A 72089-nucleotide genomic window follows, 5' to 3' on the forward strand; every position below is an offset into this window, starting at 1 on the left:
CTTTCTTCACAGCTCCACCCATCAAGTGTCATGCTTGTGCTCAGACCAGCTCCTACAACTGCCAAGACCCTTTTGTGCGTGATCAGGAGGAGGAAAGTTTTTGCCTTATCACTGGACTTAGTAAGTACCCCCACCCTTAACCATCCAGACTGTCTGGGGGTATCATCAGTTAGGAGCAGGCTGGAGAAGGAGGAAGAGGGGTGTGAGAACTTCCTGAAACTAACTCATGTTGGAAACACACAGGAAAGAGACAACCTTGTGATGAAGGAGAAACACAAGGCACTTTGCAGAGGAGCCTTAATAGACTAATCACAGTTAACTTCAAGTATTTGAGGAATGATTATTTTGAAAAGGGATTAGGCTAGTGTTGCTTGACCCATGCCAGACTGAAACTAGGGATAATGGATAGAAGCTTTAGGGAGACAGATTTACACTTGATGTAGTAATAATAGTAATAATTTAAATGATAATATTAACAACTCACTTTCACAGGGTACTTTAAGTTTGGCAAAGCATTTTACAGATATTATCTCATCTGATCTTTACAATAACCCTGGGAGTCATAATACCACTGTTTTCACCCTTTTTACAGATGGGGAATGGGATACCTCATCACCAGAGGGCTTGAAACAGGCAGCATGACGACTCGTCAGGGCTATTGTCCATCCTAATAAAACTCGAGTTGAATGAGATGCCCTTTGGTGTCCCTTTTTAGAATTTTTGAAACCCGAGGTTTTAACATTCCTTTTTTTTCTCCCAGCTAAGATTTTTTTGGGGGAAACTAGGTGGTGCAGTGGATAGAATGCTGGGTCTGGAGTCAGAAAGATTCCTTTTCCTGAGTTCAAATCTGGCTTTAGACATGTTCTTGCTGTGTGAACCTGGACAAGTCACTTAACCCTATTTGCCTCAGTTTCCTGATATGTAAAATGAGCTGGAGAAGGACATGACAAACCCCTCCAATATCTTAGCCAAAAACCCCAACAACACCCCAAAACCAAATGGAGTCATGAACAGTCAGACACAACTGAAAAATGACTGAACAAGGAGATTTATTTTGTATTAAAATTCTTTGCCTCTTTTCAGCCCTCGCTTTCCAGTTTTGCAAGGTATAGAAATGTGCCAGACACAGTCAAGGGTGACATATGGAGAAAGAAACCTTCATTCTACCTTTTCTCCATTTCCCTCCATTCTTCTGTGTTCCAACTGAGAACTAGCAAGACATGTTGTCACTCGTGTTTAAGGCCCCTGGGGGAAATACAAAGATGATTGGAATATAGGTTTGGAGCTTCAAAGGACCTTAGAGGTCATCTCATCTAATCACCTTTTTACAAAAGAGATAACTGAGATCTGCCAGTGAAAATGAATTGCCCAAATCACACAGTAGTAGGCTAGAAATTAAGGGGTATTGTCAGAATGATCCAGACCATCCCCCCACCAGACTCTCCATCAGAAGCCTAGAGTCTGAGTGATGACTCTGACATATTAAGCTAACCTGTTAACCTTTCAGGCTGTTTCTGTATCTGTAAAATAAGGGGATTTAACATTTACAGGCTGTCTCTTCCAATTCCAAGTCCTCTGATCCTGTATGTTGTTCATTTGTACTCTGTTCTATTAATTTTATATATCTATATCCATATATACACACAAATACATAAACACACAGAGAGACCAAGTGTGTGTGTATATACATATATAAGTATATATGAATATATATGTATATATGTGCATGTGCATGTATATGTATGTATGTATGTATATATATATATATATATATATATATATAGAGAGAGAGAGAGAGAGAGAGAGAGAGAGAGAGAGAGAGAGAGAGAGAGATGTATATCATAATCTGGGTAAAAACATTCTTCATTCACTTGGTTTTCCCTGTGTGGATGGTCAGACTTAACACTTTTTGAGTGTTTATTGATCTCTTCCAAGATCTTTCCTTCCATTTCAAGCACCATATTTTACATGAAGTCTTTCCTAATCCCCTAACAGCTAGTGCTCTCCCTCACAAAATTACCTTGTATTTAATTACTTTGTGTAAATTGTATTTATTCACTTTATTTTTGCAGTGCGTATTCAGTAGTATGCTGGTAAATGTTTCACTAGCTCTACCAAATAAAATTAAGAGTGACATACATTTTTTTTTTTTTTTGCGGGGCAATGGGGGTTAAGTGACTTGCCCAGGGTCACACAGCTAGTAAGTGTCAAGTGTCTGAGGCCGGATTTGAACTCAGGTACTCCTGAATCCAGGGCCAGTGCTTTATCTACTGCGCCACCTAGCCGCCCCCAGAGTGACATACTTTTAAATTTAATCTTCATTATTCACATTTATCTCCATCCCTTTCTTAAATTTAGCTAATTAGCAAAATAATAAATCAAGGCCACATCTGTAGGGTTTGCTGGTTTATAAGGTTTAAAGGTTTAGACTAAATATTTAACAAAGTGCTTGGTACAAGCTGACTCTAGCCGACTACTGTGTGTATGTTTATATGTGTACTCCTCTCCACCATTAGAATGTGAGATCTTTACAAAGATCCTTCCATTCTCTGTGCTTGTAAATCCAGCACCTGGAACATAAAAGTAATAAGTGCTTGTTGATTAATTGGTTGATTCCAGGGTTTGATGCAAATAGCGCCATGCTGCCTGCAAACAAGAGAACCTGGAGTACCTCACCACCCACAGAGAAGGCCTCTCCAGCTTGCCCTGAATCTGGACTGACTCTGCTTTGAATATCCTTCATCCTCTACCCGCAGTGGCAACCACCTTTGGTGTACATTCATCTCTCTGTGCTTGGCTCCACCCCATCTTTAGGATCTCAGTGGTCATTGAACAGGGTCATCTCTATTAAGTCTTCCAAGAAATCCTGAGGTTTAAATAATTGACACTTGGTTGGAGAAGAGTTTTTTTTTCCTTTCTTTTTTTTGTGGGGCAATGAGAGTTGCCCAAGGTCACATAGCTAGTAAGTGTCAAGTGTCTGAAATCAGATTTGAACTCAGGTCCTCCTGACTCCAGGGCCAGTTCTTTATCTACTATACTACCTAGCTGCCCCTTGGAGGAGAGTTTTTAAAGCAGTGCATTCCTCTGCCAAATCAAATAGGTCTTCCCCCTAATTGAGGAACAATTAGTACAATTAGATCTTATTGTATTCTTGTACATCTTTCAGTCAAATGTAGAGTGGTAAAGATGGGATGGTGTTGAGCATCCCTTGGGATGCCATGGTTGTGGTACCCAACACATGTAGAGTTGACTCACATAAAGATTTTGTGCAGGCTACCGGTAGTCAGCATTTTCTTGGCTGCCTCTTTGGGGTATAGATAAGAAACTGAGATTTATTCCATCTCCCACCCCCATGCCTTCTCACTCTCATAGCTGTGTCTCTCCATCATAGATCTCTTCTTGCTACCCTTGGTCTAATTCAGCTGCTTTCCCCTTCCTCGATCTCTTTAATGCTATTTCTACTTCTCCTATTAGCATATCTGGGATTGGGATGTTAGGGTCCAGGTGTCATGGTTCTACTTGTTATTGGAAACATTCTACTATATTAATTTTTACAGATCTTTTATATTGTTCTTGCGTGTGTGTGTGTGCGTGCCCTTAAATGCCTTTGTTGTTGTTCTTTTTTTGGGGGGGCAATGGGGATTAAGTGACTTGCCCAGGGTCACACAGCTAGTAAGTATCAAGTGTCTGAGTCCCGATTTGAACTCAGGTCCTCCTGAATCCAGGGCCGGTGCTTTATCCACTGCGCCACCTAGCCGCCCCCTGTTGTTGTTTAGTCTTTTAGTTGTGTCTGATTCTTCATGACCCTGTGGACCATACTATCCATGGACTTTTCTCGGCAAAGATGCTGAAGTGGTTTGCCATTTCCTTTTCCAGAGGATTAAGGGAAACAAGGTTAAGTGATTTACCCAGGGTCACACAGCTAGTAAGTACCGAAGCTAGATTTGAACTCAAGTCTTCCTGATTCCAGGCCCAGCGCTCTATCCACTGAGCCACCTAGCTATCTTCTAGGCAGAGAGGTTAAGTGACTTGCCCAAGGTCACACAGCTAGTGTCTGAGGTCATATTTGAACTTGTCTTCCTGATTCTAGGCCCAGTGCTGTATCCACTGAGCCGCTTAGTTACCTTCATAAATGCCATTAGGATGGCTGACGTTTTTAGTTAGATTTCTTGACTGGTTTTACCCTCTGCTATGATGTCTTTCTGTTTAATGATCCAATGCTTCAAAATAATCAGATATCATCCCTCTCCACTCAGTCAGTACATCAAATGTCTACCACTCTCTTAGCTGTTTAGGTCTTTTTGGAGGATCCAGAGCTAGAAAGGCTCTTTTTTTCTTAGTTGTATTTTATTTTTTCCAATTACATTCACTTTTGTAAGATTTTTGAGTTTCAAATTTTTCTCCCTCCCTCCAATCCTTCCCTCCCTCCTTTTCAAGACAGCAAGCAATCTGATATAGGTTATATATGTACAGTCACATTAAACATATGGAAAGGAGCTCAGAGACCATCTAATGAGGAAACCAAGGCATGGACACATGTCACATGACTTTCCCTGGGCTGCAGGATTAGAATTCAAGTGCTTGGACTCCAAACCCCAGCATCCTTTCCATTCTCCCATGTTGTGACTTCAAATGTATAGCAGATAAACTTCTGTATAAAATCATCAGAATCCATGTCTGTCACTTCTGATGTTCATTTCCATTTTCTCATTGTTGAGTACTTGTTTTAATAGTTTAGGACTTTATAGATGGATGTAGAAAGGAAGTAATAGTACCACAAGGAAAGCACTTCAGTAGTGAGCCCACACAAGCTCCCAGGCTTGTGCTTGGGGGGGTACATCTATGGATCCTCTCATGCTATAAGGACTCTGCCTAAATAACCCTTCCCCCCCTCCTCTCTCTTTCTCTCTCCCTTCCTTCTTCCCTTCCTCTCCCTCTCTCTCTCCCTAAACACACATGCTGATATGCACACACACACACACACACACACACACAAGAACAGACAGGTTCCGATTCCGTCCATCCACATGAAGGAAAGCAAAGACGAGAAAGGCATGGGGTTATTCTAAAAATGTATTGCCTAGGTTAGGGATCCTTGGGGACTTTGTAGTAACTCTACTTGAAGAAACTTTCTCCCTTACTCCACAAGGAATAGCCTAAGATGCTAAGATATCAAAGAATGGAGGATGGCAACAGGGGGAATCAGGCAGGGTTCTGTCAGAAGCAATCTGACATCAGACTCAAACACAGCCAGGGTAAGTCCTGCCCACCTCCTCCCCCAACCCAGAGTCTACTCAAGGCAGTGTGGGAATTTATTTTGTTTGGGGACCCTGCCTTTGAGCTGAAATTAAAAAGACTTGGACCCTCAAGGGTTTTTTCTGTGTAAGAGGGGCTGGTGCCCCTCCACTTCAGCTGAGTCAAAAAGCCCCGTGGGCTTTACAGGACACCAGGTCAGACAGCTGGGGGAAAAAGCCCCAGCTCCCTCCGCCCTGAGGGGATCTACCCCAGAGATCCCTGGCTTGTCCAGGCCGGCCTCTGGCGTAGCCTGTGCAGAGGCATGGGCCCCTGGAGCCATGGTTGTGGTACGCACAGGACACTCAAGCATCCACCCAGCCGCAGCCCTAGCAGGCTGGTGGATTAGCTTGACATGTGCAGGGTCACAGGGAGCCCAAGGTTTGAGGGGAGAGAAGGAACATATATACAGGAGAGAAGACAGTGGAAGGGGAGGCCAGAATATTGAGAGAACAGAAGGGAAGCCGGAAGTTGGTGAAAGCGAGGATGGAGAAGGAGGACTAACGGAGCTGACAAGAGACAAGGAGATGGTACAAAGAGGTTGGAGAAAGTGAGAGAGGGAGAAAGCAAGAGAGGCAGAAAGTGAGAGAGGTGGCAGCAGCCAGCATACCCATAGGCAAGAGGTGGCAACGGCCCTTATTATATTAAAAGCAGACAGGTTGTATAATTTGTATTTCTTAACCCTTATTGTTTAAATTGATTTTTATAAATAAATTCTGCTTTGATTATTTAATTAAGAGGCTTCTTAATCATTTGCTTATCAATTTGGGAGCAGAGCAGTGTGGAGAAATTTTTAAAAGGCCCTAACAGGTTGGTTTAGAAAATTAATAGCAGTCAGATAGCCAGCCAGTCAAAAGTGCCCAGATTAGTCTCCCCTAGTTAGAACCCAGTAAATTAGTAAAAATATTCTCACAGCAGAGAGAACAAGGCCAGAGCCCCTCCATCCTCAAAACAAAGAGGTTGAGAGTCTTGCAGCCTAAATTCAGTTGTCTGCTCATCATCCAAGGGGGAAAGGATACAATGTGATAGGGTAATATAAGAAACATGGCAGAAGCACCAAAATATGTGGAAAAACCTCAATGCTAACCCAGAAGACAAGAAGACAAACCAACAGAGAGGATCCTTAAACAAAACACCCAGAAACAGAAGGAAGAATGAGTAAATCTCAAAAAGAATCCAAAGATCAATTTTCAGTTGTATTGTTGTTGTTGTTATTGTTGTTTTTGAGCTGTTCAGTCATGTCCAATTCTTCATGACCCCATGGATCATAGCACACCAGGTCCTTCTGTCCTCAGCCATGTCCTGAGGTCTATCCAAGCTCATGTTCATTGCTTCCATGACACTATCTATCCATCTCATCTTCTGCCATCCCCTTTAATTGCTATTTCCTTCTTCAGTTCATTTTACATATGAGGAAACTGAGGCAAACAGGGTGGAGTGACTTGTCCAGGGTCACCCAGCTGGTAAATATCTGAGGTTAGAGTTGAACTCCAGGCCCAGAACTCTATCCACTGTACCACCTAACTACCCAAAGTCAATTAGCAAATATTATAATATGAAAGAAAGTAGATCAAGAGTTTCTGATGAAAGGCTGAATTCTTAGGATACTCCAGAAATCATGGAACAATAGGAAACTCTAGAAAGTTTCAAAAGGGAAATATAATTCTCCAAAGTAAAAATTAGGAATACATATAGGGGGCAGCTAGGTGGCACAGTGGATAAAGCACCGGCCCGGGATTCAGGAGGACCTGAGTTCAAATCCAGCCTCAGTCACTTGACACTTAATAGCTGTGTGACCCTGGGCAAGTCACTTAACATCAATTGCCTCACACACAAAAAGAAAAAAGAAAAAAAAAAGGAATACACATAGATTAGAAATTAGTGTTTTCAATGCATATTTTTTTTAAAAAGAAACAAAATACCAGAACAGAACAAAAAAAACCATGATGGAGAATGTCTATAAGGAAACAAAAGCTACAAGAAAAGGATTATCAAATTTAAAGCACAAAAATACTGAATTTAGTCCTAAAAGACTAAGCCCAAAGCTGAGTCATTTCCAATTGTCTTGACTTTTGTCTTGCCATCGGACTCCAATGACTCTGGAGGAGAAAGTGAAGCTGATGACTTTGTGCAACTTTGCTTCACTTATATCTAATTTATTCACAAGTCAAGACATCACCCTTGTGTTGTCATTGGTCCTCTTCAAGAAGGAAGGACAAACAACAACAACAACTCCAGCATAGTGTTAGAAGTTATCCTGTGTTCTTTCTATCCCCTTGATGATACCTTCTTGTTCTTTCTTTTACCTGATAGGTCAATCTTAATTTCTTTTTTTTTTTTTTTTTTTGGTGAGGCAATTGGGGTTAAGTGATTTGCCCAGGGTCACACAGCTAGTAAGTGTTAAGTGTCTGAGGCCCGATTTGAACTGAGGTCCTCCTGAATCCAGGACCAGTGCTCTATCCACTGTGCCACCTAGCTGCCCCTCAATCTTAATTTCTTAAGAAAATAAAACCAAACCAAACCCAAACCATCGTCATCATCAACAACAAATAATCTTCCCTTGAATAACTGATTTAATCTGTAATGTGGTATCTCGATTTAGCATGTTCTTCTGGGGAGCTATGATTCATTAGTTATCTCTGTGCACCCTGTCCTCAAGGTGAGTCATTTTCAGTTGCATAAAAGTCATAGCATTTTTTAACGTCGTTATCTTTTTCATCTCTTCTCACAAGAATTTATTAAGCATCTATCATATTCAAGACCCTGGAATGTACCTTGGAATCATGCTGAAAGAGTAACCAAAATTTTTTTTAAAAAACTAAAATTTTTTTTAAAAGGGTAACCAAAATATCCCTAAATTTTGACATATAGATCCCCCTGTGAGGCAACTGACTCAAGGTCAAAGATAGAAAATAAAAAAGTCCTATATACCCCAAAATATTCACAGCAGTACTTTTCATGCTATCAAAGAATGGAAGACAAAGTAGGTGTGCGTGGTTTGTGGAAAGGATAAACAAGAAATATAAGACATACATGTGGAGATTTCAGAGAAACATGGAAAGACATAAGAACTGATTCAAACAAAACAAAACAAAAAGAACTGATTTGGAGCCTGAATTCTGCCCTTCCCCCCAGCCACAAGCAGTTTTATTTTTTCACATGGTGAACAGTCATCACTGGCCCCCACAGTCATCTGAAGTCAGTAGTCCTGATTTCTGAAAACAATAAAGTTGTACAAAGGTTCTCCCCCTTTTTGAAATCCATGTTCATTTTCTTTCCAAGACACAGAGCTGTCTGCAAAGCCCTGGAAAGACAAGGTGACCCAAGGAATTAACTCTGGACCATGGAAACGGTGACACAGCTATTTCAGTAACAGGCATATCTTCTCAGAGATTATGAAGTGAGTGATTATGCACAACCTTTTTCCACTGATATACTTGGCTGAGGACAGCAATAGGTTGATACGAAACTGAATGACTGATTATTTAATTCCACATTATTGAAGATGGCCCCAAGCCAGTCAAAGAGTTCTGGTGCACTGCATGATTCTTCAGATTTTCCCTCAAGTTCTCCATTCTGTAGCAATGGATGCTGAAGGTCTCGTAATGTGCTCAATGCTATTTTGGGCTGATATTCCTGAATTTGGTATTTTGAAAAATATGACATCACTGTTGGAGGTTTGTGATGCCAAACCAGAAAGAAATGGAATTTCAGTGCTTTCATTTCATTTGAGACCCAAGGTGTTCTTTTATACTTCTTGGAATCAGGATTGAAGGACGAATCCATCAAATCAAGGACCGGAGTGGGAGGGTAACTTAGCCAGATCTTCTCCTAAAGAAGATCATTTTAGCAGCTCTCTCCCTGTGCCTTTGTCCGGGCCATCCTTCATGTCTGGAATGAATTCCTGCCTTACCTCCAACTTATACAGTCCATTTTCCCCTCTCAGATACAGCTTGGTTGCCATCTTTTGCATGAAGCCTTTCCTAACCCTGACCTCAACCCACTCCCCTCCCCAGCTGCTAGTGCCCTCCATCCCAAACTACCTTGTATTTCACTATTATGTATGCCAGTGTGTATATATTTGCATTTATTAGCTTGGTGCATTATATATTTTATTTTTTGATAAGCTATAGTATTTATGTATTTTTTAGTTTTCAACACTCATTTTTGTAAGATTCTGAGTTTCAAACTTTTCTCCCTCCCTATCTTCCCTGTCCCCTTCCCAAGACAGCAAGCAATTTGATACAGGTTACATGTGTGCAATCATGTTAAACATATTTCCATGGTATTCATGTTGTGAAAGAAGAGTAACAACAAAAGGGAAAAACCACAAAAAAGAAAAAATAACAAAGCAACAGTAGAAATGAAAATCATATCCTTTGATCTGCATGATCTTTATGGTTCTTTCTCTGGATGTGGAGAGCATTTTGCATCATGAGCCTTTTGGCAATGTCTTAGATCACTGTATTGCTGAGAAGAGCTGAATCTATCACAGTTGGTCACTGAATATGCATTATATGTTTTATATGTACTTGTTGTCATCTCCCTCATTAGACTGTAAGCTCATTGTGGGTAGGGACAGTCTCTTTGTCCTTGTATCCTCACTGCCTAGAATGGTGCCTGGCACACATTGTAGCCCCATCATAAATACTTGTGGACTGATTAAACTGATAAGAGATCATGTACAGTAGTGGAATGAGCCATGGACAGAACCTCAGAGGACCCTGGTCCAAATCTTGCTGGCTGTAGGAGTCTCACCTCTTTGGGCATCAGTTTCCTATAAAATGGAGAAAACCACTCATATTTCTGACATCATGGGATGGTTATGAAGAAAGTTTTTTGTAGAGCTAAAAATGACATAGAAACATGAGTTATCATTATTATTATTTAACCAATGACCTTGGACAGAGCCTTAATTAGGTGAAACTAATTGCATCTGGGAAAAATTCAGTTGAAGGAAGGGATTGTATGGCAATGCAGTGGATGGTCTGACAAGGATGGGGTTGGCCCAGAGAAGGGATTGATGGGGTGAGCCGGGAGACAACAGAAAAGAAGCCGTCTGATGCAGAGCAGACCACAGGACAATCCCACCTCCCCTCACAGAGCCCCGCGCAAGCTGTTACTGGTAACAGCCAGGAGACAAGGTGCAAAGTTGTTTGTTCACCTTGGGGAAGAAACTCAGAAGCACCTTGAGGAAGGCAGAGCCATGCTCCAGACTCCAGGACAAACTGCCTAGGACAAAACCCCTTTTGTCCTCTGCCAATTCTATCTCTGAGCTTGGTTAAGTAAATCACTGACTCTTAGCTTTTCCATTTATAAAATATGGGCATTAATGACCGCCTCTGTTTCATTAACTCACAGGAAACTGCAAGAATGAACCTGGGGTGGGGGGGGCAGCTAGGTGGTGCAGTGGATGAAACAACAGCCCTGGATTCAGGAGGACCTGAGTTCAAATCCAGCCTCAGGCACTTGACACTAGCTGGGTGACCCTGGGCAAGTCACTTAACCCTCATTGCTCCACAAAAAAAAGAAAAAGAAAGAAAGCTTATTGATTGGTCAATCCTATTTGAACCTATGTTTTTCAGTATAAGTCCCTGTAAGTTTGAACTTTGGGAGGTATCAATTCTGTTCTACTTCATGTGTGGACTCATGATGAGTGGAAAAGGCATTGATTTTGGTGTTAGAGGCCCTGGGCTCAGCTCTTGGCTCCACACCCTCGAGTGGTGTGCTCTTGGGCAAGTTTCATAAAAGCTCTGGGCCTCAGTTTCCTTCTCTGTAAGGTGGGGTGTGGTGTAGACCCAATCAACAATTCTTAACGGTTCTTGGTGTGCTGAGATCCTTTGCAGGACAGTGTTTTTAAATGCATGCGATAAAATACCTAAGATTACAAGGGAAGACAGTTATTTTGAAATCAAGTTGTCAAAATAATTTTTTAAAATAGAAGCCTAAGTTCACAGTCCCCAGGTTAGGAAGCATTGGTAGATAATCTTTAAAAGCCCTTCCAGTTCTGCGTCACCATGGTGTTACATGTCTATATCTGCCTAGAAATGTTGTCACTTTAGTGTCTCTACCTTAAGTTGTTCCTATCTTCACTGCCTGTCAGAGGACCCAAGTTCAAATCCTATCTGACACCTACTTTCCATATGACCTTGGGCTTGTCATTAATACCCCACCCCTGGTCTCAGTTTATTCATCTGTAAAATGGAGAGAGTAGGCTAGAGGTTTCTTCTAGCTCTGATCTTTGACCCTGTGAAACTACAGACTGAGAAGTCAGTCCCTGGTGAAGGATAAAGGGTTTTTTTTGAGGGGTGGGGTGGGACTGGGGCAATGAAGGTTAAGTGACTTGCCCAGGGTCACACAGCTAATAAGTGTCAAGTGTCTGAAGCTGGATTTGAACTCAGGTCCTCCTGAATCCAGGGCCAGTGCTTTATCCACTGTGCCATCCAGCTGCCCCGAGAGAGGTTTTTTCCAGAAATTTCCCTGCTATCTGCCTTCTGAAAATTCAGAGACTGGGGTTGGGGAGGGGGAATTAGGAGTGAGATAACATCCTGCTCATTGTGAAGTTCCTCATTGTAAAAGATGGCGATCTGTGAGGTAGAGAAAAGAAACATTTTAACCCTATAAGTCTCCCTTCTTGTGAATGGCTGTTAATAGAAAAGTAGTCGGAGACAGTGACCCTGTCCTACAGAATCTTCCACTGGTGGGTATAATGTATGCATGCACACACACGCACTCATGCACACATACACACACGCACACACACGCACACACACACGCACACACAGACACACAGACACACACACACACACACACACACACACACACACGGCAACTCTTTCTTCCTCATTACTAAGCTTGTCAGCTAGGTGGCACAGAGGAGAGAGGGATATATTGGGAATCATTAAGACCTGAATTCAAATTCAGCTTCTGATACTTAATAGCTGTATGATTCTGGGAAAGTTACTTAATTTCTCTGTGCCTCAGTTTCTTCATCTTCACACTGGAGATAACAATACTACCTACCTCCCAAGGTTGTTGTGAGGATCAAAGGAGATGATATCTGTAAAGCACTTTACAAACCTTAAAGCATCATAGAAATGTTATTATTATTATTATTATTATTATTATTATTATTTTAGTTGGGCAGGACAAAGAGATTAAGAGGAAATGCCCAGACCTGGGACAGAAATATCCTAAACTGTTCTGCTGAGTAGGACTCTTTTAAAATACAGACTAGACTGTTTATCTCTAACCCAGATCATCAAATGAGAGAGACAGAGACAGAGACACAGAGAAATAGAGACAGACAAAGATAGAGATAGAGAAAGAAGAGAAACACAGAGACAGAGAGAGGAGATAGAGAGACAAAGAAAGAGAAAGAGTGAGAGAAACAGAGACAATGGAAGAGAGATGGAAAAAGACAGAGATAAAAAAAAGAGAGAGACAGAAAGACACAAAGACAGAGAGAAGAGACAGGGATAGAAAGGCAGAGAGACAAAGAAAGAAAATATGAAATAGAGACACAGAGACAGAGAGACAGATAGAAAAAGAGAAAACGGAGAGAGAGAGAGAGAGAGAGAATTTTCACCACTTTTGATTATGAGATTGGGGGTGGTGTGTGAAGTGTGGAGGGGTATTGACAAATAAGAGTCTTCTCATGTATGTTGCACTTCCTCTCAACAACTGTTTTTATAAACTAGAAGGGATGTTTTCTATGTCTTCGTGAGCCCTTGTGTCTCCACCACTGGAACTGGTACGAGCCCACACTTAAAAGGACCTAAACTACATACCTCACCCACGTATTCTGAGGATGAAAGACAAAGAGGGCTTTGAAAATGGTAACGTTCTCTAAAAAAAAAAAAAAAATTTGAATTCACGTGAAGTTTTGTGGTTTGTAAAATACATTCTGCAGAACAAGCCTGCAAGGCTGATGGCCTGGGAATTCTTAATATTTTCATTTTTTAAAATAACAAAACAACAATTCAGTGAGCCAAATGTATTCATTCAAAAAATAAGGGGAGAGATGGTCTGTAAAGGCTCCGCTGGCTCCAAAGACCCCTGGTTCTAGAGTTCTTTGATTCGTCCAAGGTCATACAGCTGGTAAAAGTCAGAGCTCGGCAATCAACTTTAGCAAAGCCTGTTATCACAGTTATAACTCAAAAAGTACAGGGGGCTGACTCATGACTCTTCTCCTTGATTACTCCTACTCAAGTGATTCCAATCGATTCATGAGATCACTTCTAAAATTCTTTTGTCTTTTGACCTTTAGCAGAGTCCTACTCCAAACCTTTCCTCCTGGCTCTGAGGTGACCTTGTTAGAGGATCTACCAGTTTAGGACTATCAATAGCCTGAGCATCCATCTCCTGAGTACCCTCCCACATCGGGCACAGAAATGGAGTGGACTAGGCTGTGACATCACCATAGAATTGGTTGAATGAATGCTTTTTGCCACAGCCTAAGGAAGAATACCTTCAAAAGTGGGAGTTGGGACCTGTGTGCCAAAGAAATCATGGATCCTAGAAGTATGAAAATATTGTTTTTTGACCTTTTGGCATTTTGTCCTAGAAAGATGCCAAAAGATAACATTGATAGGGTAGAACCAAATGGAAAGATAAATAGGGGGAATGTTTGCATGCCCAGACCTCAGAGCCATTACCTGCTGGTACAATTTTGCCTGATTGTTCCTGGCTGAAGTGAGTCTTATTTCTTCATCATTTCACAAGCCCATTGCTGACTCCCGAAGACTCAAGCCCTACCGGGTGACCTGAGAAGACCAAGCTCAGATGGCATCTTACCTGATTTTCTTGTTGGCCCTCCTGTATTTTGACCAAGGTGAGATTTCCTGAAGTTTCTTACTGAGAAATGAATTTTTCTGAGATTGTGTAGAAAGCAATTTTGATGACTAGAAAATCCCACTAATGTCTCTCTGAGCAGCTGAGTTCCATCGGACGAGTGGATTTGTGCTTTGTTTCCTCAGGATGCCTGTAACAGCTATGGGAAAGGGTGGTATTTAAGAGTGTTATTTAATGAGGGTGAGCCCATCTCCTCTCGAGGAAGCCCATCCTGCTTTTTGCATACAATGACATCAATTCCACCAACTCCTTTATTTTCAAAGTGGAGGTACAGTGGGGTAGAATGCCGAGCCTGGGGTCAGAAAAATCTGGATTCAGATGTGGCCTCAGAGGCCAGCTGTGTGACCACAGGGCAAGACCCCTGAATGCTTCCTAAAATGGGGCTAACAATGGCACCTACCTCTCAGGTTTGTTGTGAGGATCAAAGGACATATTTTTTGTAAAGTTCCTTAGCACGTAGGAAGGACTATAGAAATGTTAGCTATTGGCTGTTATTAGTAGATGTATGTTCTTTTCCCCGCCTACTACTCTTCCAGGAGAACAAGGAATCCATCCTTCAATTTCATTATATTTTCTGATTTCATTTGTAAAAATGCCCAGAATGGCAGATATGGTTCAGTTCCTACAGTTGTCTGTGGTCTCACTCACCTACAAATAGGTTCTCACGTCGAAATCACTAACAGTTAATGTTGGTAAATTATCTAAAACCTCTGGGACGCTTGGTACCCTCCATCCCACTTTGCCACCATCCCTACAGAAGCAGAAAGATGATAAACAGGACCTGGGACAATTTTGTACTTTTTCTTTGTTTGTTTGATTTATGGCTAAGGAATTTTGTCATAAGGTTGTAGACCTGAAGCTGGGAGAGACCTCAGAGGTCGCCTACTCCAGCACTCCCATATTACAGGTGAGAAAACTGAGTCCCAGGGAAGTTAAATTAATCAAGTTAAAAATAGTAAGCATTGGAGGACGGGTGTGTTTTGACTCCAAACCCTTGTTCTTTTCATTGTACCAGACCAGTCAACCCAATGGTGATGAGACTCTCTATCTTTAGCTGGACCCGCACTTGGGCTCTGGACTCCAAACCTTTCTGGCTTGATATTTATTACCTATTGGAGATTGTGTTCTGTTGGCATAGTCTTTAAGATCTCAGGGGCACTTTTCTTCCATCTGTAAAGAAGCATCTGAATAATGAAGGAAACGGGCTGTTATTATTCAACAAATATTTGTGGAATGATTGAATAAGCAGGAAAGAAAAACTGTAAAAATGCAGCAAGGAGGCCCACGTACTTTAAAAGGCTTCAAAGAGGGATCCTTTGCTTTTGGTTGTTTCAAGGACCCCTTTGGTAGCTTGGAAAAGCCTACGGCCCCCTTGCAGAAGAACGCTTTTAAATGTGTAAAAGAAAACATATAGGATTGCTAAGGAAACCACTCAGACTTAAAGCAAGATGTAAAAATTATCCATCAATATTCATGGACCCCCCTAAAATCTATCCACAGACCCCTTGAGTTAAGTACTCTTGCTTTAAAGACTGGTAGGAGGAGTCCTGCATTTGGAATCAGAGAATCTAAGCTTGAATCATAGACCCATTTCTACAGAACTTTAAGGTCTACAAAGTGTTTTTCCAGAGAACAACCACGTGAAGGTGGTTGGTCATGTTATTATTCAGAATCGGGGTCAAAGAACTTCATAGCCAGCATCTGAGGCCTAACAGGATGATTCCTAGGAGAAATGCTGGTTACTTCTTGTAGCTTTTCCTCGTAAGATTCCAAGAAGGAATTTCAAATCTAATGGTGATTCTGGTTTTGTTTTTGTTTTTCATTTCAATTTTTCAGGTTTTTTAGAGCCTGGGTCTTTCTTGCTTGCTTGGGTTGGAAGTTCAGGAGTCACTCACAGGGCCGATCTCACTGCTGATGAGCATGGAAGCTTTGACCTCCTCTGTTCCTAACTTGAACCAGTTCATCCCTCCTTAGGTCATATTGATGTTGGATTTAATGTGTACACCCAATCACCTTTAGTCCAACTGTGGCTCAGAATTCCTGAACCTGAGCTCTCCACCAACCTGTCTTTCTGGTGGTGATTACAGACGTGCACCAACATGTGTGGCTGCTCCTGTTTAGGGCCTCTGGGAGATCTTCCAGGGCTCATAGGATTCATTAGGGGTCCAGAGGGATCTAAAAACCCCTACTTTAAAGCCTGAACCACCTAGCTAATCAATTAAAAATTTCTCTTCCTGTCCATGGGAAAGGACAGTGGCTGAGTCTAGACAAATCAGGGGATCAGAGAAACTGAGTGAGTATACAGATGAAGCACAAAGGTCATGTTCCCTTCTAAATATCCAGTTGATTAAGGTCAAAATTTTAGGTGTTTTTTTTTTATTTGGGGGGAAGGGGATGCAAGGAGTGGTTGGAATCTTTCTTTGGTCCTCTCCTTTCTGGTGTCATAGTCAGATAAGTTCATAGAATTATGAACCTGGAAGAAATCTCAGAGATAACACAGTCATGCCTCCTTGTGTTACAGAAAAGGAAACTGAGGCCCAGAGACAGGAAGCAACTTACCAAATAGCTGGATGGGGGGGATGGGGTGCAATAGAACCCAGGCCTTTTACTTCACTGCCCAAAGTTCTTTCCATATCATCTATACAATTACCTACTCTGTTTGGTTGTTGTTGAGTTGTTTCACTCGTGTTTGACTCTTCATGACCTTATTTGGGGTTTTCTTGGCAAAGATACTAGCTTGCCGCTTCCTTCTCCAGCTCATTTTACAGATGAGGAAACTGACGCAAATAGGGAGAAATGACTTGCCCAGGGTCACACAGCTACTAAGTATCTGAGGCTGGATTTGAACTTAAGTACTCCTGATTCACAGGCCCATGCTCTACCCATTGTGCCAGATAGCTGCCCTTTATTACATTCTCTAGAAGAGGCCAAAAAAGATGAAAACCTTCCATTCATGGTGAATTGTACTGGTGTTTCTTTAGTTAAACTACAACTATTGAAATATTTATCATCTATATGTTCCCAGCCCTACCCCATTATCACTAATTCTTTAGCTATTGTGGATTAACAATGGTTTTCTTTATCAAGATTTTTCTTTCTCCTGGCAGCTGAGATGCCTTCCACACAGTCCTTCCTAGCCTTTAGAAGCCAATTCAGGGGGCAGCTAGCTAGGTAGCGCAGTAGATAAAGCACCGGCCCTGGATTCAGGAGGACCTGAATTCAAATCTGGCCTCAGACACTTGACACGTACTAGCTGTGTGACCCTGGGCAAGTCACTTAACCCCAATTGCCTCACCCCCCCCCAAAAAAAAGAAGCCAATTCCAAGGCTTGGGGACTGCTCACTGAGGATGCCATAGAGGGGGTTATTGTTCAGACATAGGTTGGCCTGGAGGCAGCCTCTGAAGATCTTTGATTCTGCGACACTGGGCCAGGCACTGGGAGAGACATAAAGCTTAAACTGGATGGTGTCTCCATGCCAGAAGACGCATCACTCTAAGAAGTGATACACGAATGCAAATATGCCCAACACTACACAACAATACACAATATGCTCATCAGAGAGGGAGACATAAAGCAAAATGCCTCGTGAGCTTTTCTGATGAAGAGAGCAGGAGGGGGTTGGGGAAAGGCATTCTGGTAGAGGAGGAGGCATTGAAGTTGGCCCTTAAAAGTGGGGCTGAAGTTCAGCAAGCACCCAGGAGTGGGAGGGATGGCATTCTTGGCACAGGGAAGAGCAGGAGCAAAGATCCAGAGTACAGAAAGCGCAGACCGGGTTTGGCTGGAGACCTCGTAGAGTCATTAAGAACGAAGTTTTTGGAGTAAGAGCAAACAAAGTCGGGGCTAACAGAACCACTTGGCTCAGTCCAGACTTGTTGTAGCACAGACTTCATCCGGAATCACTGCCAGCTTCTATGTAGACAGTGTTATATCCATTTCTTGGTGCCATGTGTTGGGAAGGAAGCTGACCAGTGACAGCATATTCAGAAGAGGGTGGTCAGAATGGGGAGGGTCCTGGACACTTTACCCCACCGCAGGGAAGGACTTTATCTCTATTTGGAGCAGGGAGCAAAGCTCTGGCCTAGACATCGGCTCACAAGCATCCCGATTCTAGCCATGTGATCCCACGCAAGTTGTTCCTGGTCTATGAACCTTATTTTCCTGCTCTGTAAAATGGACGTAACCCCACTAACTCTGCTTTCCTCATTAGGTTGCTGTGAGGAAAGAATTACATAGACCACAAAGGGCTTGAGAAATAGGGGCTTTTTTTCTGTCCTTGTTCCTTTCTGGGGAGAGCTCTAAAAAAGTCTTTCTGGGTTTTGGAATCAGAGAATGTTAGTGGTCCTAGGGACCATACAGGTCATCTCACCCAATGCAGAAATTCCTGACAAGTAGCTAAAACCTCTGCTAGGATCCTTCCAGGGACAAGGGGCTCCCTACTGACTTAGATCATCCATTTGATTTCTCTGTAAGAAATTAATTGGGAGGAGGTGGGGAAGAGGAAGGAAGAGAAAGAGAAAGAGAGGGAGGAAGAGAGAGAGGTAAAGGGAGAGAGAGAGAGAGAGAGAGAGAGAGAGAGAGAGAGAGAGAGAGAGAGAGAGAGAGAGAGAGAGAGAGAGAAAGGAAAAGAAAGGAGAGGAGGGCATTTAAACTTGAAGGCTGGATGAGCCTCTCTAAGAGCAAAGATTCATTTGCTTCTTTGTTTCTGTCTCCAGCATTAGGCCCAGGGCCTTGTACCCAGAAGTACTTCATAAATGTGTTGAACTGGAATGGTGTTTGCCATTGGGTAACTTCCATCCTCCCAGTTCCACCCTCGGAGGCTGAGCAAAGTCTAAACCTTCTTCCCAATGTCTATGATTTAGATGTTGGATTCCAGCTCTCCCCATCCCTACCCAAAGTCCTTTCTACTTCAGGCTAAGCAAGCCTAGAGCCCTCAGGGGACTGTTGTTAAGCATGCTCTCTGGTCATCCTGGTCACCTTGGTCTCCTTGGTCATCCTTCTTTTGGAGTCCTGTTTGGCGGTGTCCTTCCTACAATGCTATATCCACAGAGCACAAGTGGTCAGGTGTTTAGAAGCAACTCCAAGTCTCCTTTCTGCTGGGATGGTATAAGGACAAGGGGCTACAATCTCTTCTCCCATTTGTCCTCTTGCTTGGGGTCTGGGGAGCAGCCCTTCTTGGGCTCTGTCTGCAGAGGGCACAATGGGGTTACTCCAAACCCAGGCCCTGACTCACCTCTTTTTTTCTGGCCCTTCCCTTCCTTGGCATGTGAAAATGAAGAGATCATCAAGGCCTCACTCAGGAGCACCATATCTGGAGTGCTGATCTTCCCATAGCCTATAAAACTTTTCACATCATGGGCGGGAAAGTCCCACACAGGTCTGGGCAGCTCCATTCAGGTTGGGTACCAGAAATGGACCTGGGGCCTAGTACAGGGATTGCTCAAACATCCTGGTAGTATGGCTGGCATAGTGGACAGAGGCCTGGTAGATCTCTGGCAGGAGAATTCTCTTTACCAATGGGATCTTGACTCTAGTCCCTTTCCTTGTCCTTCAACCCATTGCTCTTTATTTTGGGATCAAGAAGAATAAATCCAAGAGGCAGATAGATGGTGCGATGGATAGAGCACCAGCCCTGGAGTCAGGAGGACCTCAGTTCAAATCTGGCCTACACTTTTACTAGCTACATGACCCTGCGCAAGTCACTTAACCCCAATTGCCTAAAAAGAGGAAGAAATATACTCCATTTTCCACAGAACAGCCCTTCAGAGATTTAAAGACAGAAATCATGTCTTTCACCTACTAAATCTTTTCTCCAGACTAAATACTCCCACTTCTTTCAACTAATATTTGAATAGTGTGATCTCCAGTTCTCTCACACTCTGATCACCTTCCTCCATCTCATCAGAGGTGCTTCTAAAATGTGGCATCAAGATAGGCAATGGGGATGTCATTGGGAGAAGGTACTCCCAGCTGAGGAACTCTCTCCCCCAATGCAGGTTGCCTTTCTCTGAAACATAAGAGTCTTACAGAATTTCTCTGCACAGTGAAAGGCCTTTAAGGGACTTGTGCAGGGGCGTGGAGCCAGTATATGTGATAGGCAGGAATTCAATCCATTACTTCCTAGTTTGATAGACTAAGTTCTATCCACTACATGAAACTGCCTCTCGTTGAGCTGAGAACTGAGCACTGTGCCCCCGATGTGGTCTCATGAGGGTCCAACATTTAACCTTCCTCAGCATCATTCCTTGAACCTATAAGTGACAAAATTGGACTAGGGAATCCCCACACTTCCTTTCAGCTTGAACCTTCAACATTCTATGGTCTTTTCCAGCTCTGGTATACTGTGTTTTACATTTCATTTTTTTAAATTCCCTCCTACCTCTAATATTTCAGGTTCTAAGGTCCCTTCCAAGGCTGATTGTAGCCCTAACATTCTATTTTCACTCAGTCAACCAAAAAGCATTTATTTTTGTTTAATCGGTTTTCAGTCAAGTTTGACTCTTCATGACCTTACTTGGGGTTTTCTTGGCAAAGATACTAGTTTGCCACTGCCTTCTCCAGCTCATTTTATGGATGAGGAAACTGAGGTAAACAGGGTAAAGTGACTTTCTCGGGGTCATATGGTAAGTATCTGAGACTGGATTTGAACTCAAGAAAATGAGTCTTCCTGACTCCAGGCCTGGCACTCTATTTACTGCATCATCTAGCTGTCCCAAGCATTTATTAAATACTTACTACATGACAGGCATTGTACTAAGGGTAAGAGAAGAGAATAATCATTTATTAAGTACCTACTATGTGCCAGGCACTCTGCTAAGTACTTTTAAAATATTTTCTGATTTGATCTTCACAATAATACTGGGAGATGATACTACTATCACCACCACCACTAGTAGTACTACTACCTAACATTTATATTGCTTACTATGTGGCCAGTGAATTGAAGAGGGCAGCTATTCAGTCTGGTTTGGTTCTTCCCACAGGAAATACTCTGCAGTGTTATACTTGTTTGGGGGAAAGCTGCCTTGGAAAAAATCAAAGCCCCACCAACTGTTCACCCTCTGATGCCTACTGTGAGACCATCAAGATAATTGCTCGGCTTGGTAAGTTTCTGCCATGAATGAGGATCAACCTGACTGGAAGAGGAATAAAAGCTCCCATTTCTGTAGAGCTTTAATATTTACAAAGGGTTTCCCTCAAAACATTCCAGTGAGGCAGGTAATGAGGATTATTGAACATGTTTTATAGAGGAGACAAATGAGGTTCAGTGATGGCAAATGAGGTGCCCAGGGTCACACAGCTAATAAGAGGAAAGGATGGAATTTCAGCCTTGACTTTCTGATTATTAATCTCTCGACCTTTCCACTGGGGTGACCCATAAACATGATATACATAAGACAATGAATGGGCATTTACTAACTACCAAACGTGTACCTATCTTTGTGCCAAGCGTGTGGGGGAGGGTGGAGAGTAAAGGAGAGCATAGCCTCTGACCTTCCAGTTGAGGAAACATGACTCAAACAGGTACAATGTAGAGCCACTGAAGATGGCTTTAAGGAAATTCTAGGTGTTCAGAGGAGGAAGCATTCATAAGAATGCTGAATGGAGAGGCACATTGCTTGGGTGCAGAGCCCTACTCTTCTGCTTACTACCTTTGTGACCTTGGGAAAGGCGCTTCACTCCCTTCAGGCCTCAGTTTCCTTATCTGTAAAATGAGAGGGGTAGACCTGGTGACCCTGAAGATCTAGTTTACCTCTAGGGTTGATGGTCCTAGGATCCTAAGATAGAAAACATTTCATAGAGGAGCTGAGCCACTAAGGATAGATAGGTAGTAGTTGGGTAGGTAAGTGGATAGGGAGATAGATAGATAGATAGATAGAGAGAGAGAGAGAGAGAGAGAGAGAGAGAGAGAGAGAGAGAGAGAGAGAGAGAGATAAGTGGATAGATAGGTAGAAAGCTAGGCAGATAGATAAATAGATGGATGACTGAATAGAGAGATGGATAAATAGAAAGATATAAATGATAGAGAGATGGATAAATAGATATAAATGATAGAGAGATGGATAGAGAGATAGATGGGTCAAAAGATTAATAGATGGATAACTGGATGGATAGCTAAATAGATAGACAGATAGACAGAAGGATGGATAGACAGACGGAAGGATGGATGGACAGGATAAATGGATGATCAAAGATGATAGATAGGTAGATAGATGATAGAGAGGGAGATAGAAGGATGGATAGATAAGACAGACAGATAATTGAAGATGATAGGGAGAGAGATAGATAAAATATGGTATTATATATACCTTATATAAGGTATATATATATCTTATACCTATATATAGTATGTATATATAATATATGCATGCATTTATATATGCATTACACATACACATATAGATGAGTAGATAGGTAGATAGATGGGTAGATGGATTACCAAATAGATAGATAGACATAAAGAAAGATATATAACTAGCTCTGTGACCTTGGGCAAGTCACTTAACCCTCATTGCCCCACAAAAAAAAAGAAAGATAGATAAAAGAGAGACAGAGTGAGTGAGTGAGTGAGTGAGTGAGAAAATGAGTGAGCAAGTATTTACTAAGTCATTACTATGTTTCAGGCACTGTGCTAAATACTGGGAATGCAAATAAAAGTATGCAAGCAAATTCCCACCCTCAAGGAGCTTATATTCTAATCTAACATCATTATATTAGAATGAGGGGGAGGCAAAGAGAAGACACATAAAGAGGAGCTGGAAAAGGGGTGTGTATATAGTGGGGGAGGGAGATGAAGATGATGATTGGAGTGGAGGTAGCATGGCATGGAAGTCACTGGGAATATCAACATTTTCCTTCAAGAACTAACTGCTTGGGGCAGCTAGGTGGCACAGTGGATAGAGCACCAGCCCTGGAGTCAGGAGTACCTGAGTTCAAATCCGGCCTCAGACACTTAACACTTACTAGCTGTGTGACCCTGGGCAAGTCACTTAACCCCAATTGTCTCACTAAAAAAAAAAAAGAACTAACTGCTTTCTGTTCTATAAGCATGTATCTGTCTGGACACAGACTGGAGTATTACCTTTAGTGCTTCCCCTTGTCCTCAGGGAATTATCTCCCCTGGGTGTATGGATAATACCTGGACACACCCAGCCCATGTCCTATGTGTGCCTATTAACTCTGCTGATGAAACTCCACAGACCTGGCATCTCTTCCTCCTTGCCCAGTCCCCAACTGTTGCTGTCCACCTCATCCTTCAGAGCCCAGCTCCAACATCACTTCTGCTGTGATTTCTTTCCTGGTCCCCTAGACTGCTAGAAAATAGCAGTGTGCTCCTCTGATCTTGATATATTCCTTTTCTAGAGTCATCATATTCTTTTTAGCATTCTCTGTATTGGTGCATGCTCTATAGAGAGGTGTCAGGCTTTAGCAGAAAGAAGACTAGACTTGCAGCTGACCCTTATTCAAGTTTCAGCTCTGTCATTTACTAATTGTGTGACCATAAGCTTGTCACTCCATATCTCTGCATCTTTAGTCTTTCACCTGCATCACAGGGATGATGTTCCTTGTACTTCCTACCTCACAGGATTGACGTGAAGAACCCTCTAGAAAGTCTTAAAGTTCTATAAAAATGTGGATTAATATAATTGCTACTAGATCATAAACTTCTTGTGGGTAGGAGCAGAGTCTCAGTTATCTTTGAACCTCCCATGGTCCCAAGCACAGGACATTGAACAGAGTAGGCGTTTGACATGGCTTTTGAATGAATGAATGAACAATCCACTCTTATCAAAGAGTTAATCAGTCATTCCTATAGATGATCCAGGCTCCTGGCTTCTCCTATGGCATAGTGGAAAGGGCATTTGGGCATCAGGAGACTGATCTACCCTGATTCTCTTGGTCCCATTAGATTAGTCTTATGACCCTTAAAGGCCTCAGTCTTCTCATCTGTAAAATGGAAGAGCCGACACCCATGGTGTTCAAGGCCCCTGCCAGCTTTGACATTGTATACTGTAAGGCCTTTCCCAGCTCTGATACACTAGGTCCTTCTAAGTTCTAACACACTCCATTCTAAGGGCCTAGCTCAAATACCCCAGCTTGGACATTCAAGTTCTAGCTCTGTTGTTTTGTTACTCCTGGTGCCTCCCTTTGGGGAACTGTGGAACTTTCTTGTTCCACCACTGGAGGGTGGTTGAGGGAAAGGAGAATTTATACTCCTCGAATGAGTCAAAGGATGTTTGTATTTGGTAACTGGTTTGGCATAGGAGGACAAGAACAGTAGTAAAACTTGGGTTACAGCAGAGTCCTTAACTTCTCCATGTTTTTTTTTTCCTATTCCATTTACACCGCTTACTTCTACTGACCAGATAGGGAAAGTGCTTTTTAATCCAGAGGTGATATTTCTGAGCATCTCCATAACTATCTGGCTTACTGGGTGGCGTGGAAAGTGAGGCCAGTTCAGGGATGTGCTGATAGCGATCATGAAATGTGCAGTAAATGTGTGGAAATCAGCAAATAATACAAATTAAGGCTTCCTTTATTATTTTGTTGATAGTCTAAACTTGAGAAAATGACAGAGAAAATAGTATGTATAATATTGCATATTATGCATAATTATCATGGATTAATAAAATAAAGCAGATTCAACTTCAAAGTGTATCCTGGCTACATTTTCCCCCTTGGAAAGCCAGTTGTTAAACATTTATCAGCATGCCCCTGGACCAGTTCCAAAACTATCAGTGCATTTATATACCTAGTCCTACAGAGGCCAAAAGTAAAACAAACAGGCCAAAAGTAAAACAAACAAACCTACAAAAACAAGATGAAAAAACATTCATTCTAATGACTTGGAACCAACCGACAGATTGGGTTGGTTTTATTCCCTGCCCCACCCTCCACCCTTGTTAACTCCAAAAGCACTTAGCATCCACTGGTGGAAATAATGTTAATCTTCCAAGAGGCCTTGGTTCAAGTCCTACCTCTGTGATCATATTTCTGTGGTACCTTGACTAAGTCATTCCCCCTCCTCTCGGCCTCAGTTTCTCTAGTGTCCCTTCTAGTTCTGGCATTTGATAACTCAGTCATCTTGCTTACTAAGTTATTCCTGCGTGTGAGTAATATCTCCCCACCTAAAACTAGCTCACAGTTCTATAGTTGGCACGCTTTCCTTATAATGGTCCTGTGAGGTAAGCAGTGACAGAATCATCACACCCATCTTTCAGATCTTTCAGATGGGTGAGGAGGCTAAGCGGAATTGGTATCCAAGCCAGGACCTTCAATCTAGGTCTTCAGACTCAGCCTGGTCCTCTTTCTGCTAATCTATCAGGAAGCCTATTCAAAAGGGTTAGTTAGTCAAGTCCTGTCCCAGAGAGACCATCAATATGTTACCCTTTTGCTTCTCATTGGATTGTAATCTTCTGGAGGGGAGGGCCTATGTTGTATTTCACTGAATCATAGAATCTCAGAGCTGGAAGGGAACTTTGGAGCCACCTTGTCCATTTGAGACCTGAGAAAGGGCCCTCAATAATCTTCCCCATGACTGGTCATCCAGCCTATCCATCCATCCATCCTTCCTTCCTTCCTTCCTTCCTTCCTTCCTTCCTTCCTTCCTTCCTTCCTTCCTTCCTTCCTTCCTTCCTTCCTTCCTTCCTTCCTTCCTTCCTTCCTCTTTCCCTTCCTTCCTTCCTTCCTTCCTTCCTTCCTTCCTTCCTTCCTTCCTCCTTCCCTTCCTTCCTTCCTTCCTTCCTTCCTTCCTTCCTCCCTTCCTCTCTTCCTTCCTTCCTCCTTCCCTTCCTTCCTTCCTTCCTTCCCTCCTTCCTTCCTTCCTTCCTTCCTTCCTTCCTTCCTTTCTTCCTTCCCTTCCTTCCTTCCTTCCTTCCTTCCTTCCTTCCTTCCTTCCTCCCTTCCTCTCTTCCTTCCTTCCTTCCTTCCTCCTTCCCTTCCTTCCTTCCTTTCTTCCTTCCCTTCCTTCCTTCCTCCTTCCCTTCCTTCCTTCCTTCCTTCCTTCCTTCCTTCCTTCCTTCCTTCCTTTCTTCCTTCCCTTCCTTCCTTCCTTCCTTCCTTCCTTCCTTCCTTCCTTCCTCTCTTCCTTCCTTCCTTCCTCCTTCCCTTCCTTCCTTCCTTCCTTCCTTCCTTCCTTCCTTCCTTTCTTCCTTCCCTTCCTTCCTTCCTTCCTTCCTTCCTTCCTTCCTTCCTTCCTTCCTTCCTTCCTTCCTTCTTCCCTTCCTTCCTTCCTTTCTCTTCCTTCCTTCCTTCCTTTTTCTCTTTCTCTTTCTTTCTTTCTCTTTCTTTCTTTTTCTCTCTCTTCTCAGTAACTCAGTAACCTCCCTCACCTCTTTCCCATTTTCTTGCAGCCCAAGACAAGAAAGTACATGCCTCAACTTATAGGCAGGCTTAGGGGATAGAAACCTAATGATAGCATTTAAGACTTCTCAAATACACCTTTCCCCCAGGACTTCAGAATGTTTGCTACCTGTTCTGCCTGTGTCAACACGTGTGTTTGGAGGGGGCAGGGAATGTGGGCATCGAGAAGGAAGTCATTCTAGTCTAAATAACCAACTATTTCTGATCCCCGTGCTGTTTTATCCAGAAAGATACAGATCATTGCCTCTATCCTCCCTTGCTTTTCTGTTGCATTAAGGGAAATGGTGTGTGTGTGTGTGTGTGTGTGTGTGTGTAGGCATATGTGTGTATTTGTATGTATGTGTGTGTATGTTTGTGCAGTAACAATAATGGCAGCACCCATTCCTATAGGGCTTGGAAGTTGACTAAGACCTATGGAGATATGGAGAGGACATGTGTTAGGATCCCTACTTTATATGGGAGAAACTAAGACTGAGAGAAGGGAAGTGCCTTGTGTCATGCAGCTAAAAAGTGTGTATGTCAGCTGGCTACTGTTTGTGATGCACTATTCTAAGCTCTAGATCAAATGTGCTAGTTTATAGATCTAGAACTGGAAGGGACTTCAAAGGGCATGTAGTCCACCCACCCACATTTTGCAGATGAAGAAACTGAGACCCAGGGAGAGCCTTGCTGAAGATTACACAGAGAGTAAGCATCAGGCTCAGCTAGATGGCACAGTAGGACCTGAGTTCAAATCTGGTTTCAGACATTTACTAGCTGTATGACCATGGGTAAGTCATACAACCTTCTTTGCCTCAGTTTCCCCATTTGTAAAATGAGCTGGAAAAGGAAATAGCAAACTACTCCAGTATCTTTGCCAAGAAAACCCCAAATGGGATCACAGAGAGTCAGACATGACTGAAAAAATGACTTAACAAGCATCAGAGGTAGAATTTGAACCTAGAACCTTTGAATGCTTTATCTATCTATCTAGCAGATAGACCCTGAAGTTGATGCTAGTATTTAAACTCAGATTTTATGCTTTTTCCACAAGGAAAGAGCACATTTACATGAAGTTTTCTCAATAACCCTTTACATTTTGTTTAGCATTTGACCCAATTCTACATGAGTCAAAAGGGGAAAAAAGTAAATGGGACTTTACCCAGCATTATCTGATACCATCGGCTCAACATAAAATAGAAGGCGGGAGCCTGAAGGGATCTTAGAACACAGACGAATGTAGAATATCATCAGAGTTGAATGTCTTTCTCATTATAGAGGGGGCAAACTCAGAACAGCAAAGGGCTGGCAAAACTCCAGAGTGCTGTCCAAACCAGATTAAAATGTGATGGAAAGCCAAAATCCCCCCAAAAAAATGTGATGGAGAAATGGTTAACAAAATTAATTTTAAAATACAATGTGACATAGATAATATTAATTTGTGGTTTTCTAAACCAATATGTGGCTTTCCAGTATCTGCTCCTATTTAGGTTGGATACAACTTCCTTAGAGAGAGTAGGAGATCCTTTAGAACCAGAAAACACAGAACAACAAGAATTTGAAGGGACCTTGGAACTTAGAGCATTGGAGTTTGAAGGGATCATAGAGATCATTTAGTCCCACATTCACATTTCATGGAGAAGGAAACTAAGGCCCAACCCCAAAGAGGAATGACTTGCCCAAAGACCTATAGGCAGTAAATGGCAGACCCAAACCTAGAATCCAGGTCTCCTAACTATTAGCTCTTCTCACCAAATCCCACTCACTGTCTCTCAACAACCCCTTATATTTCAACAGCACTTACTGGTTCTTGGAAGTTCTCTTACAACTCTAGGTAGTTATGGAGGTAGGTCAGAGAAGGCTTCAAGGAGGGTTCTAGTTCTGGGGCCCAAACACAGTCAAGAGTTCTGCATGTGAATTCTGGACTTTTGACTGTAGGAGAGGAATGTTTATAAAGCCCCATAAAAGACAAGAGTTAGGTTAGGTTAACCCTAACTCCCAAGTTTTCATGCTCTATGTTTCTAACACTGATATATCAAAACCCCAGTATTTATTATGGTCCTAACCCTGGCCCTAAAAGATGGTTCCCATGCCTCCACTTTATGCTACTAGGCTTTTTAGTAGAGGTTTTCCACAAAGGGGAAAACATGGTTCCGCTATTTCATCATCTTTGTAGAGCTAGGTGGCCCAGGAATTGGGAAGACCTGAGTTCAACTCTAGTCTCAGACACTTCCTAACTGTGTGACCCTGGGCAAGTCACTTAACCTCTGTCTGCTTCAGATTCCTCATTTGTAAAATGGGGATCATGATAGCACCTACCTCCTAGATTTCTTGTGAGGATCAAAGGAGATGATATTTGTAAAGTGCTTTGCCAGTCTTAAAGTACCATATAAACACTAGCTATTATTAAGATTTTAATCTTAGGACATGTAACAAGGAGTTTCTTTAGCTGGTGAAACCATTTTTACAAGTCCCAAAGAGAAGACAGAGTGAATCGTAGCATCCCAGAACTAGGAATGAGTTCAAAGGCATCATGGGATCATGGATCCCAAACTGGAAGGGACCTTAGGAGCCAACTTGCCCACTTAGTCTAATGCCTCCCTGAGCAATAATCCTGCTCCTCCTCCCCCAGTGTACTCTCAGAAAAGTGGTTTTCTGAGCTCTGCCGAAAGACTTAGGCTCTCCCCAAGGCAGCCCATTTTCTTGTTGGATGGCTCTAATTGCTCAGAGGGTCTTCCTAATACTGAGCTGATAGAACTGCTCCATGACCTTCCTCCCTTCCCCCATTGCTTCCTGATTCTGCCCTAGAAAATCCCTATATTTTCTCTCTCCTTTGTTTACACTGGACATGGCTAGCTGGCCAGAAAGGAAAGACGTATTACAGCTCAAATTGTCATTTCTGAAACTATGAGTATCTGGCATACCTGGTAGGGTAGAAAGCAGAGTTGTTTTCAAAGCCAGCAGCCCTCTTATATATCCAGGCAGCCAGAGACCAAGGATCTGGGACAAAAACGAAACAAGCAAACAAAACACATTCTTTCCTCTGTACCCTCACAGCCCTTTAGAATAAGGCAACTAGGATGTTCTCCACTAAGCTCCCCATCCCCTCCCCTCTCCTCCCGTCCCCTCTCCTCTCCTCCCTTCCCCTCCCCTCCCCTCCCTTCCCCTCCCCTCCCCTCTTCTCCCCTCTCCTCTCCTCTCCTCCCCTCTCCTCTCCTCTTCTCCTGTCTAATTATCCATCCCTGGTTCCTTTAGGCAATTGTCATCAGACCTAGTCCAACCTCAAACATTTCCTAGCTAGGTGACCCTGGGCAAGTCACTTAACTTCTTCCTGCCTCAGTTTCCTCAACTGTTAAGTGAGGATCAAAACACACTTACCTCCCAGAATTGTTATGAAGTTCAAATGAGATAAACATTTTAAAGTGTTTAGTACAATGCCTGGAACATAGTAGGTACCTAATTCCTATTTCCTTCCCTTCCTGCCTCTCCCTCATTCTGGTCCCTAGGTATACCAAGTCTTTCCTAAGGTGTGGTATCCAGGTTTGTTCATGTGACTCCAGACATGAGCAAGGGTAGAGGCAAGAATGCTCAAATCTCATTTTTCCATGTAGATTGGGAATTGTTTAACAAAATTATATATATGTATATATATATATATACACACATATGTATAGGTATATGCATATGTGTATACATAAATATGTATATATGCATATATCTATAATAACATGTAGATACTGAGGGAATAAAGACACCAGAAGTTTTCTATTTCAATACACTTTCATACTAACTTGTTTATTTAGGTCTCAAAGGCCCACAGATCCCCAGGGGGCCCTGAGACTCTTTCAGGGGGGTCCTCATGGTAAAAACTTTTTATAAAAATACTAAGATATTATTTGCCAATTGAAATACTCCTCCCTTTTCCAACTCTAGATTGATATGAGGCAGGATTCTCTTTATATGCTTTAACCAAATTACCCTATGACAACAGATTGACACAGAAACAAATATGCAACTGTCTTCTATTAAGGTAGAGATTTGCAAAACTGTGTAAAGCAATGTCATTCTTACTGATTTGTTTTATTTTGGAAAATGTAGTTATTTTTCATTAAAATGATATTTATGTGAACATGTAATAGTAAATTATTGTTAACTTAAAATTAATTAATAAAGAAATATTTAAATGATCAGTTTTAATAACTAATGTCATAAGTATTGATCGACATGACCGATATAAACAAAGGCTTTTGGGGGGTCCTCAATAATTTTTAAAAGTGGAAAGGAGTCTTGAAACCAAAAGGCTTGAGAAGTGCTCATTTAGAATAAACAATGTGTTGAGGGCAGCTAGGTGGCTCAGTGGATAAAGCACTGGCTCTGGATTCAGGAGGACCTGAGTTCAAATCTGACCTTAGACACTTGACACTTGCTAGCTGTGTGACCCTGGGAAAGTCACTTAACTCTCATTGCTCCTCTGCTCCAGAAAAAAAAAATAGAATAAACAATGTGTAAAGTATAAGCACCCTATGAGCTAGGCAGGGCACAGTACTAATTACTTTCATTTTACATATGAGGAAACAGGCCTATAGACATTAAATCTAGAAAAGAGTGACAGAATTTGTCTTTGTCAGAGGCAGGGCTAACAGTTAAGTTTTATGATTCCCAACCACGGCCCTCAACAGGAGCCCATGCTGCCTCTGACTCACATTAGAGTAATAAAAGTTCTTCCTCCCATGAGGATTCTGAAAAAGATTCTATTCATGTAAGCCTGAGTCACATAAGTGAGTTCCATTAATGGCAGCTTCTCCGTTCCTACTATCAGCACTTTAATATAGTCCTTGGGAGCTTGGTCTTTTGAATTATACTTTCCTAACTCTGCTTTCTCTCTCTCTCTCTCTCTCACAAATAACTATGACACTCAACATTACACGATAAATATATATGAATGTAAATGTATCTATACATATTTGCAACAACTCTATATATACCAATATAGAGATATATAGTTCTAAATATATCTATTGACCCATCCATCCATCCATCCATCCACTAAGCCACCCACCCTCCCTCACCTCCAATACTTCCTTCTTCTCATCTAACTGAATAGAATTCAAATTCCTTTCCCTGTCGTTTGAGGTTCTCTGAAACTTGGCAGTAGCTTACCTTTCCAGTCATTTCCTATTACTCCTCTATGCACTATAGGTTCTTGCCGAAATGAACAACACTTTGCCGTTTACCACCATGTCCTGAGCCCACTTACCTCCAGCTTGATGGTTAGGTTCACTCACTTCCCTATATGTAGAATGTTTCCTGCTTTTCCTCTTCACTTGTTGAATTTTCACTAATCCTTGAAAATTTAATTTTAAAAATTTCAGTGGAAACATCACCTCCTCCAGGAAGCCTTCTCTGGTTTCCCTCAGTTGTTTTTTGTGTGTTTTATAGTCATCTGCATGCAAGTCATTTTTCTTTCTTGGATTTGGAAACTTTATGGGACTGGGGACTATGGCTTATCTGAACTTTGAAGGAGCTGGAACTGAGCATTAATGGCAAAGGTTTTCTGAAATGTTTCTTGGGTTTTCCTCTCTTTTTCTAGATACACACGAGATTGAAAACATCATCCAGAAATGCTCCTCCACCTGTGAACCCTCCAACAAAACAATTGGCATATTGCATGTGACATCGCAGTGTTGTAACAGCACCCTGTGCAACAGCAACAGCAATGGAGTGGCCCACATGACTGCCAGCTACAGAGCAGTAGCCTTTGCTGTGTTGACCTGTGTCACCTTCCCTCTGTTTGGGAGTAGGCTCTGATGTGGCAGCCAATCAATGGATTCATCAATCAAGGAGCATTTACTGAGCACCTACTGTATGCCAGTCAAAATCAAATCAGCCTGCCCTTGGGGAGCTTACATTCAAATGAGGGTGACAATATAAACACAAATATACAAAACATGTATAGGGAACTTTGTTTTTAAAGAACCAACTCAAACCTATTCCTTGGGAAATCCCAGGTTACTCAGTGCCATGGATCTAGGGACTAGGAAACATCTAGGTTCGGTGCATCTTGGAGATAAAAACATCCAGGTGACTAGAATGATGTTGATCTGAAATTATGTAGGTGCATTTCCAAACCCTCTCTCAGAAACTACCCAATGAGGTAGAGATACACTGTCTTCTCAGGGGCTTCTCAATTAGACTCCAACTTAACTCAATAACTGTCTATTAAGCACCAACTGTGTATAGAGATCTGTGTTCACTACTAAGGGAGGCAGGGCAGCTAGGTGGTGCAGTGGAGCCCTGGAGTCAAGAGGACTGGAGTTCAAATCTCACCTCAGACACTTGTACTAGCTGTGTGACCCTGGGCAAATCACTTAACCCCAATTGTCTTAAGACATCCAGGGCCATCTCCAGTTGTCTTGATATATATATATATATATCTTGATATATATATATATACATCTTTCCACTGGACACAGATGGCTCTGGAGGAGTGAGGTTGGTGACTTTGCACAGCCCTCTCTCACTTAAATCCAATTCAGTGCACGTCATGATATCACCCTGATGTTGTGGTCCTCTTTGAGAATGAAGGACAAACAACAACCACAACAAATGTGGGGGGGCATAAAGTTTAGGTTCCTGCCAGGCATGAAACTAGCATGGGGCAAGTAGAGTTCTGGCCCTGGGTGGGGATATTTGAAAGGCTATCATCCCTATGCTGACCACTGTCCCTATACCTTACCTCAAAACCTCCCCCCCCCGCAAGCCTACACATCTGCCCTGCTCCCTGGGGCATTGTCACCCAGTGATCCTCTTCTAAGGCCTATCTTTATCCCCAAACCCTATGAGTATTAGGGTCAGGAGACCATCCCCTCTTCCAGTATAACAGAATCCTCTTTTCCACTGACTTTTGCAGCCCCTGCAATTCCCACCATGCTCCTTTTGCCCTTAATATTAGGAGAACCCCTGATTTCCAGAGCTAAGGCCCAGCAGGCAATCTGTGCCCTGGGCTTGGTAAGACAACATCACTCTCTGGATGATCTCACCCTCTGGGAAAACCATATAATTCACCAAGTGTTCTCTGAGCTGGACAAGTACAGGACAAAGTCAGAAAATCCTGCCATGAATCAAAATTGTCACATGCTTGCTTCTCCCTCATTGTCAGGACTATAACTCACTGGGTAACCATTAGCATAAGTATCGATATCTCCCTACACTGCCTCAGGTCGCCCCACTGGGGGTGGGGCCCTGGCACATGGGTCTATATCTCCTCCTTGCTTGCAAGCCTTTTTCTTCACTTTGAAAATAAAACTTCTAATTCCTGACTTGCCTGTCTCTATCCTGCTCTGTTCAGTTCCAGCCATTCATGGGTGAGAGGCTGGTTCTAGCTGGTTGACACCCCAGGTGGAAAAATTCATGGTTCTCATTCTCATGGAACTCATGGTCTAGCACGGAGGTAAGATATAAACACAAATAACTGACACAACATTACATGATAAGTATACATACATATGCACACATATATGTGCATATATATATGTGTGTGTATATGTGTATATTGCAGCAACCCTAGAGATATCTACCTATCTATCTCTCTGTCTATATCCATCCATCCATCTCTGTCTATCTATCCATCCATCCATTCATCTATCCATCCTTCCTTCTATCCATCCATTCATCTATATCTATATCTATGTCTATGTCTATGATCCATCTATCTATTTACCTATCTATCATCTATCTACCCATCTATCTATCCATCCATCCATCTATCCATCTATCTATCCATCTATCCATCTATCTATCTATCTATCTATCCATCCATCCATCCATCCATCTATCCACATATCCATTTTCTTTCCATCCATTCCATTCATCTATATCTATCTCTGTCTATCTATCATCTATCATTGCTATAAAGCACAGCTCTGTGACACCTTGTGGAAAAGGGTCATTGATGTTTTAAAACCTTACAGGCTGCGGCTATGAGCATTAGGGGTTGGGGGTTGGGGTGGGGAACTGTAGGACATTGCTGCTAGTGGGCCCAGGGCAGAACAGTCTTTGCAGAAAACTGCTTGGCCCAAATCTGTTAGGAAAGTCCTTCTCCTGTGATTGTCTGCAAATCTGTGGCTACCTCCCTCCTGGACACAGCTTGTAAATTTACATGAAGTGCAATTTAAGTCTAGGCATCCAAAGGTGGAGGGCCCTGTAACCCTGTGGATACAAAGTCATCTTCTCCATGGTTCTGGACCAATGGCTGAAAATCTATGAGTGGCTTTTGTGGTCCATCTTTAGAAATAAAGGCAATTGGTATATATTCTGATCATCAGGGAGTGGAAAGAGGGCAGCCTTCTGGAGTCTATAGGGTTATAGGGACAGGAAAAGTGATGACAATATTTCACATGATATGGGCAAAAGTGGAAAGAGCCCTGGGCTCAGAGTCAAGAACTTGGGGTCTTCTGCCTTTGAATTATGTGATCTGAGGAAAATCAGTTCCTTTCTCTGAGACTCGGTTTTACAGAATTTACAGAATCTAAGTTGGAGAGGACTACAGAGGCCATCTAGTTCAACCTCAACTTGAACAAGAATTCCCTGTGCAGTACAGTGAAGGAGTGGTCATTTAGTTTTTGCTTGCACATCTCCAGTGACAGGGAACTCACTACCATGTGGCAAAATTCACTCCATATTTGTAGAGTTCTCATTACTGATTTTCTTAATATGAAGCCTAAATTAGTCTATTTGTCTCCTCTATCCATTGCTCCATTTGGCCTTCTTGGACAAACAAAGCAAATTCCTATTCCTATTTCCATGAGATAGCTGTTTAAGTACTTGGAAATAGTCATGATGTTTCCCAATTCCACCAAAGAACCCCTTTCCTGAATCTTCTTTTCTCCAGGCTAACTGGACTTAGTTCTCTCTATTTATCTCCATATAGCATGAACTTAGAAACCTTCACCATCTCCATCACCCAATAGCTTATCTGGAGTTCCAGAGGTGGAGCCAAGATGGTAGAGTGAAACCAGGAAGCTGCCTGTGCTCTCCCAAATCTCCCTCAAAAATAACTTTAAATTAAGCCTCTCAACAGCTTCTGGAGCTGCAAAACCTTCACACACACACACACACACACACACAAAACAAATGGAGCAATACAATCTTCCAACTTAAGAAAACCTAGATCTTCAGGAAAAGTCTATTTCATCTGTGTAAAAGGAGAGCACAGCTCAGCACAGAGAGTGTCTGGGCAAGCCAGGAAAAGCACTTAGACACAGCATAGCTTAGCAGCTGAGGACCCGCCATCCTAGCCCAGCAAACTAGTGGCATAATAGGCCAATTGTGAGACCTCCAACCCCATTGCAGAAGGCAATCTGCAAACTGAGGTATCAGCTACCCAACAGGCCCAACTAAGCTGAGCCACTCCAGTGCAGTGAGAAGCAGCAAGCTGCTGATGCCTCAAAGCAGAAAGTTGGTGACTCCACCCCCTCACTCCCCGACTTCCCGGGCCCCAGCAAAAGAAGCTCTGAACAATGCATACTGTACCCCATGAGAAGAATTCAACCTTAAAAGGAACAAAAGAGGCTAAAATAAAAATATGAATAAGAAAGAAAAAAGAATCCCGACTATTAACAGTAACTACGGTTACAGGGAGGATCAAAACATAAACTCAGAGAAAGACAATGATAAAATCCCTACATGTGAAGCCTTAAAGGGGAAGAAGAATTGGTTTCAAGACCAAAAAGCTCTCCTGGAAGAGCTTGAAAAGTATTTATAAACAAAATAAGAGAGGCAGAAGAAAAATTGGGAAAAGAAATGAGAGTTATTCAAGAGAAAGTCAATAGCTCTGAAAAAGAAAATTATCCTTAAGAAATACAATTGAAAAATTGGAAAAGGGGGTGCAAAAGCTGACTGGGAAAAACAATTCTTTAAGAATCAGAATTGGGCAGATATAAACTAAGGATTCAGTGAGACATCAGGAAGTAGTAAAACAGAATCAAAGGAATGTAAAAGTAGAAGAAAACATAAAATACCTCTTCATAAAAACAACAGACCTGGAAAATAGATCTAAGAGGGACAATTTAAGAATTATTGGACTACTTAAGGGTCATGATATTCCATGACATTATCAAGAAGAACTGCCCCAATGTCTTATAACCAGAGGAAAAAATAGTCATTGAAAGAATCCACTTATCACTTCATGAAAGAGACCCCAAAAGGAAAACTCCAAGGAATATTGTAGCCAAATTCCAGTATCATCAGGTGAAGGAGAAAATACTGCAAGCACTCAGTAACAATTCCAATATTAAGTAGCAATAATTAGGATTGCACAGGACCTGGCAGCTTCAACACTAAAGGATCAGAGGGCTTGAAATATGATATTCTGGGGGGCAAAAACAGTTGGTTTACAATCCAAAATGTACTATGCAGTAAAGTTATGCATAAACTTTCAGGAGAAAATATGAGCATTCAAAGAAATAGAGGGAAAGAAGAGAGGGGTGAGCATTGTTTTGACCTTACTCTCATCTGATCTGGCTCAAAGAGCCATACACACTCAAATGGGTAAATAATTTTATCTTAGCCTATAGGGAAGTAAAAGAGAAAAGAGTAAAGAAAAGGGTGGGGTGTTGATAGAAGGGAGGGAAAAACTAGGAAGTAAAAGGGGAAAGGACAAAAAGGAGGTGGGGCTGATAGAAGGGAGAGTAGACTGAGTTGGCCAGAAATAAAACACTAGTAAGAAGGGACAGGGAGAAAGGAAAGAGAAAAGTACAAACAAAGGAAAAAATAGGATGCAGGGAAATACACAGTTAGTAATCGTAACTGTGAATGTGAATGGGATGAACTCTCCTATTAAACAGAAGCAGAGAGCAGAGTGGGTTAAAAACCAGAATCCCACAATATGTTGTTTACACATTTGAAACAGAGAGATACACAGAGTGAAGTTAAAAGACTGGAGCAGAATATATTACACACCAGCTGACATTAAAAAAAACAACAACAGAGGTAGCAATACTTATCTCAGACAAAGCAAAAGTAAAAATTGACCTAATTAAAAGAGATAAAGAAGGAAACTGCAACTTGTTAAAAGGTACCATAGATAACAAAGTAATACAAATACTAAACATGTATACACCAAATGCATTGTACACAGTAACAATAATATTGTGTGATGATCAACTGTGATGGACTTGGCTCTTCTCAGCAATACAAAAAGATCCAAGACAATTCCATGGGACTCATGATGGAAGGTGTTCTCCACATCCAGAAAAAAGAACTGTGGATTCTGAATGCAGATTGAACCATACTGTTTCTACTTTTTTGCATTTTTTTTTCTCTTTTGAGGTTTTTCCCTTGTTTTCTGATTCTTCTTTCACAACATGAAAGTACATACAACATCCAAATTCTTAGAGAAGAAGTTAAATAAATTACAGGAAAAAATAGATAGCAAAACTATTTTAGTGAGGGACTTCAACTTCTCACTCTCACAACTAGATAAATCTAACCACAAAATTAATAAGAAAGAAGTTTAGGAGGAGAAAAGAATTTTAGAAAAATTAAATTTGATAGACCTCTGGAAAAAACTGAATGTGGATAGAAAAGAACAAACCTTTTTCTCAGAAGTACATGGAACATACCATAAAAACTACATAGTCAAATGGGGAAAGGCAAAGTTGCATTTGCAACCTTTTCAGATCATGATACAATAAAAATTATGTGTAATAAAGGGCCATGGAAAGATAGACCAAAATGAATTGGAAACTAAATAATCTCATCCTATTTATAAGAATGCTATGTCATTCCCCAACTGAAAAATGGTCAAAGGATATGAACAGGCAGTTTTCAGATGAAGAAATCAAAGCTATCTGTCTCCATATGAAAAAATGCTCTAAATTCCTATTGATTAGAGAAATGCAAAATAAAACAACTCTGAGGTACCACCTTATACCTATAAGACTGATTAATATTACAAAAAAGGAAAATAATAAATGTTGAAGAAGCTGTAGAAAAAAATGGAACACGAATACATTGTTGGTGGAGTTGTGAACTGATCCAACTATTCTGGAGAGCAGTTTGGAACTATTCCCAAAGTGCTACAAAACTGTAATATCCTTTGACCCAGTAATATCACTACTAGGTCTGTATCCCAAAGAGATCATAAAAAAGGGAAAAGGACCCACGTATACAAAAATATTTATAGCAGTTCTCTTTTTGGTGGCAAAGAATTGGAAATGGAGGGAATGCCCATCAATTGGAAGATGACTGGGTAAGTTGCGGCATATGAATATAACAGAATTCTATTGTGCTGTAAGAAATGATGAGCAGGCAGATTTCAGAAAACCCTGGAAAAACTTAAGTGGACTGATGCTGAGTGAAGTGAGCAGAACCAGAACATTGTACACAGTAACAGCAACACTGTGTGATGATCAACTGTGATGGACTTGGCTCTTCTCAGCAATACAAAGATCCAAGACAATTCCATGGGACTCATGATGGAAGGTGTTCTTCACATCCAGAAAAAAGAACTGTGGATTCTGAATGCAGATTGAACCATACTGTTTCTACTTTCTTTTGTATTTTTTTCTCTTTTGAGGTTTTTCCCTTGTGTTCTGATTCTTCTTTCACAACGTGACTAATGCAGAAATATGTTTAATGTGTACATATATAACCTATATCAGATTGCTTTCTGTCTTGGGGAGGGGGGGAGGAAAGGGAGGGAGGGAGAAAAAATTGGAACTAAAAATCTTATGAAAACAAATGCTGGAAACTATCTTTACATGTAACTGGAAAATAATAAAATACTTTTATGATAGAAGGGAAGAAAGGAAGGAAGGAAGAAAGAAAGAAAGGGAGGGATGAAGGAAGGAAGGAAGGAAGGAAGGAAGGAAGGAAGGAAGGAAGGAAGGAAGGAAGGAAGGGAGGGAGGAGGGAGGGAAGGAGGGAGGGAGAAAGAAAGAAAGAAAGAAAGAAAGAAAGAAAGAAAGAAAGAAAGAAAGAAAGAAAGAAAGAAAGAAAGAAAGAAAGAAAGAAAGAAAGAAAGAAAGAAAGAAAGAAAGAAAGAAAAACAGACCATCCTCCTATTGGAAGATTATAAACAACACCCCTTGTGGTAACCTACTGTCAGGAAGTCTGATGGTAAATGATTAACAAAAACAACACAGTGTATATAAAATACACTTTTAAGTTTTATCCACATTATTGCCATTTTCTGTGTCATTTTCTTAAGTCTGGACAATCAACAAAACAATAAAGCAAGCCATAATTTGCAGCTTGTTAAAATAAACAAGCAGACAAAGAAATATATAAATAATCTCATTGGGGTCGGGGCAGCTAGGTGGCAGAGTGGATAGAGTACTGGCCCTGGATTTAGGAGGACCTGAGTTCAAATCCAGTCTCAGACACTTGACACTTACTAGCTGTGTGACCCTGGGCAAGTCATTTAACCCCAATTGCCTCACAAAAAAAAAAATAGAATGAGTGGGTCACACAACAAATCATAGAAGCAATCAGTAACTTCATCCAAGAGAATAACAATAATGAGACAACATACCAAAACTTATGGGATGCAGCCAAAGCAGTTCTTAGAGGAAATTTTATATCTCTAAATGCCTACATGAATAAAATAGAGAAAGAGGAGATCAATGAATTGGGCATGCAACTAAAAAAGCTAGAAAAAGAACAAATTAAAAATTCTCAATTAAATACCAAATTGGAAATTCTGAAGATTAAAGGAGAGATTAATAAAATTGAAAGTAAGAGAACTATAGAATTAGTAAATAAAACTAGGAGCTAGTTCTATGAAAAAAATCAATAAAATAGATGAACCTTTGGTTATTTGATTAAAAAAAAAATAGAGAAAACCAAATCACCAGCATCAAAAATGCAAAGGGTGAACTCACCACCAACAAAGAGGAAATTAAAGCAATAATTAGGAGCTATTATGCCCAACTCTATGCCAATAAATTTGACAATCAAAATGAAATGGATGAATATCTACAAAAATATAAACTTCCCAAATTAAGAGAAGAGGAAATAAAATCCTTAAATAAGCCTATTTTAGAAAAAAAAAATTGAACAAGCTATCAATGAACTCCCAAAGAAAAAAATCTCCAGGGCTAAGTGGGTTTACAAGTGTATTCTACCAAACATTTAAAGAACAATTAATTCCAATACTATACAAATTATTTGGGAAAATGGGTGAAGAAGGAATCCTACCAAATTCCTTTTATGAGACAAATATGGCGCCGATACCTAAACCAGGAAGAAAAAAACATAGAAAGATAATTATAGACCAATCTCCATAATGAATATTGACACAAAAATTCTAAATAGAATATTAGCAAAGACAGTACAGCAATTTATCACCAGGATAATACATTGTGACCAGTTGGGATTTATACCAGGAATACAGGGCTGCTTTAATATTAGGAAAATTATCAACATAATTGACTCATCAATAACAAAACTAACCAAAATCATATGATTATCTCAATAGATGCTGAGAAATCTTTAGACAAAATACAGCACCCATTCCTATTAAAAGCATTCAATAACATGGGAATAAATGGATCTTTCCTTAAGATGATAAACAGTATCTATCTTAAACCATTGGCAAACATTATATATAATGGAGATAAGTTAGAGGCATTCTCAGTAAGATCAGGGGTGAAACAGGTATGTCCATTATCACCTCTATTATTTAATATTGTACTAGAAATGTTAGCTTTAGCAATAAAAGAAGAAAAAGGAATTAAAGGAATTAGAATAGGTCAGGAGGAAACAAAACTATCACTCTTTGCAGATGGCATGATGGTATAGAGAATCCTAGAGAATCAACTAAAAAACTACTTGAAACAATTAACAACTTTAGCAAAGTTTCAGTATATAAAATAAACCAACATAAAGTATCAGCATTTCTACATATGACCCACAAAGTCCAGCAGCAAGAAATAGAAAGAGAAATTCCATTTAAAATAACTGTAGACAATATAAAATATTTGGGAATCTGCCTACCAAGGCAAACCCAGGACCTATATGAACACAATTATAAAACACTTTTCACACAAATAAAATCAAATCTAAACAAATGGAAAAATATAAATTGCTCATGGGTAAATTGCTCATACTAATATAATAAAATGACAATTCTACCTAAATGATTTTACTTATCCAATGCCATACCAATCAAACTACCAAAAATTATTTCATAGAGCTAGAAAAAATAACAAAATTCATCTGGAAGAACAAAAGGTCAACAATATCAAGGGAATTAATGAAAAAATGCAAAGGATGGTGGCTTAGCTGTACCAGATCTAAAACTATATTATAAAGCAGCAATCTTCAGAACTATTTAGTACTGACTAAGAAATGAGTGGTGGATCAGTGGAAGAGACTTAACATACAAAACCCAGCAGTAAATGAACATAGCAATCTCCTATTTGATAAACACAAAGATTCCAGCTTGTGGGATAAGAACTCATTTTTTGACAAAAACTTCTGGGAGAACCAGAAAATAGTATGGCAGAAACTAGGCACAGACCAACATCTTACACCATACACCAAAGTAAAGTCAAAATAGGTACAAGATCTAGACATAGGGTGATACTATAGGCAAATTAGAAAAGGGAGGAATAATTTACTTGTCACATTTATGGAGAGGGGAAGAATTTATGACCAAAGATGAGATAGAGAATATTACAAGATGCAGCACAGATCATTTTGATTACATTAAATTAAGAAGTTTTTGCACAAACTAAACCAATGAAAACAAGGTTAGAAGGGAAGCAGAAATCTGGGAAACAATTTTTACTGACAGTGTTTCTGAAAAAGGCCTCATATCTAAAATATATAGAGAACTGAATCAAATATATAAGAATACAAGTCATTCCCCAATTAAGAAATAGTCAAAAAGGGACAGCTGGGTGGCACAGTGGATAAAGCACCGGCCCTGGATTCAGGAGGATCTGAGTTCAAATCCAACCTCATACACTTGACACTTACTAGTTGTGTGACCCTGGGCAAGTCACTTAACCCTCATTGCCCTGCAAAAAAAGAAAGAAAGAAATGGTCAAAGGATATGAAGAGGCAGTTTTCAGATGATGAAATTAAAGCTATTTATGACCATATGAAAAAATGTTTTCAATCACTACTGATTAGAGAAATTCAAATTAAAACAACTCTGAAATACCACTTCATACCTATCCAATTGGCTAATATGACAAAAAAGGGAAATGATAAATGTTAGAGAAGATGTGGGAGAATTGGAACTCTAATGTACTGCTGGTGGAGCTGTGAACTGATCCAACCATTCTGGAGAGCAATTTGGAACAATGTCCAAAAGGTTATAAAACTGTGCATACCCTTTGACCCAGCAATAACATTCCTAGGTCTATATCCCAAAGATCATAAAAAAGGGAAAGGGATCCACATGTACAAAAATATTTATAGCTACTCTTTCTGTGGTAGCAAAGAATTAGAAATTAAGAGGATGCCCATCAACTGGTGAATGGCTAAACAAGTTGTGGTATATGAATGTAATGGAATACTATTGTGCTGTAAGAAATGACAAGTAGATGGATTTCAGAAAAACCTGGAAAAATTTACATGAACTAATGCTGAATGAAATGAGCAGAACCAAGAGAACACTGTACACAGTATCAACAGCATTGTGTGATGATCAACTGTGATAGACTTAACTCTTCTCAGCAATACAATGATCCAAGACAATGACAAAAGACTTATGGTAGAAAATGCTCTCCACACTCAGAAAAAGAACAATGAAGTCTGAATGCAGATTGAAGCATACTATTTTCACTTTTGTTACTTTTTTGTTGTTGTTATTGTTATTCTTTCTTGTGTTATTTTCCTTTTTGTTCTGATTCTTCTCTTACAACATGATTAATATGGAAATATGCTTAACATGATTGTAATGTATAACCGATATCAAATTGCTTGCTGTCCTTGAGAGGGGGAGGGAAGCAAGGGTGGGAGAAAAATCTGGAACTCAAAAAAATATCTTCCCATGTACTTGGAAAAATAATTAAAATACACAATTTTTAAATGGTTTATTGAAGTCTTTCCTAAACTGCCCACCCTAAATTGAATATAATTCTCCAGATGTGGCCTGACCGGGTCAACCATCATCTCCTTTTATTTTGGGATGCCTTGTCTGTCTCTATTTGAAAAACAGAAAGAAAAGTTAATAAACCCAAAAGGTGGTTATTGCAAGTCCTTTCCTAGTCTAAAATTCTAGGATACTATGCTGACATGTCATTTCATGATTTTCAAGGTTTTCCATCCATTATCCCATAGGGCTCCCAAAACAACCCTTGGAGATTAATAGGGAAGATATTATCAATCACATTTGACATATGGAGTTTGGACTGAGGTCCAGAGAAATGGCATGATTTGTAGAAAAAGTAGGGACTAGAACCCTGCTCCCCTTATGCATTTTTCTCATTTCACACCATTTCTAAGAGGGCAGAGTCACTTCCAGTGGCCCCAGTAGAACATGCTCACCTGCCCAGGCTCTGCTCTTTCACCTTAGGAAGTGCTTTTATATCCCTGTGATATAGACAGGGAAAGGTCCTTAGTCTCATTTCACAGGTGAGGAAAATTAGTCCCAGAGATGTTTTATTACCTAGGAGGACAGAAGTAATTAGTAATAGCTTTAGAACTAGAATTGGCACCACCTGACTCTCAGTCATGATTGGAGCTGGAAGGGGCAGAGGCCCAAAGTTAGGTCTTATTGATTCTACCTCTGAAATATCTCTTTTGTTCTCCCCTCCTCACCACTCCTGCTACCCACACCCTAGTTCTGGGTTCCCATCCATCACTCTTTACCTGGTCTATCGTAAATGTCTTAACTGCTCTCCCATCTTATCTAATCTTTACATCATTGCTGGGAAAAAAATAATGTCTTCCTACTGCTCAGGTCTGACCATATTAATCCCCTGCTCAAAAATATCTAATGCCTTCCTATGGCCTCTAAAAAAAATTGTAAACTCTTGAGCTTCCATAGTCTGGCTTCAACCTGTCTTTCCAGACACAGGGATGATTTGACATTTACATTTTAGCATCCACAGCACCCAGCATGGTGCCTGGAAGATAGTAAGTGCCTAATAAGTGCTTGTTGACTTATTGGCTGATTATTTTATACTTTTGAATATAGAAGGTCAGGTCTGAGTTAAAGTGGTAGCAGTAAGAATAGAGAGAAGGGGAAAAAAGAATAGAGAGAAGGGGATGAGTGAAAGAGATATTGCAGTTACACAAAAGTCTTGCACTTAGCACAGTGTCTGGCACATAGTAGGTACTTATTAAATATTTATCAATTAATTGACCGGGAGGAATAAAGCTTGCTTTGAAGCAGGTCTTCCCTCCCTGGAATGACCTTTTTCCACGTATTTACCTGATGAAATGCTTCCCTTCTTTTAAAGCACAGCTCAGCCATCCCCTGTCGTGTGAAGCCCCACTTGATGCACCCTAACTGAAAGTCATCTCTTTCTCTCAGTGACTTTTCCTAGAGACATTTAATGTTTTCTTAACATCATCATATGCTTACCTTCCCAAACTGGAACATGAGAAAGTGTCATCTTTCGGCTTTGTATGCTCAGCATGCAAAAGGCACTTAATAAATATTTGTTGACTTGTTCTGATTTAAATTGGCATCTAGAGCCAAGTCCCCTAATCTTCAAGGCAAGTTTTGGAAGTTTTGGAAGTTCCAGTGAGAAACTCAACTCCCAGTCTGGACTCTCCCTTCTCCTTCACAAAAGCATAGGTGTGACATCTCAAGGTATTTTTAGGGTCCAAATGCCACTCCTCCAAGTGTTATAATACTCACCCCAGACTTCTGGATCTAGGCTCCTGTTAATTAACCAATAAAGATCTTTTTTTGGGGGGGGAATTTCTCCTAGCTTATTTAATGACCAGATTTCCATAAGCAAAGCAAATGGGGATAATCAAGACAATCTTCCAGGAAATTCAAACAACAAACAGATTCAACAACATGTTTCTAGGTGGGAGATAGTTCAGAGCTAGAAGAGCTTAGCTTTGGAACATCAAAATTGGAAGGGAAATTAGAGATCATCTGGTCCAACCCCATCATTTAACAAAATGGAAAACTTAGGCCCAAAGGAGGAAAGTGACTTGACTAAGTTCACATAGCTCATAAATGAGAGAAAAGACTATATTTGTACTCTTTTCAGAGCCCTAAAGACAGAGAGTGAGTCTGGTTTCAGGCCCTACAACTTTGTTGCCCAAACCTCCCAGCAGGGGGCCTCTGAGGAGCCAAGGATCCTGGGCCTTAGGCCCAAGAAGGGTCTGGAGTGGGGCCTGAGTTTTGTGGGAGTCAGGCTGGGCTGGGAGTTCACCTTGAAGCACCCGAGGTGATCCGTACATGACTCAGAGTTCAAGCCCAGACTTAAGTTTTGTTTCTTAACAAGTTGTGCATGGTTATATATGTTCACACAGCACTGTTCTAGTGAGAAATGGGGACATTCTTGCCCAGAATAGGGTTGGGGCCTAGGGCTGCAATCTGATTGGCCAATAAACAGAGCAATCTGATTGGTCAAATCCTGAGTTAGGTTTTCTTTCTTGAAGAGTTATGTACTTAACAAAGCATTATTCTAAGGAGGAGCTGACACTCTTGCCCAGAATAGGTTAAGGCCTGGTATTATAGTTTGTAAAATCTGATTGGTTGGTTGTTACCACCTGACTAGTTTCTAGCACCATGTGTGGTCCACTTGGTACAATCTGATTGGTTGTTATTGTTATGTTGTATGTAGATAGGGGAAAAGTATGTAAATAAGGACTTGTAAAATACTATAATATGATTGGTTGGAGGGGACCCCTTGAGGGGTATAAATAGAGGTGAGGGACCTCACTTCAGTGCACTCTCCAGCACATTCAGAAGAGTGCCCATCTTTGAGAATATGAATAAAGAAGCCTTCACCCACCAACTGCTGCCTGCTTACATTCTTTGAGCAGCAAACTGCTAGCAACACTGGAGCTGCTAACACTAGAGCTGCTAACACTAAAGCTTCACAACACTATTTGAATTGTTACCTGCATTTCTAACATAAAGCCAGAATTTGAACACAGATCACCTGACTTCTTAGTAGACAACAATGCTCTAGAAACCCCAAATTTAACAGCAAAGCACTAAAAGGGTAAACTGGAGTTTCTAGAACTACTTCACAACCAACCCCTCTCTAGAATGCAGGAAAAGAGGGGAAAAGGGAAATAAAAAGAAACGAACCTCAAAGGGTACTGCTTCCCTTGATACTAAAATAAGTGACTCACACTGCCCATCAAATGGTTACAATATTATTCCCCAGTAGGGAGGATGTGCAGGATTTTCTCTCAGGCTCCCTTCAAGTTCAGATATTCTAAGAGTCCATAGTTAGTTCAGTATAATTCTCAATGAAGAAAAGGCTTAACTCTGTTTAATAAAGACCAGAGCCCATTAAGGGCTCTTTCCCCATGCTAATCACCAACTCTCTGACTCTCAAAGCCAGCTGACTCTACCTTTGGCTCAGCCTTTTTGTGGGTGTGGAATGCTGTAGGTAGCTCAAACTGGCTGAGAACTGATTGTTAAATTCTCAGAGGGAGCATTGACACCTTGGAAATCAGCAAATGCTACAAATCAGGGCTTGTTTTTTTTTATTTTTTTTAATTTTTTAAAATCATTTTATTTTATTTTTTAATCATTTTATTGATTACCTAGACTTGAGAAAGTGATGGAGAAAATGTAGTTAATGCAGATTAAGTGTACACCCCACCTCCCACTCCCAGAGAACTGGTTGTTAAGCTTTTACCACAAGCACCCCTTCTGGTGGTATCAGTCTTCTAGTTGGTCTAGGGTTTATATGTGTGGATTAATTACTCGATCAGATCCTGGAACAGACATAATCCTATGAGAAAGACTTTTCCTTTTTTTCCTTTTCGTTCCACCACTGGTTGTGGGCCTTGGTGATGGAGTCACCCACAAAGTACATTATATAAAATTTTTGATCAGAATATTAGAAATGAGTAAAACAAATAGCACCAATGCAGCCAATATAGGAATAGCCCTCTCCTTCCCAGATGAAGTGATATACTTCACATTGATATGAACTTCTTGTGAGATAGTATCCCCTCTGTCCCAAGCCAAAACTTTGGAAGCTGTTACTCTCCCAACTCTCCTATGGTCAGCTGACAAAATGTCCACTTTTGGCCAAAATCTCCCAAACAGTCCAGTCCAGTTAGGAAGTACAGGTATCCAGGTGTTTCTGTCAGTTGCTCCCACAGCACCATAGCTTCACAAGCAAATTGTATTTGGTTCAGATGTCATGTCCCAACACCCAACATCTTTATTCTTTGATTCCCACTGGTTTTTGAGTGTACTCATTTAATTATGTCTCTGCCCCTTTTATACTGGAAAGCTGGAAAAAAAGAGATTTTTTTCCTTTAGGGCATAATAGAGATTACTCAATTCTACTCAAGGTCCAGAGAGGAAGAATTTACAGATCCCTCTGGGAAGATGGCCTCTTCCCACAAATCTCCTTCATGTTTAACTTGGGCCTCTTATGTTGTCCAGGCCCTTAGCATTTTCCATTATTACCAGGCCCAAAACTTTGAGGCTGTTTAATCTCCACCCTGACCTGAATCTGTTCTGTGGGTATTATACGAGAAAACCATACAATTAATGGTGGGTTCATATAATAGGATGATAATTATAACAAATAATAAACTCTAGAAAAAGGAGTCCAAAAGTTTGGATTCTAAATCTAGCTCACATTCTGTGAGACCTTGGAAAAGTCACTTTCTAATCTTGAGTTTACATGCTCTCATCTTTCAAATGAATATGATAATGATAATGGTAAGACATTTACATAGCAATTTATTTTTTTTAAGTGAGGCAATTGGGGTTAAGTGACTTGCCCAGGGTCACACAGCTAGTAAATGTTAAGTGTCTGAGGCCAGATTTGAACTCAGGTTCTCCTGACTCCAGGGTCAATGCTCTATCCACCACACCACCTAGCTGCCCCAAGAAATTTACATAGCAATTTAAGGGTAACTACATATTTTCTTCACTGTCATTTTGTGAGGGATAATACCAGGATTATTATCCCCATTTTATAGATGAGGAAACTGAAGTGACTTGCCCAAGAATGCTCAAGTAGTAAATAGCAAAGCTATTATTTAAAACCAGGTCTCCTGACCTCAAAACTAGAACTTTTTTCAGTCTTAAAAGTATTTTATTATTTTCCAGTTACATGTAAAGATAGTTTTCAACATTTTTAATAAGATTTTTAGTTCCAAATTTTTCTCCCTCACCCCCTTCCCTCTCCCCTCCCCAAGACAGAAAGCGATCTGATATAGGTTATTTTTGTACAATCACATTAAATCTATTTCTGCATTAGTCATGTTGTGAAAGAAGAATCAGAACAAAAAGGGAAAACCTCAAAAGTGAAAAAACACCAACTAGAAACATTATGGTTCGATCTGAATTCAGATTCCACGATTGTTTCTTTCTGAATGTGGAGAGCATTTTCTGTCATGAGCCTTTGGAATTGTCTTAGACCATTGTATGGCTGAGAAGAGCTAAGTCTATCACAGTTGATCATTGCACAATGTTGTTGTTACTGTGTACAACGTTCTCCTGGTTCTGCTCACTTCACTTAGCATCAGTCCACTTAAGGCTTTCCAGGTTTTTCTGAAATCTGCCTGCTCATCATTTATTATAGAACAATAGTATTAACTGTAACTTTTTTAAAGGCAGTATTCTGGCTCTAGTATCTACCAAGCTTACCTCCTTCCTGTGATGGTGGTGGTACTAGTATTAGTAGTAGTAGTGGTGGTGATGGTAGTAGTAGAGGTAAGGGTAGTAGTGGAGGTGGTGGTAGTAGTGGTAGTGGAGGAGGAGGAGGAAGTAGTAGCAGTTGTGGTCATAATACTACTAGTAGTAGTGGTGACTGATAGCCTTAATGCTGGTGATAAAGGAGAGACTCTACCCAGAGATGTTGGAAAGAGAATTCCATACTAAAGCTTTGAATTATAGACTAGGGAAGGAAATGCCTCATATGCTGCCCTGGTGAGTTTTCCTACCTGCATACTCTTCCTCATGTTAACGTCTTGAACATATATAGGTTGAAAGGTCTTAGAGAAAGTTCTGCTTCTTCTAAAACTGATGCTGAGTTAGCTCTTCTTACCTGGGCCCTTCTAGCTTCCTTCAGAACTCAGCTCAGTGCCCATGAAGTCTTTCCCATAGAATCCTTTAACCTGGTTATTAGTGTTCAGTCTCTTCTCAAACTATCTTGTGTCTATGAAGCCCACTCATTATGTCCTATACCTAATGAAATGTAAGCTCTGTGAGAGGGGACTATTTACAATTTATCTTGGTCTAGTTCCTTTAATGTACATTTGTTGTATTGAACCAAATCAACTTATATTCTAGCAACTATATTCCTCCTTATTTGAGTTCTCCAATCCATGATTGGATGATCACTTATCTGGGAATGTTATAAATGGAATTCTTCTTCAGGGATTCTTAACCTGCAGGGGCATGTGAACTTTAAATAAGCTAATTAATTATTTTATATAATTGCACATGCATAACCTATATCTAATTGCTTACTGCCTCAGGGAGGAAAAGGGGAGGGAGGGAAGGAGGGATAAAATTTGGAACTCAAAACTTTAAATAAAAATGTTTATTTTTCAAAAAATAACTAATTAATGATTCATTTAGCTTATATGCTCATTTATTTGTTTCTGTACCAATCTATCAATTCATTCATTCGTTTTGATCTAGGTGGGTTTGCCCTTCTTTAGGTAGTCCCTCTTTTCTCTCCACCATCATCTCTCCTAAGTAGAATGACATATGACTTCCAAATTAAAGAAGTCAAACCTAAGCATTTTATTAATCACTTGATGTATATGGATGCCATGAAGTTATAAGGCTCTAGTGAAGAGCAAATTGAGTAGCTCCTTCATCTTGTATTATCTTCCTCAAATAATATAAAATTGTCATTTGGACCTAGTAAGTAAGTATAAGCAATTTTCAAATGAAGATAGAAATCGAATGCTTTGATCTTGAATCAAGGAGTCACATTTCACCAATGGATTTGGGAATGCTATAAAAAGGGCAGCTAGGTGGTGCAATGGATAGACCCCCAGGTCTAGCGTCAGGAAGACCTGAGTCTCAGATACTTACTAGCTATGTGACCCTGGGCAAGTCATTTAACTCTGTTTGCATCAGTTCCTCATCTGTTAAATGAGCTGGTGAAGGAAATGGCAAACCACTCCAGCATCTCTGCCAAGAAAACCCCAAAAGGGGTCACAAAGAGTCACACATAACTGAAATGACTGAACAACAACAAATATCTTGGCTTCATCAAGGCAAGACACACAGAACATAAAGATGTCAAGGAGAAAGCTGTGGGATAGCATGTTAAGAGATTTCCTGGCATCTTGAAATCAAAGCTGAAGGATAACACAATTGAAACAATTAATTGCTCTGTCATATACATTTCAATACATACTTTCAGAATTGTAAAATGGATTGTAAAGATTTTAAACAAAAATTCATGTGATATTCATAAATGTAGGGCTATCACCTTGAGGCAGCTATAGAAAGATGAACACGTCTGCACCAAAAATGAGGAAGAGAATTGATTGACACTCTTAAAGCACATGCAAACAGGTCAAATACCTACAGGAATACTTTTGGAATAAGCAGACATCACTTCATTGATCAATAGTAAAGGCTGAAAACAGGTACATGTCATTTGTTTAATAGAACTGAAAGTGAATTATCTCTATATGGAGTGAATATAAAAACAACTAAGACATAAGAGAAGAATCGAAAGACCTTTCATGGTTACACCTGCACAGATTCTGACAACAGTGTGTTAACAAAAAGTGTCTGACAAAGAAATGACTGAATTATATAGATTTGTTTGTGGAAAGGGAGGATTTGTGATGGAAGGTAGGTAGGAAGGAAATAAGCATTTATTAACTACCTACAAGGTGCCACTTTTTCTATCACTTAACACAATGTTTGGCACATAGCAGGACCCTAAATATTTATTGACTTACTTACTGCCAGGTACCGCACACTTTATATTATCTCTTTTGAAGGTAATTTAGAAGTAGGTCATTGCCACTAGAAGGGTTATCCTCAAGGAGTCTAGTGATTGATATAGATCATTATGTGCAAAGTAATGGTTAAAAGTGTATAAAGGGGGGGGCAGCTAGATGGGGCAGTGGTTAAAGCACCGGCCCTGGATTCAGGAGTACCTGAGTTCAAATCCGGCCTCAGACACTTAACACTTACTATCTGTGTGACCCTGGGCAAGTCACTTAACCCCCATTGCCCCGCAAAAAAAAAAAAAAGTGTATAAAGGCATCACTGTAAGTTTAAAAAAAATTAGCACCTACTGTATACATAGGAGGATATAACCTGTTGGCTAGAATTATGCACAAGAAGCTCCCTATCCTCCATGGATAAATAGTCCATATACTAAAAATATAAACCTCAAAATATCCTGGAGAATTCAATCATTAGCTGTATTGGAACTGGACTATTCTCACAGAATAAATTATTGCATATAATCACATTGTCATAATGACCCTTAAAAACTTAAGAAAAAACAAACATTTCGATAGACATTACCTTCCAGGTAGTTAGATGGCTCAATGGATGGACCACTGGGTCTGGAGTCACAAAGATTCAAGTTCAAATCTGGCCTTAGACACTTACCAGCTGTGTAACTCTGGGAAATTCATTTAACCTCTGTCTCAGTTTCCTCAACTGAAAAATGGGGATAATGATAGCACCTACTTCCCAGGGTTGTTGTAAGGATCAACTAAGTTAATATTTGTAAAGTGCTTGTAAGGCACAGTGCCTATAACTACACTGTTGTTGTTCAGTCATTCAGTTGTGTCAGTTCAGTTGTGACAGATTCTTTGTGACCCTGTGGACCATAGCACATTAGTACTGTCAATGGAGTTTTCTTGGCAAAGATACTGGAGTAGTTTGTTATATCCTTCTCCAGTGGATTAAGGCAAATAGAGGTTAAGTGACCTGCCCAGGGTCACACAGCTAGTAAGTGTTAAGTATCTGAGGCCGGATTTGAACCCAGGGACTCCTGACTCCAGGGATGGTGCTCTGTCCACTGTGCCACCTAACTGCTCCTGGACCCTATTTTTAAAAGTTGAGAAAAATGGGATGACAATACTCATCATCATCTCATATGTATGTATCTTTTTATAGAGCACTCTGCTCAGAACAGCCCTATGGGGTAAGTTGTAAAAGTTGAACTGTGCCTATTTTTCTTTCTGGTAAGGACACTGAAACAGAGAGAGAGGTGGTAATTTACCCAAGCTCACACAACTAGCTGGTGGCAAAGCTGTGGTTCAAACCCACTCATCTTGATTCCAAGCCCAACATTCCTTCCATTACAGTGTGTCTACTAAATAGAACCAGGACCTCTCCCAACTCGGAGAGCAATGCCCCAGAATGTTGACTTAGAACTGTTTTTGCTGGCAGAAATAGTGTGTGACTCCCAGGAAATTATCTGAAAAGGAAAACAGGGATCTGGAGATGAGCTTTCTGTACCTGTGCCTGGGGCATTGTTTCCTCTATATCACTGCTCATATCCACACCTGCACCTTATACAGGGCCAGGTCTTGTGGGCAGCTATTCTTTCCCCATAATGCCAATCACAAGTCCTCCTGTATGTCTGATATTTCAAGGTTTCCAAAGTGTTTCCCATCCATAGCCTTGCAATAATCTTAGCAGGGAGTCTAGGTAGGGTTTATTATTTCCATTTCACAAATAAGGAAAGTGAGGCTCTGGCAGGGTGAGTGAATTTCCCAAAGTTGACTTAAGTGGATGCTTCAATGTGTGTCACCTACTATTCATTCAACAACTGTGTATTAAAAACCTACAGTGTGTAAGACCTATGCTAAGCCCAATTTGGGGGAAAAAATCAACGAACAAGCATTTATGAAGTACCTCCTATGTGCTGAGCTCTGGAGATACAGAGAAGTCTCTGCTCTCAAGGAGATCACAGTTTAATGGGGGAGACAGCACCCAAATCACTACATACAAATGACAGACACAGGATAAATTGGAGGTAACTGACAGAGGGGAGACACTAGCGTTAAGGAGGATCAGGAAATGCTTCCTCTAGAAGGTGGGATCTTAGCTGTGATTGAAGAAAGTCAGGGAAGCCAGGAGGGGAAAAAATTCCCATAGTGGGAAAAAATTATACTTTGTTTTTAGGGTACTATCATTCTGGTGGGGGAGGTGGGGAAAGAGGGGTGTCAGGACCTGTACACAGATAGGTATGATGCAGAATGATGGAGACAAAAGGAGGATCCAGAGTGAATGCCCTGGCTACTTTGGAGAGGAAGAGACCACTTCCAACTGTGTGTGTGTGTGTGTGTGTGTGTGTATCTCTGAAGGTTACACAAAGCAAGCATTCCTTGAGGCCAATACTGGTGGGAAGAAAAAGATGCTGAAATAGAGAGGTTCTGAAAAGTAGAGGTGAGAAGGGAGTACAGTCCAAGCATGGGAGACAGCTGTGCAATTGTCCAAAGTGTGGGAATTGTATAACAGTTTGAGGAAACTATATTGGAATGGCAGTTGAGACCCCAAAAGCAACTGTCAGATTTGTCTCGAGTCATGGAAGGTTTGAAAGAGATTCCTTAAAACTCTAAGTGAGCACCTTTATTTAAGACACTGTTTCCTCTCTATAGAGGTTTCCCATTGGTTAGAGTTCCGGGTCTGAAGTTAGGAAGATTCATCTTCCTGGGTTCAATTCTAGCCTTAAACACTTACTGGCTGTGTGGCCCTAGACAAGTCACTTAACCTTGTTTGCCTAAGTTTTCTCATCTGTAAAATGAGCCAGAGAAGGATATAGCAAACAACTCTGAGATCTTTGTCAAGAAAACTCCAGATGGGGTCACAAAGATTTGGGCACGACTGAGAAATGACTGACCAACAACAACAATTCCCCCCAACCACCCCCAGTTTAGAGATTTATATAGACATTTGCTTGGATACACACCGCCCCCTGCAATTTAAGAAAACTCTACTATTATTATGTAACGATAAAGACAAATTTTCCATTTGGGAGATTCTTACCCACTCCTACCTATTCCAAGCTTCATTAAAAGAAATCTTATAAACAGCTATAACGTCTTCACTTGCTTGACAACATTCCTGGCTTGTCCCTGCAAGGACCTCACCCTGGAGAAGATAAGAAATTTTTCCAAAGCCTTGCAGGCCTAGACTATATACTGTGGGCTATCCCAAAAGCAAGGCCAAAACCAGTCAAGAGGCCAAAAACCTCTCTTTACAAAGGTCCACAGGTAGAGCTCCCAAAGGGAATATAACATAACAAAGATGGACAATTAGGCCTGACTCATCTCAGTAGATAGAAGTGGTATCAGAGGTGGCATAAGCCCCCAAGCCGTGTCTCCTAGGCCGATAGCCTGGCTCATGTCCGGTGACCAAGTTTCATTGTACTAGAACTAGCCTGCTATGGGGCATGTATCCTTGTAGATAGGGATATGGACTGGACCTTTGATTTCACTCACAGAGGAAACTCCCGCTTTTCTACCAAGGCAGGTTGGCACCCTCTCTGCAATTTATGGTTTTATAAAGTAGCCTGCATCACTGAACAGTTAAGTTACTTGCCCAGGTCCAAAGGCAGGACTAGAACCCAGGTCTTCTTGGCTTAGAGGACAGCTCTCTATCTGCTACATCATGCTTCCTTTCCTTGTTGTTATAACTGAGTAAAAATGGAACCAAGGAGGGCAGCTAGGCGGTGCAGTGGATAAATCACTGGCCCTGGAGTCAGGAGGACCTGAGTTCAAATCCAGCCTCAGACACTTAACACTCACTAGCTGTGTGACCCTGGGCAAGTCACTTAACCCCAATTGCCTCACAAAACAGACAAACAAAAAAACAACAAAAAATGGAACCAAGGACTTCTAAGAGTGTGAATGTATATATGTGATGGTGTTGGGGTAGGAGAGTAAGGAGAGAGATGCTATTTCCATGCTATTAGGAAACCAGTGATTTGCTGCTGAGTAAATCTCCAAAATAGAAGGGACTGATCATCTCCATTTAACCTTGGGGGAATAAATGTAAATATAAAAGAAATATAATTATATTATACAGGGCTTTCCTATTACCCAGGTGCTTTGAGGTTGACTTTTACCACCAATAAAACAGGAAGAGCTGGTAGTCCAGTTCAAATTAGAAACTGAAGACATGGATGAGAGTAATATGATAAGTCTGGCAGACAATTTGGAGCCAGATGCTGGAAGGCCTTAAATGCCATGCTAAGGAATTTATATTTTATCCTAGAAGTAATAGGGAGCCAGTGGAGACTTTTTTAGCAGGAAAGTGACACGGTCACTTGAGCGTTAAAATGATTATGTCTGCAATTGTTTTGAGGATGGATTAAAGTGGGAGAGACTGAAAGCAGGGAGGCTGTAACAGTCTAGGATTTGAAAAGTGCTTTGTACATATTATTTCATTTAATCCTTCCAAAGACCTTGTATTATTATTTATCTCCATTTTCACAATTGAGCAAATTGAGACTGACAGAAGTTGAGACTTGCCCAGAGTCATATTGTAAATAGCTAAGGTAGGATTTTAATAGAGGTCTTCCTGGCACCATGTTCCGCATTCTGTCTTCTCGTTATCACACTGTGACAAGATGTAATGACTGATTTTATGTGGGCACTGAGGTAGAAGGAAGACTCAAAGATAATTTCAAACCTGAGTGCTGGGTGGTGGATAGCAATGGCCTCAATAGGAACAGAGAAGTTGCTGGTGGAATGGTGGGTTTAGGGAAGAAGACAGTGAGTTAAGTTTTGTACATATTGAGTTTGAGGATCCAGTCAGGTATACAAAATAAGGAAGGAAGGCAGGAGGAGAGGGGGAGAGAAAGAGAGAAAGGAAGAAAGAAAGAAAGAAAGAAAGAAAGAAAGAAAGAAAGAAAGAAAGAAAGAAAGAAAGAAAGAAAGAAAGAAAGAAAGAAAGAAAGAAAGAAAGGAAGGAAGGAAGGAAGGAAGGAAGAAAGAAAGAAAGAAAGAAAGAAAGAAAGAAAGAAAGAAAGAAAGAAAGAAAGAAAGAAAGAAAGAAAGAAAGAAAGAAAGAAAGAAAGAAAGAAGAAAGAGAAGAGGTATCAGCACTCACAATTTTGGGGAATGCTCAGTGTTAGGGGGTAAGAAGAAAAGGATGAATTAGGGCTTAGTAGACAGATAGGAGAAGCAAGAGATAGAAATGTCACAGAAATCAAGGAAGGAGAGATTTAAAACAAACTCTTTAGGTCCATAGCATCAGATGCTAAAGAAAGATGAAGGAGGATGAAGCCTAAGAAAGGGTCATGGGCCTTACCAATTTAGAGAGCATTGGCAATCTTGAGGCTAGTTTCAGTTATTATTTCAGTAGAGGGATGGAAAGTCCCGTGGGTTGAGAAGTGAATGTCTTGGGGCAGCTAGGTGGCACAGTGGATAAAAAGCACCTGCCCTGAATTCAGGAGTACCTGAGTTCAAATCCGGCCTCAGACACTTAACACTTACTAGCTGTGTGACCCTGGGCAAGTCACTTAACCCCAATTGCCTCACTAAAAAAAAAAAGAGAGAGAGAGAAGTGAATGTCTTGAGAAGTAACAAAGTGAAGGCAAGGACTATCAATTACATTTTTCCCCTGAGATTTTGTCTTCGAAGTGGAACATTGGTGTCAAATAGAGGCAGGAAACAAAGGGAAAGGGGAAATATTTGGAATATTTCCGGGGCGAGGTGGGATGGAGAATGTGTGATAAGAAATTGATTCGACAAAGAAAAAGTTTGCTCTGCTGTAGGGGGAACTTGGCTGAGTTCAGATTTCCTAAGACCCAGAGTCATGGAAGATCTATAGTCAATGATCTACATGAGTAGAGGGCTCTTTCCAGCGGTGGTTAGTGCTTTGGAGTAAAGATGGTGGATGGGAGGCCTTCCCAAGGAAGGAAGTAATCTACTCGAGGTCACATAGTAAGTGGCAGGGCTGAAACTCTGGCCCAGACCAGATGAAATCAAGCCCAGTACTCTGTATACTATCCTAGACTGCCCTTCCAGATGCTGAGATCAGGACCCATAACGTGGCATAAATGAGAAATTGGAAAAGAAAGAAGTGAGGTGACTCAATAGTAGAGAATCCCAGGGATGGAAGGAGTCTAGGAAACCTAGTTTAACACCTATCTAAAGCAAAAACATCCTCCCTATAACACCCCTAACCAAGTCCTATAGAGACAGAGAGCAGAGATGACCCTGTGCAAGTCATGGAGATTATTCCCCTTTCAGAATTTCCCCAAGGACTCTCCACCAAGAGAGATTCCATTCCCTACAGACTAGGGATCATGGAAACAGGAAGACCTGAGTTCAAATCTGGCCTCAGACTTGTCCTAACTGTGTGACCCTGGGTAAGTCACTTCATTACTATTTGCCTCAGTTTCTTCTTCCTTAAAATGAAGGTAATAATAGCCCCTACCCCCCCCCCAAGGTTATTTTAAGGACAAAATGAAATAATATTTGTAAAGCATTCTGCACACCTTAAAGCATTATATAAATGCTAGTTATTATTATTCCTTGGCCTTGTAAAAGAAGAAATCCATATACATTTTTACCTGGCAGGTAACATGAAGTCCAAACTCACCTCTTTACCTGCAGATTTGTCCCACCCTCCCAAAACCATTCTCTGGGGATCCTGGTGGTTTTGCTAATATAATATCTCATATTTCCTGAACTGGAGAAAACTAGAAATGATGAGCATTCTCTTTCTTCAATGCCTCAATAACTCTTTGGGGCTAGGAGGCCCCAGGATCAGAGGAGAGAAGCAACCAGTATAGCTGGATCTATCCAGATGTTGTGAATATGTTGTGACTAATAATGCAAGTCTGACTTTGCATTTTTATATAATCTCTTTTAGCTCCAAGTCTTTATGGTTGTTACTCATTTTAGAAAAAGGCTTTCTCTAGAATATGACAGTTAGAGAGGATCTCCACTATAACCTATCTGACCCCTAATGAAACCCATATGTACAAAAATATTGGAAGTGGCTCTGTTTGTAGGAGCAAAAACCTAGATACTCGGAGGCTGTCCACTTTTGGAGGAGAATGGCTAAACAAATTATGGTTAAATGTATGGAATGGAATACTATTGCATCATAATAAGTGATGAAATGGGTAGTTTTGGAGGACAGAGCAAGAGTTGTTAGAAATGATGCAGAGTGAAATGAACACAACCAGGAGAACAACTTACATGACAACATTATAGGCATACCTTGGAGATACGGCAGATTTGGTTCCACACCACCCCAATAAATCAAATCATATTATTTTTTGTTTTCCTGGTGCATATAAAAACATGTTTATTCTATATTATAATTTATTAAGTGTGCAATAGTATTATGTTTTTTAAAAAACAATGTTACTAGTTGTGTGACCCAAGGCAAGTCACTTAACCCTGATTGCCCTGCCAAAAAATTAAAAATTAAAAAAATTAAAAATAAAAAATCCAATGTACGTACTTCAATTTAAAATATTGTATTGCTAAAAATATATGTTAACCATTATCTGAGCCTTCAGCGAATCCAAATCCTTTTGCTGGTAGAGGGTCTTGTCTCAATGTTGATGGCTGTTTGCTGATTAGGACGGTGTTTGCTGAAGGTTGGGATGGCCGTGGTAATGTCTTAAAATAATGCAACAATGAAGTTTGATGCATCAGCAATTGACTTCCTTGTAACTGAACACTTAGAGGCCATTGAAAGATTATTAATTGGCCCAATTTCAATATTGTTGTGTCTCTGAGAAGAGGGAGGCTTGAGAAGAGAGACAGAATTGGTCAGTGGAACAGTAAGAACGCATACAACATTTAAGTGAACATTAAGCTTGCTGTCTTATATAGGTGAGGTTTACAATGACAATAGTAACATCAAAGATCACTGAATTCCATGGAGAAACCCATATCTGACTCACCATATATGCGTTAAGTGCCATGAAAAAGGGACAAAGTTCCGCAGGTATTCAGAAGGGAAAGGTTTCATCTCCAGTTGGGAGAGGCCAGAGGTGAGGGTCAGGGGAGCCTTCATGAGCAGGCAAGTTTGGAACTTGATAGTCAGAAAAGGGATTTTGTTTCACAGGTGGGAAGGCCACCATCAAAGACTAGAAGAGCAGTCTACTTTGCCTGTGTCTAGTTTCTCAGCATCTACTCTCTTCTCAATCTCTTGCTACCTGGCCTCCTCCCCAACCACTCTGCTGAAATGGCTCTCTCCAAGGGCACCAGTGATGGCTCTAGTGTAAATATAATGGTCTTTATCCTGAGAATTCCAGAATCCCAGTTATGGGAAGAATTTTAGAGATCTTCTAGTTTGACAATTATCTTAAGGATAATTCTAACACTCTATTTTTTAATTAATAAAGTATTTTATTTTTTTCCCGTTACATGTAAAGATAGTTCTCAACTTTTGTTTATACAAGCTTTCCAATTTCAGATTTTTCTCCCTCCCTCCCCTCCCTCCCCCCTCCCCTAGATAGCAGGTAATCTGATATAGGTTATATATATAGATATAGATATATATAATAACATTAATCCTATTTCTGCATTAGTCATGTTATAAGAGAAAAATCAGAGCAATGATGAAAAACCTCAAAATAGAAAAAACAACAGCACCAAAAACAAAAGAAATAGTATGGTTCATTCAGCATCTATACTCCACAATTCTTTTTTTTTTCTTGGATTTGGAGATCCTCTTCTATCATGAGTTCCCTGGAACTCTTCTGTACCATCGCATTGCTGAGAAGAATATAGTCCATCACAGTAGATCAACACTCAATGTTGATAATACTGTGTACAATGTTCTTCTGGTTCTGCTCATCTCACTCATCATCAGCCCACGCAAGACCCTCCAGGTTTCTCTGAACTCCTCCTGCTCATCGTTTAACACTCTATTTTCTAAGGTCCTTTTTCAGTGGCAATGTTCCATGCTCTATAATCCAATATTTTCTTCTCTAGATTCCCTTCCAACTTTATCTTTTTGTGCTCTAACACTCCGATTCCCAAATGCCCTTTCAGTTCTAACATTCTGTGAAGTCCCTTCATCTCCCTTTATATGACACTCCTTTCTTGAGGAATATTGGGGGTGAAAGCAATTCACCTGTGAAGACACAAGCAAACCCAGTCCTTTTTATTAACTGTTGCCTCCATTCATTCCTGCAGGCTTCAACACTCCCAAGTGAGCCAAGGCTTCATGGGTATTACATGCCCAAGCTAAACTCTAGTACCCACAGTCCTTTCATGAGGATGTAGCTCTACTGTTTTTTTCCCAAGCAAGGGTGTGGGAGACTTCTTTGTTCTTTACACAAGCCTCACCCATCCTTCCAACTACATCAACATTTGTCCTTGACTGACACAAAACAAGAGTATTAATGCCCCTGTCAGTTTTAAAACTTTAATTAACCACAGTTTTCTTGTTTCTATTAAGGATTTTGTTACTTTTCTCCAGAAGCTGAAAAACTATTTGTTTAAAGGATTACTCCTGACAACTCATGACTATGCAGGGACCAGAAATCACTGTGAAGGGGAGAGGTACACCCAGAAAACTACTTCCCATCAGACTGTTAACAGATTTAGCTTGTGGAGTCTCAGTGAGCCTGGTTCCTTGTGGTCATGTTATAAATCTCAGGCAAAATTGAGTCCCAAGATTTTTATTTGAGATAGTTTGTCTGCATTTTCTGATGGCCCAGTCCCCTATGACCAGCAAATATATAGATCTACTCGTGACCTTTCCCCAGGGCCCCAACCCCACATTTCCAACTACTTGCTAGACATCTCCACTGGGATGTTTTGCCAGTCCCAACAACTCTACCTGTCCCAAAGTGAACTCATTGTGTGTCTTTCTTCTAAACCTGCTCCTCTTATCTATCTCTCTGGTTCAGTATTCCAAACTTCAAATCTCAGATTCATTTTTTTTTTTTTGCTGGGCAATGAGGGTTAAGAGACTTGCCTAGGGTCACACAGCTAGTGAGTGTCAAGTGTCTGAGGCTGGATTTGAACTCAGGTACTCCTGAATCCAGGGCCGGTTCTTTATCCACTGCACCACCTAGCTGCCCCTCAGATTAATTTTTGATTCTTCTCTGTTACCCCCAACATCAACCACTTCAACAAGTTCTACTGTTTTGTAGCCCATTCATTCCTCCCTAGTTTCATGGCTGATAGTCTAATCTAGACCCTCATTGCCTCTTGCCTAGACTATTATAATGGCTTCCTAAGCAGTTCCTCTACCCTCTGATTCCTCCATTCTTCATTATCTTCCTCATTTACACTTTTGACTATGGTACTCTCTTGTTCAAACACCCTCATCGACTCCCTATTTCCCGACTAATAAATTCCAAACTCTTCAGCCTGTAAGGGGCTAAAATTCTAGCTAGTCTGTCTAAAATATCTAATGAGTGGTCACCAATAAATTATAAGCTTTAGCAAAAGTTAGACTTTTAAGCATTTATTAAGGAGAATAAGAATTTGGTAAAGAGAGAGAAAGGCCTACATTCATCTATCTATTAAAGGGAGAGCACATCTCTCACTCCCTTCTCCACCAGAGTCCTGAGGAAGAGAGCGAGATAGCCAGCCTCACCCCCTCTTCCTCCCACAAGCAAATATCACTTCCTGATGACAAAGACCCAGATGTCTTGCCCTCAGATGCCTTCTCCTCATGGCGGAGCTTTGCTACAGTATGTTTCCAGCAGGTGGCGTCATTCCAATCATTACTAGCCTCATCCCTGACACCTGGGTCTTTATCTACCTTTCCATTCTATCATTCATTGCTCAGCTCCTTAAACTGTGCTCCAAAAAAAAAGAAAGAAAGAAAGAAAGAAAGAAAGAAAGAAAGAAAGAAAGAAAGAAAGAAAGAAAGAAAGAAAGAAAGAAAGAAAGAAAGAAAGGAAGGAAGGAAGGAAGGAAAAGAAAAGAAAAGAAAAGAAAGAAAAAAAGATCTACTTAGAAATCCATGCATTAGTCCAGCTATGTGCTTCAGCCCACAAAAGTGTCCTATGCCTGGAAAGGGCCCCAGATCCAATTCTGATCTCAACTTGCCCTCCTTGGAGGATCAGCTCCGGGGCTGCCTCTTCCACAGAGTCCTCCCTGTGCCCCAAGCCAAAAGTAATCTCGCTCACTAGGCATCTTTGATCACATTATAATTTGTATTACATTGATCTGTGTACCTGGGCTCTACCCCCTCTTCCCCCACCCCGCAACCCAGACTGTTTAGGGAAGGTCTCACGGATGTCCCACAGGCACTTCAAACCCACCACATCCCAAGCCAAGTCTGCTGTTTTCTTCCCCTGCAGCAAACTGGTTCTTCTTTCCGGCATTACTGTTTCAGTAAATGGTTGTATCATTGTTCCCTGCCTCCCAATATGGGCTCTGGTTCTTCCTTCTCCCTCATCTCTCACATACAAGCAGTTACCAAGGTTTGTCACTCCCAAGTCTCTAACAGCTCTCATATCCATCCCCTCTTTTTCTATCCCCACTGCCTAGTACAAGGCATCATTAAACTTATTTGGATTATTAGTAATGACCTCTTATTGGGTCATCTGGGGGCAGCTAAGTGGCACAGTGGATAGACCCCTGGGTCTGGGGTTAGGAAGACTAATCTTCAGGAATTTAAATCTAGCCTCAGACGCTTAGTGGCTGTGTGATGCTGGGCAAGTCACTTAACTCCATTTACCTAAGTTTCTTCATCTGTCAAACGAGCCGGAGAAGGAAGTGGCAAAACCACTCCAGCATCTCTGCCAAGAAGACCCCAAATGGGGTCACAAAGAGTAGGATGCAATTCAACAAGTAGGTCTTCTTATTCTCTATCTCCAGAGACCCAACTAAAATCATCTTCCTTATTCTTAGACCTATTCATGTTATTCCTCTGCTCAGAATTCTTTATATGTTCCCTAATGCCTACTGAGTAAAGTTCAAAATCTTTCACTTAGCATCTGAGACCTTTCACAATCTGGGCCCACCCTGCTATTAATAATCATGATAGTAAACATTCGTATAAACATTTTATGTTTGCAAGGCTTTTTACAAAATTATCTCATTTGTCCCTCACAACAACCCTGGGAGGTTATAAATTGAGGAAATTGAAGCAAACAGAGATTAAAGTGACTTGCCCAAGGATACCCAACTAGTACATGTCAGGCTAGATTTAAATTCAAGGTCTTTCTGATTCCAGGCCCAGAACTTTATCCACTGAGCCAAATTTAATAAATGAATGAATGAATGAAAGAGAAAGGAAGGGAGGGAGGAAGGAAGAAGGAAGGAAGGAAGGAAGGAAAGAAAGAAAGAAAGAAAGAAAGAAAGAAAGAAAGAAAGAAAGAAAGAAAGAAAGAAAGAAAGAAAGAAAGAAAGAAAGAGAGTCAAGCAGTGGCTGCATGACTTCTTGTCAGGTATGTAGGAATTCCTTTCCAGTATGAGTTGGGCTACATAGCCCTGGAGGTCCCTTTTAACTCTCAAATTCTGTGATTCTGTGACCACGATTAGTGGCAAGTTAAAAGGAGTACAGGGGAAGATTTGAAAGTAACAAATAACATTTCTGGTTAGCCCCTTAGATATGGAAAGACTTAAGTCTTAAAGTCCTGCCTTATTTTATAGAAGTAAAGTGTGGCATATAACAGAGTCTGTAACTGATCAATCTGAGTCAGCTCCAGGTTCCTTCTATCAATGCTGTGTCCTTCCCATGGTGTGTGCACTTCTCTTCTATCCTCAAGCACTTTTATGCTGTTATGTGTTTGTGATCTATTCCCCTTACAGGCTTGGGAGATCCATGTTGGCAGAGACTGCGGTTTTGCTAAACTTTGTCTCTCCCTTCATCAGGGCAACATGTTCCAACCACATTAGGTGCCTAACAAGTGCCTGAGAAATGACTTTTTATGATTCAGTTGCTCCAGTTCCAGGTATTGTCATCAGCTTTGCAAGTCCTCATCATCCTTCTCCTTTGACTTCTGTAAGTTATGTAGAATGTTTACTGGAAAGGAGACTTAGGAAAATAAATAAATATGGGCGTTTTCTAGTTTCACCTTAGCATCTGTGATCCCAAACCATTTACCTAGAAGCCTTACACAAATCATTACTCTCTTGCTACATGCTTAATGTACAGGGCTGGTCCCTATCAACCCATTTGCCAACAAGTTCTTACAGAGTACCTACTATGTGTCATGTCTCAGACCTGCCTCTGGTGTGCAGGAGACAAAGAGACAAGAAATGTCTCAGATCCTGCCCTTGGGAAGGGAGCTCCCAATTTAGGTGGGGAGACAACGACTTAGCCAGAGTCTCACTGTTTACAGACCCACCTCACTTGCAAAATAAAGGTAGATACCCCTCTCTGGATAAAGTTTAGTCTATTATCTTATCATTAAAAACATTCATTAAATCTAATTGTCCTAGCCCAAGGGATAGAAAAACACAGGCAACAATAAGGACAGTGTGTCACCAAGAGCTGGACTGTGTGAGACATTCTATTATGAGGGTTGTAAGTATAGGGAGTCTCTCTGACTCACTTCAGTTTCTTGTGGGGAGTAGGGCAAAGGTCTCCAGCTCTTCAAGTCCCACCTGAACCTTTTTCAGTCTAGCTCCCAAAAAGATTTGCATGGCAACTAGGAGCATTATGGGGGCTAAAAAGATGTTCACCCAAGTTTTATGTGACTCCTTTGTAGTTCTGAGAAATGATATCCCTAGTATGACTTGAAGGGGACACAGGTTTCTGATACTCAGATATTATAGGAATTAAAAGGGATGTTGAATTGTAACTCAGTAAAGGTTTAAGCTAAGAAGCCTGCCAATCAGACTTGTCTCCCCCCCCCCCAAAAAATGGAATTGGATTCTTTAAAGGAGGATGATTGGTTCACCTTCTTTGAAAGTCAAGCAGCATACTGTTTTTACTTTCTTTATCATTCTTGGTTTTTTTTGGTCTGCATTTTCTTTTAAAACATGGTCAATATGGTGATCTTTTGAATGACTGCATATGTATGATCTATACAAAATTGCTTGCCTTCTCAAGGAGCAGGGAGGAGAAAGAGGAAGGAAGAGAATATGGAACTCAACATTTTCTTAAAAAAATATTTAATTTTTTTGTTTACATGTAATTGAGGAAAAAATTAAAATTAAATGTAAAAATAAAAAGCCAAACAGTGGCCGGATGACCATTTGTCAGATGGAGGAATTCTCTCCCAATATGAATTGGACTAGATAGCTCTTGAGGTCCGTTCTAAGTGTCAAATTCCATGACTCTGTGACCAGAATTGGTGGGAGACTAAAAGGACTTCAAAGAAAGATTTTAAAATAACAAAGAGCATATCTAGTTGGCTGGCTGGATACAGTGGACTGTGGTCAATAGCACAAAAGAGTTAAAGATAACCATGCAGGGAGGGAACTAGGTGGTGCAGTTGATAAAGCACTGGCCCTGAATTCAGGAGGACCTGAGTTCAAATCCAGATTCAGAGAGTTGACACTTACTAGCTTACTAGTGAACTTGGGCAAGTCACTTAACCCTCATTGCCAGACCAAAAAAATAAAAAAGTAAAGATAACCATAAGGCTACAACCAAGAAGCTGTTAAACTTCTAAAAACTTACAAGGAAGAAGCCAAATAGCAGTTGTAATCTAGCACATGTCAACATAGAACAAAGACCCAAAGATGGTAGTAGGGAGTAGTTCCCCTAATATATTCAGCTCAGAACAACTCAGCAGAGAGAAGAGAGCAGGGGAGGAGCCTAGAGACGCAGACAAGGTAGCTCACCTAGGACATGGGGTACCCTATGTGTATACCTCCCCATGCATAATCTCTAGTCTCATATGTTCTCCGCATGTGTCCCTCCCCTGGTGATGGTTTGATAACCTAGAAGAACACACATTCCCTGGGTATATGAGAGAGACATTTCTTGTCACTGTTTTTGCTCTTCTGTGTGAATAGTAGTACTGGTAGTGGTGGTGGTAGTAGTGGTGGTAGTGGTGGTGGTGGTAGTAGTGGTGGTGGTGGTAGTGGTAGTAGCAGCAGCAGTAGTAATCTTTTAACTAATATATCTTATTTGGCCTAGTAAAAATCAATACAATATGTCAACAGAAGCTTATGATCTATAGTATAGAGAAAAGGCTAGTCCATAAATTTTCCCAAGCCAAAAGTAACTGTGGAAACTCAAAGATGAAAGAAGTTCTGGGGGACAGGGTACATTGTTGCCAAAGGAAATTCAAAGTTTATAAAAGATATGTGAACATTCCTTCATGTTCTGTATTTGTTTGTTTGCTTGCTGTCTCCCTCGTTAGATTGTGAGATCTTTTTGTATCCCCAGGGCTTAGCACAGTGCTTGGCACATAGTAGGCACTCTGTGTTTTTCTTTTTTCAGTAGTAATGTATGGTTGTGAGAATTGGACTATAAGGAAAGCTGAGCTTCACAGAACTGACCTTTTTGAATTGTGGTTCTAGAGAAGACTTTTGAAAGTCCTTTGGATAACAAGAAGGTCAAATCAGTCAATCAGTACTTAAAGAAATTGTGTCAGGCTATTCATTTGAAGCTCAAATACTGTAGCTGAAGCTTAAATACTTTGGCCACATAATGAGAAGACAGCACTCACTGGAAAAGACCCTGATGTTGGAAAAGATTGAAGGCAAAAGGAAACAGGGATGGCAGAGGATGAATAGTGTCATGAAAACAATGAACTTAGACTTCCAGAGATAATGGAGGATGAAAGGGCTTGGGGTGCTGTGGTCCTTGGAGTCGTGAAGAGTTGGACACAATTGAACTGAACAACAACAACAACTCTTTAATGATTGATTGAGTTATGATCCCTCACCATGGTTGTTGGGCCTTTGAGTTTATCAAAAACATTATTAAACGTTGTTCATTTGCTTCTGCCACATCATGAGCTGGATACCTTGATACACCAACCCAACATATGGGGGCAGGGAGGAGAGGGGGTAGGGAGAGGGAAGGCAGTCAAAAATGAGATATCTTCATGGACAAGCAGGAGAGGCAAGGCCTAGGCGATTATAAAGTTAGTTAGGGTCAGAACTGGTCAAACGAGCAGATTCAAAATGTTATTAATGTGTTGCTGTCAATCTTTTGAGAGGTCTCTATTGGATTGGGCCAGGACTTCCTGCTTTGGGCCTGCGCCATTCAAAATTTTTATCAGTGACTCAGATGGACTATTTATCAAATCTGTTGATACTGCAAAACTGGGAGGAATAGCTGATGTGTTAGATAACACAGTCAGAAGTAGAATATCTCAAGAGAGGTGGGTGGATATGTGGACCTGGGGTCAGGAAGACCTGAATTCAAATCTAGGCTCAGACCCTTAATAGAGAGTTGAGTAACCCATCTCTGCCTTAGTTTCCTCATCTGTAAAATGGGGATAGTAGCAGAATCTGCTTCCCAAGGTTGTAAAGTGCTATATAAATGTAGCTATTATTATCACCGTGTGATTGCCATATGTGAGAGGACCTAAGGTATTATTGATTTTGGTTACCTTTTTCTTACATGGAACTTTACAAGGATAAAGAACAAACAAAAGATATCAATAAATATTTTTTTTAAAGACCACACTACAAGGCATAGCAGGAACTTACTGTTAATAGCTGTACTCATTAGCACCATGATAAATGAAGATCTGTTTTAAACCACAGAATAGGCCTGCATAAATAATCTCCCAGGAGGGAGAGAGCCCATCACTCCCATTGTTTATGAAATGCTTAAAAATAAAACGGTATTAAGTTCATGTTCTTTAAACACCAAAAGAAACCACAAAGATCTCAATGAACTAGAGAACTGGTTCAAATTCATTAGGGTAAAATACCCATAGATCTGGGTTCTTGAATTTAGGCTAGATGTTCATGACTGGCTTTGGCTCACCATATTCTTCCCTGCAGGAGACTGGCCCTTTAAATCAGCAACATTGTGAAGCTCTAAACTGTGGGATTTGGGCACTGAGTCAGGCTGCCTAAGTGGAGAAAAGGCACTCCTTTTAAAGATAAATCCAGCTGTGCCCTGCCCAAGTCCTGCCCCAGGAAAGTGAAAAGAGCTCTGGGCCTGGAGTCAGGAGTACCTGAGTTCAAATACAGCCTCATACACTTACTAACTAGGCAAGTCAACTTAGTCTCTCTCTGCCTCACTTTCTTCACCTGTAAATGGGGATCATAATAACACCCACATTCCAGGGTTAATTGTGAGGTTCAAATGAAGTAAATATGTAAAGCACTTGGCATTTAATAAACGCTTATTCCATTTCTTTCTAATTCCATTGATTCCTGACTTGAACAAAAAATCCATCCTCTCTATACCATCCTCAACAAGAAGTCTGGCGGGGGGTGGGGGTGGGGTGGGGGGGTGGCGGGGAGGGTGCAGCTAGCTGTCGAAGTGGATAAAGTACTGGCCCTGGATTCAAGAAGACCTGAATTCAAATATGACTTCAGATACTTGACACTTACTAGCTGTGTGACCGTGGGCAAGTCACTTAACCCTCATGGCCCCACCAAAAAAAAAAAAAATCTTCTGGGCTTGCTTCTTGTATGTCCAATGACAGAAAGCTTCCTGTCTCTGTAGGCAGCCCATTCCACTTTTGCAAGATTTACCTTCTTGTCTGGTTTTTCTTTAAAAATCAAACACATTTTAAGGGCAGCTAGGTGGCGCAGTGGATAGAGCACCGGCCCGGAGTCAGGAGTACCTGAGTTCAAATCCGGCCTCAGACACTTGACACTTACTAGCTGTGTGAAAGTCACTTAACCCCAATTGCCTCACTTAAAAAAAAAAACAAAAAACATTAAAAAATCAAACACATTTTAAAAAACAAGAAGATTTCAGTGAGCTAAAAATGCAATCAGCCAAATTTGGGGACACCAGAGTAGGAAACTCTTTCTACCAGTACAAGTCAATACCTTCTCTGTAAATACGGTCTTAGCGAGGGGCCCAAAACTCTGAGAGATTAAGTAATTTGGTCACAGAGCCTGCATGTGTCAGAAGCAGGACTTGAACCCAGGTCTTCCTGCGGCTAAGGCTGGCTTTCTATCCACCGTGCTTTGGTGCCTCTATTATGACAAAATTTAACAGGAAGAGCTATGGAGTCCTGCATTTGGGTCAGATGTTAATGACTGATTATGGCTTACTGTGTGCTCCCTCCCAAAGGCATAGGCCCTTCCAAAGACAAAATCTCATAACTTAAAATGTAACCGAAAATAGGTTGATGTTTTAAGTCAAAATATTTCTCTGAAATTTCTATTCATTGCTCTTTTTTCTTCATTCTGGGACTGAGCAGAACACATCTATGTTCTCACTTCTTCCAAAGACTTCCAAAGACTTGGCAAAGACATGACTAATATGGAAATATTTTGCATGAGTGCATAATTGATATTAAAGTCCTTTAATTCTCAAGGAAGAGGGCAGAAGGAAGAGAAGGGGAGAATTTGGAATTCATATTAAAAAAAACAAAATGTTAAAATTTTCTCTTTACATGTAATTGTGAAAAAAGTTTAAAAAAATAAATGTAAAAAAAGCAATAAAAATTCTCATCTCTGACCAATTCATAGAATCTAGAATGTCTAGAAGAACCTTATCAGATATCTAGTTCATCCCTCCCCTCCTTCATTTTGCAGATAAAAAAACCAACCAAACAAACCCTGAAACCTGGAAGGCAGAAGGGGAGAAGTAGCAATATCCCACAGTCTCACAGGACCTCAGTAGCCAAGCTGAGATGTGAATCCAGATCCTTTGACTTTCAGATTTGGTGCTCTTGCCAATATTTTTGGGTTGCTTCTCCTCACTAAGCCAAGCATTGACATGTCCTTCAACTCCGAACATCATCTAATTTACTCTCCTCAGGCCATTTTGTCCATAGTCACCTAAGACTTGACACGGAACTAGAAAAAAGTACTCCAGATGTAGACAGCACTGAACCTGGAGAAGGTGCCCCCTCCCACCTCCCAGCAGGAGTGCGCTGGCAGATGTTCGAGGCCTGGCTCTCCAAAAGGACCCGTCTACACTGGACCTGCTTTTAAGTTTAATTTACATTCATAAGTCAAGCCCTAATGTGTAGGGTTTGGTCATTTCCCAGGTGTGAATGCTCACACTGAAAAGTGACCAATCTGCTCAGATTTAAGCTAGTTCTAGCATACCCTGGGCATCTAGAACCACACAAAAGCCCTTGCTGATAAATGATGGTTCCCAATAATTGGTATTCTTTGGATTCGAGTCCCTACAGCTTACTCAGGAGTGCTGAATGATCTCTCCCAGGGCTTGGCCCCAAATAGGTTTTGCCCTGCCCCCATCCCCTTCTAACTTAGAAATCACCCTGAATGCTCCCTCCATACAAAGTTGTAATCCCTTTAAGGTGACTTAAATCAATTAATGAGTTCCCTGGCAGAGTACAGCATCTCTGTTTTCTGCTGCCACCTTCCCCTGGAGTAGGACCCACACCCAAAGCAGGAAGGGTATTGGAGGTTGGGGGAGGGGTGGAAGGTATGAGGAAACACCTGGCTCCCTAACTCATTTTTAGGTTCATATAATATCCACAGACTTGGAGATCACCAAGGGCAACGGCTTCATTTTACAGAACGGGAAACTAAGGCATAGGGAGGAGGTCCCTCGTTGCACTGCAGGTCACACAGGTAGTAACAGAGTTGAGATCTGAGCCTTTAGGTTATCGGCTCAGTTTCGTGGAAGGAGCCCTGCCCTGCTTTGGAAGTTAATGCACTGGGTTTCAAACCTAGTTAGTCTCCGCCACTTACTCCTCCTGAAATGCTAAGTCTTTTCAGCTCTCTGGGCCCTTCCATGCTGGACATTCCTGTAAGGGATCAGAGATCTTTCCTAGGCCTCTCGATGTTCCCCTTCCTCCTCCACACTCTACCGTCCTGGGGTGAGGGGGAGTCAGTTACAGTCCTGCACTCTCAGGATGGCTCTGGGAGTCCCAGGAACCCCTTTTGACCTTAAAAGAAATCAGGCTAGTTCCCCATTTCCAAGAACGATCCTATGACAGAGAAAGATGGTCTAAGTAGAGCCAGTTTAGGAGTTCCCTCTGGGCCAACATCCTCTCCCTGGTTCAGCTCACTGTCCCTCAAGGTCCCTGAGAAGAAGAATCTCTCTCTCTCTCTCTCTCTCTCTCTCTCTCTCTCTCTCTCTCTCTCTCTCTCTCTCTCTCTCTCTCTCTCTCTCTCTCCCCGTCCCTCCCTCCCTCCCTCTCCCTCTCCCTCTCCCTCTCCTTTTCTCCCTGCCCCCCTCATTCTCTCTCCCTCTGTCTCCCTCCTACCCCCTCTCCTGAGCTATCTTCCAGCAGCCATGCTCCTATAAGCCATCTCTGACCAGGAATTTGAGCTCCCATCTTAGAATCCTCATCTTCTGATCTGTGAGAATTCATCTTATCTTGCCTGAACCCAGGAGGTCTGCCCTGCTTCTTCCTGGCCACCTTCAGATCATGTTGTTGTGGACATAGCTTCTTCTCTCCTCCACCTTCTCCAACTTGCTTGTGAACACTAGCTCTAAGAACACTACCACTCCTCTAAAGAACACATCAGGTATTTGCCCTAAGACTCCAGTCACCATCCCTCTAACTTCAAA

General features: G+C 40.9%; 1 protein-coding gene, 1 long non-coding RNA gene and 1 pseudogene across 2 annotated transcripts; 1 reads left to right on the forward strand and 2 right to left on the reverse strand.

Moving 5' to 3' along the window:
• Nucleotides 1-5156: 5156 nt before the first annotated feature.
• LOC122745933 lies at nucleotides 5157-9206 on the reverse strand (annotated as a pseudogene).
• A 4770-nt stretch (nucleotides 9207-13976) lies between these two features.
• On the forward strand, nucleotides 13977-32853 carry LOC122736189 (lymphocyte antigen 6E-like). The gene is made up of 3 exons (XM_043978274.1): nucleotides 13977-14125; nucleotides 21127-21246; nucleotides 32076-32853. The coding sequence occupies exons 1-3, from the start codon at nucleotides 14077-14079 to the stop codon at nucleotides 32291-32293; spliced, it is 387 nt and encodes a 128-aa protein (XP_043834209.1). The 5' UTR covers nucleotides 13977-14076; the 3' UTR covers nucleotides 32294-32853.
• LOC122736190 lies at nucleotides 15269-32120 on the reverse strand. Its single transcript, XR_006354172.1, has 3 exons — nucleotides 31743-32120; nucleotides 29410-29485; nucleotides 15269-15329 (listed from the first exon to the last, which is right to left on the reverse strand). It is a non-coding gene; the product is annotated as an uncharacterized LOC122736190 (long non-coding RNA).
• Nucleotides 32854-72089: the final 39236 nt, after the last annotated feature.

Source organism: Dromiciops gliroides, chromosome 1 (genome assembly GCF_019393635.1).
Source record: "Dromiciops gliroides isolate mDroGli1 chromosome 1, mDroGli1.pri, whole genome shotgun sequence".
Taxonomy (NCBI): Eukaryota; Metazoa; Chordata; class Mammalia; order Microbiotheria; family Microbiotheriidae; genus Dromiciops; species Dromiciops gliroides.

Bases quoted from the DNA above. Each gene is read 5' to 3' on its own strand.
- LOC122736189 (XM_043978274.1), top strand. From the start codon at position 14,077: ATGGCATCTTACCTGATTTTCTTGTTGGCCCTCCTGTATTTTGACCAA. The intron at 14,126-21,126 runs GTGAGATTTCCT...TTCTTCCCACAG, and splicing joins CCTCCTGTATTTTGACCAAG to GAAATACTCTGCAGTGTTAT. The intron at 21,247-32,075 runs GTAAGTTTCTGC...CTCTTTTTCTAG, and splicing joins CAAGATAATTGCTCGGCTTG to ATACACACGAGATTGAAAAC.